Below are 72,089 nucleotides of genomic sequence, written 5' to 3'. Positions count from 1 at the left end.
TGACAGTTGTAGAACAGTGAGGAAGTTGTTTGTATTACATAGATGATTCACACTTACTGTGACAGTTGTAGAACAGTGAGGAAGTTGTTTGTATTACATAGATGATTCACACTTACTGTGACAGTTGTAGAACAGTGAGGAAGTTGTTTGTATTACATAGATGATTCACACTTACCACTGTGTAGAACAGTGAGGAAGTTGTTTGTATTACATAGATGATTCACACCTGTTGAGGAACAGTGAGGAAGTTGTTTGTATTACATAGATGATTCACACTTACTGTGACAGTTGTAGAACAGTGAGGAAGTTGTTTGTATTACATAGATGATTCACACTTACTGTCACAGTTGTAGAACAGTGAGGAAGTTGTTTGTATTACATAGATGATTCACACTTACTGTCACAGTTGTAGAACAGTGAGGAAGTTGTTTGTATTACATAGATGATTCACACTTACTGTGACAGTTGTAGAACAGTGAGGAAGTTGTTTGTATTACATAGATGATTCACACTTACTGTGACAGTTGTAGAACAGTGAGGAAGTTGTTTGTATTACATAGATGATTCACACTTACTGTGACAGTTGTAGAACAGTGAGGAAGTTGTTTGTATTACATAGATGATTCACACTTACTGTGACAGTTGTAGAACAGTGAGGAAGTTGTTTGTATTACATAGATGATTCACACTTACTGTCACAGTTGTAGAACAGTGAGGAAGTTGTTTGTATTACATAGATGATTCACACTTACTGTGACAGTTGTAGAACAGTGAGGAAGTTGTTTGTATTACATAGATGATTCACACTTACTGTGACAGTTGTAGAACAGTGAGGAAGTTGTTTGTATTACATAGATGATTCACACTTACTGTGACAGTTGTAGAACAGTGAGGAAGTTGTTTGTATTACATAGATGATTCACACTTACTGTCACAGTTGTAGAACAGTGAGGAAGTTGTTTGTATTACATAGATGATTCACACTTACTGTGACAGTTGTAGAACAGTGAGGAAGTTGTTTGTATTACATAGATGATTCACACTGTAGAACAGTGAGGAAGTTGTTTGTATTACATAGATGATTCACACTTACTGTCACAGTTGTAGAACAGTGAGGAAGTTGTTTGTATTACATAGATGATTCACACTTACTGTGACAGTTGTAGAACAGTGAGGAAGTTGTTTGTATTACATAGATGATTCACACTTACTGTCACAGTTGTAGAACAGTGAGGAAGTTGTTTGTATTACATAGATGATTCACACTTACTGTGACAGTTGTAGAACAGTGAGGAAGTTGTTTGTATTACATAGATGATTCACACTTACTGTGACAGTTGTAGAACAGTGAGGAAGTTGTTTGTATTACATAGATGATTCACACTCTTACTGTCACAGTTGTAGAACAGTGAGGAAGTTGTTTGTATTACATAGATGATTCACACTTACTGTCACAGTTGTAGAACAGTGAGGAAGTTGTTTGTATTACATAGATGATTCACACTTACTGTCACAGTTGTAGAACAGTGAGGAAGTTGTTTGTATTACATAGATGATTCACACTTACTGTCACAGTTGTAGAACAGTGAGGAAGTTGTTTGTATTACATAGATGATTCACACTTACTGTGACAGTTGTAGAACAGTGAGGAAGTTGTTTGTATTACATAGATGATTCACACTTACTGTCACAGTTGTAGAACAGTGAGGAAGTTGTTTGTATTACATAGATGATTCACACTTACTGTCACAGTTGTAGAACAGTGAGGAAGTTGTTTGTATTACATAGATGATTCACACTTACTGTGACAGTTGTAGAACAGTGAGTGAAGTTGTTTGTATTACATAGATGATTCACACTTACTGTCACAGTTGTAGAACAGTGAGGAAGTTGTTTGTATTACATAGATGATTCACACTTACTGTCACAGTTGTAGAACAGTGAGGAAGTTGTTTGTATTACATAGATGATTCACACTTACTGTCACAGTTGTAGAACAGTGAGGAAGTTGTTTGTATTACATAGATGATTCACACTTACTGTGACAGTTGTAGAACAGTGAGGAAGTTGTTTGTATTACATAGATGATTCACACTTACTGTCACAGTTGTAGAACAGTGAGGAAGTTGTTTGTATTACATAGATGATTCACACTTACTGTGACAGTTGTAGAACAGTGAGGAAGTTGTTTGTATTACATAGATGATTCACACTTACTGTCACAGTTGTAGAACAGTGAGGAAGTTGTTTGTATTACATAGATGATTCACACTTACTGTGACAGTTGTAGAACAGTGAGGAAGTTGTTTGTATTACATAGATGATTCACACTTACTGTCACAGTTGTAGAACAGTGAGGAAGTTGTTTGTATTACATAGATGATTCACACTTACTGTCACAGTTGTAGAACAGTGAGGAAGTTGTTTGTATTACATAGATGATTCACACTTACTGTCACAGTTGTAGAACAGTGAGGAAGTTGTTTGTATTACATAGATGATTCACACTTACTGTGACAGTTGTAGAACAGTGAGGAAGTTGTTTGTATTACATAGATGATTCACACTTACTGTGACAGTTGTAGAACAGTGAGGAAGTTGTTTGTATTACATAGATGATTCACACTTACTGTGACAGTTGTAGAACAGTGAGGAAGTTGTTTGTATTACATAGATGATTCACACTTACTGTGACAGTTGTAGAACAGTGAGGAAGTTGTTTGTATTACATAGATGATTCACACTTACTGTGACAGTTGTAGAACAGTGAGGAAGTTGTTTGTATTACATAGATGATTCACACTTACTGTCACAGTTGTAGAACAGTGAGGAAGTTGTTTGTATTACATAGATGATTCACACTTACTGTCACAGTTGTAGAACAGTGAGGAAGTTGTTTGTATTACATAGATGATTCACACTTACTGTCACAGTTGTAGAACAGTGAGGAAGTTGTTTGTATTACATAGATGATTCACACTTACTGTCACAGTTGTAGAACAGTGAGGAAGTTGTTTGTATTACATAGATGATTCACACTTACTGTGACAGTTGTAGAACAGTGAGGAAGTTGTTTGTATTACATAGATGATTCACACTTACTGTGACAGTTGTAGAACAGTGAGGAAGTTGTTTGTATTACATAGATGATTCACACTTACTGTCACAGTTGTAGAACAGTGAGGAAGTTGTTTGTATTACATAGATGATTCACACTTACTGTCACAGTTGTAGAACAGTGAGGAAGTTGTTTGTATTACATAGATGATTCACACTTACTGTGACAGTTGTAGAACAGTGAGGAAGTTGTTTGTATTACATAGATGATTCACACTTACTGTCACAGTTGTAGAACAGTGAGGAAGTTGTTTGTATTACATAGATGATTCACACTTACTGTCACAGTTGTAGAACAGTGAGGAAGTTGTTTGTATTACATAGATGATTCACACTTACTGTCACAGTTGTAGAACAGTGAGGAAGTTGTTTGTATTACATAGATGATTCACACTTACTGTGACAGTTGTAGAACAGTGAGGAAGTTGTTTGTATTACATAGATGATTCACATTTACTGTGACAGTTGTAGAACAGTGAGGAAGTTGTTTGTATTACATAGATGATTCACACTTACTGTGACAGTTGTAGAACAGTGAGGAAGTTGTTTGTATTACATAGATGATTCACACACATACTGTCACAGTTGTAGAACAGTGAGGAAGTTGTTTGTATTACATAGATGATTCACACTTACTGTGACAGTTGTAGAACAGTGAGGAAGTTGTTTGTATTACATAGATGATTCACACTTACTGTGACAGTTGTAGAACAGTGAGGAAGTTGTTTGTATTACATAGATGATTCACACTTACTGTGACAGTTGTAGAACAGTGAGGAAGTTGTTTGTATTACATAGATGATTCACACTTACTGTCACAGTTGTAGAACAGTGAGGAAGTTGTTTGTATTACATAGATGATTCACACTTACTGTCACAGTTGTAGAACAGTGAGGAAGTTGTTTGTATTACATAGATGATTCACACTTACTGTCACAGTTGTAGAACAGTGAGGAAGTTGTTTGTATTACATAGATGATTCACACTTACTGTCACAGTTGTAGAACAGTGAGGAAGTTGTTTGTATTACATAGATGATTCACACTTACTGTGACAGTTGTAGAACAGTGAGGAAGTTGTTTGTATTACATAGATGATTCACACTTACTGTCACAGTTGTAGAACAGTGAGGAAGTTGTTTGTATTACATAGATGATTCACACTTACTGTCACAGTTGTAGAACAGTGAGGAAGTTGTTTGTATTACATAGATGATTCACTTACTGTCACAGTTGTAGAACAGTGAGGAAGTTGTTTGTATTACATAGATGATTCACACTTACTGTGACAGTTGTAGAACAGTGAGGAAGTTGTTTGTATTACATAGATGATTCACACTTACTGTCACAGTTGTAGAACAGTGAGGAAGTTGTTTGTATTACATAGATGATTCACACTTACTGTGACAGTTGTAGAACAGTGAGGAAGTTGTTTGTATTACATAGATGATTCACACTTACTGTCACAGTTGTAGAACAGTGAGGAAGTTGTTTGTATTACATAGATGATTCACACTTACTGTGACAGTTGTAGAACAGTGAGGAAGTTGTTTGTATTACATAGATGATTCACACTTACTGTCACAATTGTAGAACAGTGAGGAAGTTGTTTGTATTACATAGATGATTCACACTTACTGTCACAGTTGTAGAACAGTGAGGAAGTTGTTTGTATTACATAGATGATTCACACTTACTGTGACAGTTGTAGAACAGTGAGGAAGTTGTTTGTATTACACAGATGATTCACACTTACTGTGACAGTTGTAGAACAATGAGGAAGTTGTTTGTATTACACAGATAATTCACACTTACAGTGACAGTTGTAGAACAGTGAGGAAGTTGTTTGTATTACACAGATGATTCACACTTACTGTGACAGTTGTAGAACAGTGAGGAAGTTGTTTGTATTACATAGATGATTCACACTTACTGTCACAGTTGTAGAACAGTGAGGAAGTTGTTTGTATTACATAGATGATTCACACTTACTGTGACAGTTGTAGAACAGTGAGGAAGTTGTTTGTATTACATAGATGATTCACACTTACTGTGACAGTTGTAGAACAGTGAGGAAGTTGTTTGTATTACATAGATGATTCACACTTACTGTGACAGTTGTAGAACAGTGAGGAAGTTGTTTGTATTACATAGATGATTCACACTTACTGTGACAGTTGTAGAACAGTGAGGAAGTTGTTTGTATTACATAGATGATTCACACTTACTGTGACAGTTGTAGAACAGTGAGGAAGTTGTTTGTATTACATAGATGATTCACACTTACTGTGACAGTTGTAGAACAGTGAGGAAGTTGTTTGTATTACATAGATGATTCGCACTTACTGTCACAGTTGTAGAACAGTGAGTAAGTTGTTTGTATTACATAGATGATTCACACTTACTGTCACAGTTGCAGAACATTGAGGAATTTGTTTGTGTTACATAGCTGATTCACACTTACTGTGACAGTTGTAGAACAGTGAGGAAGTTGTTTGTATTACATAGATGATTCACACTTACTGTGACAGTTGTAGAACAGTGAGGAAGTTGTTTGTATTACATAGATGATTCACACTTACTGTGACAGTTGTAGAACAGTGAGGAAGTTGTTTGTATTACATAGTCTGATTCACACTTACTGTCATAGTTGTAGAACAAAATAATTTACGTCATCAGTAGCACAGTCGTAAAGCATCCGATTTACGTCATATTTGTATTTTTACACCATTTAGCCATTTTGTAACTACATCAAATGTTGACTTTTGAAATTAACCCCATATCACAGTTGGGTAGTTGCTTACGTGGCTTGAAAGAGAATCCGAGTTAGATCCCGGTCACAGGGTGGAAGTAATATTAAACTACCAGTATTACCTGAGACAGCTAGAGGTCGCCCAGCTAGAGGTCGTCTCCCAGAACTTATATATGAGACAAGAATGATTTTCAAAACGTTTCACAGGTCACGCAGAATTTGTAGTACAACATAATGATCGCTGGTGAAACGTTTCAGAAGAATGCAAACCAGTTAGAACATGGTTGAAGAACCCAATTTTACCAAATATTAACAACGAAATTCTCAGCTGAAACAAAAATCTCTTGCAAATTTACAAACAGCGATTCTGCTGATAACAAAGTAACAAAACAAAAAGACCAATTAATATGGTTTTAGGTAATTTATACCCGAATATTAAAAGACAATAAAATAGGCTTAAAGTATGGAAATAGCTCATATATTTTATGAATTTATTATACCTGAAATCTGCGATAAATATCACACGAATCAGATACGCTTGATGAAACATAGACGGTCAGAAGAGGTGGCGTACGTTGGAAAGAGGTAAAACAGTTGCTCATCACATAACTGGCAAACCTTAAGGCTATTACGTCTCCTTTTGTCTCCACCTCTTCACTCCCAATGGCACAGTAGTATGCCTGCAGACTTTTACTGTTAGAAACCGGGTTTCGATACCCTTGGTGGACAGTGCGGAGATAGTCCTTTGTGTGGCTTTGTGCTTTGAAACAAAGAAACAGATTTATACTTTAATTATCTGAGTTTATAACAGGTTCGGATATTCAGAACTCACACTTCTCAAGTCAGCTTAAATTACTTGAAAGAAATTTTTACGCACTTTACAACACGAGGAATATGTGGATAATAAGATGAAACATGAGAGAAAGACTAATATAGAGAGGTTAATAATGTTGACAAGATATTGTACACAGAACTTAATAGTTAATAATGTTGACAAGATATTGTACACAGAACTTAATGGTTAATAATGTTGACAAGATATTGTACACACAACTTAATGGTTAATAATGTTGACAAGGTATTGTACACCCAACTTTATGGTTAATAATGTTGACAAGGTATTGTACACACAACTTAATAGTTAATAATGTTAACAAAGTAGTGTGCACACAACTTAATAGTTAATAATGTTAACAAGGTAGTGTACACACAACCTAATAGTTAATAATGTTGATAATGTATTGTACACAGAACTTAATAGTTAATAATGTTGACAATGCATTGTACACAGAACTTAATAGTTAATAATGTTGACAAGATATTGTACACAGAACTTAATGGTTAATAATGTTGACAAGATATTGTACACACAACTTAATGGTTAATAATGTTGACAAGGTATTGTACACCCAACTTTATGGTTAATAATGTTGACAAGGTATTGTACACACAACTTAATAGTTAATAATGTTAACAAAGTAGTGTGCACACAACTTAATGGTTAATAATGTTAACAAGGTATTGTACACACAACTTAATAGTTAATAATGTTGACAAGGTATTGTACACACAACCTAATAGTTAATAATGTTGACAATGTATTGTACACACAACTTAATAGTTAATAATGTTGACAAGATATTGTACACACAACTTAATAGTTAATAATGTTAACAAGGTAGTGTACACAAAACTTTATAGTTAATAATGTTAACAAGGTAGTGTACACACAACCTAATAGTTAATAATGTTGACAATGTATTGTACACAAAACTTAATGGTTAATAATGTTGACAATGTATTGTACACACAACTTAATGGTTAATAATGTTGACAATGTATTGTACACAAAACTTAATGGTTAATAATGTTGACAAGATATTGTACACACAACTTAATAGTTAATAATGTTAACAAAGTATTGTACACACAACTTAATAGTTAATAATGTTAACAAGGTATTGTACACACAACTTAATAATTAATAATGTTGACAAGGTATTGTACACACAACTTAATAGTTAATAATGTTAACAAGGTAGTGTATACACAACTTAATAGTTAATAATGTTGACAAGGTATTGTACACAAAACTTAATGGTTAATAATGTTGACAAGGTATTGTACACACAACTTAATGGTTAATAATGTTGACAAGGCATTGTACACACAACTTAATAATTAATAATGTTGACAATGTATTGTACACAAAACTTAATGGTTAATAATGTTGACAAGATATTGTACACAGAACTTAATGGCTAATAATGTTAACAATGTATTGTACACACAACTTAATAATTAATAATCTTGACAATGTATTGTACACAAAACTTAATGGTTAATAATGTTGACCATGTAGTGTACACACAACTTAATAGTTAATAATGTTGACAAGGTAGTGTACACACAACTTAATAGTTACTAATGTTAACAAGGTAGTGTACACACAACTTAATAGTTAATAATGTTGACAAGGTATTGTATACAAAACTTAATGGTTAATATTTTTGACAAGGTATTGTACACACAACTTAATGGTTAATAATGTTAACAAGGTAGTGTACACACAACTTAATGGTTAATAATGTTAACAAGGTAGTGTACACACAACTTAATAGTTAATAATGTTGACAAGGTATTGTACATACAACTTAATAGGTAATAATGTTGACAAGGTATTGTACCCACAACTTAATGGTTAATAATGTTAACATGGTATTGTACATATAACTTAATAATTAATAATGTTGACAAGGTATTGTACATACAACTTAATAGTTAATAATGTTGACAAGATATTGTACACACAACTTAATGGTTAAAAATATTGACAAGATATTGTACACACAACTTAATGGTTAATAATGTTGACAAGGTATTGTACACACAACTTAATGGTTAATAATGTTGACAATGTAGTGTACACACAACTTAATGGTTAATAATGTTGACAAGGTATTGTACACATAACTTAATAGTTAATAATGTTGACAAGGTATTGTACACACAACTTAATAGTTAATAATGTTGACAAGGTATTGTACACACAACTTTATGGTTAATAATGTTGACAAGGTATTGTACACCCAACTTCATGGTTAATAATGTTGACAATGTATTGTACACACAACTTAATGGTTAATAATGTTGACAATGGATTGTACACCCAACTTAATAGTTACTAATGTTGACAATGTATTGTACACCCAACTTAATGGTTAATAATGTTGACCATGTAGTGTACACACAACTTAATGGTTAATAATGTTGACAAGGTATTGTACACATAACTTAATAGTTAATAATGTTGACAAGATATTGTACACACAACTTAATGGTTAATAATGTTGACAAGGCATTGTACACACAACTTAATAATTAATATTGTTGACAAGATATTGTACACAGAACTTAATGGTTAATAAAATTAACAATGTATTGTACACACAACTTAATGGTTAATAATGTTGACAAGGTATTGTACACACAACTTAATGGTTAAAAATGTTGACAAGATATTGTACACACAACATAATGGTTAATAATGTTGACAATGTTGTGTACACACAACTTAATGGTTAATAATGTTGACAAGGTATTGTACACAGAACTTAATAGTTAATAATGTTGACAAGGTATTGTACACACAACTTTATGGTTAATAATGTTGACAAGGTATTGTACACCCAACTTTATGGTTAATAATGTTGACAATGTATTGTACACACAACTTAATAATTAATAATGTTGACAAGGTATTGTACACACAACTTAATGGTTAATAATGTTGACAATGTATTGTACACACAACTTAATGGTTAATACTGTTGACAAGGTATTGTACACCCAACTTTATGGTTAATAATGTTGACAAGGTATTGTACACACAACTTAATAGTTAATAATGTTAACAAGGTAGTGTGCACACAACTTAATGGTTAATAATGTTGACAATGTATTTAACACCCATCTTAATGGTTAATAATGTTGACCATGTAGTGTACACACAACTTAATGGTTAATAATGTTGAAAATGGATTGTACACCCAAATTAATGGTTAATAATGTTGACCATGTAGTGTACACACAACTTAATAGTTAATAATGTTGAAAAGGTAGTGTACACACAACTTAATAGTTAATAATGTTGACAAGGTAGTGTACACACAACTTAATAGTAAATAATGTTAACAAGGTAGTGTACACACAACTTAATAGTTAATAATGTTGACAAGGTATTGTACACACAACTTAATGGTTAATAATGTTGACAAGGTATTGTACACACAACTTAATGGTTAATAATGTTGACAAGGCATTGTACACACAACTTAATAATTAATAATGTTGACAATGTATTGTACACAAAACTTAATTGTTAATAATGTTGACAAGATATTGTACACAGAACTTAATGGCTAATAATGTTAACAATGTATTGTACACACAACTTAATAATTAATAATGTTGACAATGTATTGTACACAAAACTTAATGGTTAATAATGTTGACCATGTAGTGTACACACAACTTAATAGTTAATAATGTTGACAAGGTAGTGTACACACAACTTAATAGTTACTAATGTTAACAAGGTAGTGTACACACAACTTAATAGTTAATAATGTTGACAAGGTATTGTATACAAAACTTAATGGTTAATATTTTTGACAAGGTATTGTACACACAACTTAATGGTTAATAATGTTAACAAGGTAGTGTACACACAACTTAATGGTTAATAATGTTAACAAGGTAGTGTACACACAACTTAATAGTTAATAATGTTGACAAGGTATTGTACATACAACTTAATAGGTAATAATGTTGACAAGGTATTGTACCCACAACTTAATGGTTAATAATGTTGACCATGTAGTGTACACACAACTTAATAGTTAATAATGTTGACAAGGTATTGTACACAAAACTTAATGGTTAATAATGTTGACAAGGTATTGTACACACAACTTAATGGTTAATAATGATGACAAGGTAGTGTACACACAACTTAATAGTTAATAATGTTAACAAGGTAGTGTACACACAACTTAATGGTTAATAATGTTGACAAGGTATTGTACACACAACTTAATAATTAATAATGTTGACAATGTATTGTACACAAAACTTAATGGTTAATAATGTTGACAAAGTATTGTACACACAACTTAATGGTTAAAAATGTTGACAAGATATTGTACACACAACTTAATGGTTAATAATGTTGACAAGGTATTGTACACCCAACTTTATGGTTAATAATGTTGACAAGGTATTGTACACACAACTTAATAGTTAATAATGTTAACAAAGTAGTGTACACACAACTTAATAGTTAATAATGTTGACAATGTATTGTACACCCATCTTAATGGTTAATAATGTTGACCATGTAGTGTACACACAACATAATGGTTAATAATGTTGACAATGGATTGTACAACCAACTTAATAGTTACTAATGTTGACAATGTATTGTACACCCAACTTAATGGTTAATAATGTTGACATGTAGTGTACACACAACTTAATAGTTAATAATGTTGACAAGGTATTGTACACAAAACTTAATAGTTAATAATGTTGACAAGATATTGTACACACAACTTAATAGTTAATAATGTTGACAAGGTATTGTACATACAACTTAATAGGTAATAATGTTGACAAGGTATTGTACACACAACTTAATGGTTAATAATGTTGACAAGGTAGTGTACACACAAGTTAATAGTTAATAATGTTAACAAGGTAGTGTACACACAACTTAATGGTTAATAATGTTGACAAGGTATTGTACACACAACTTAATAATTAATAATGTTGACAATGTATTGTACACAAAACTTAATGGTTAATAATGTTGACAAGGTATTGTACACATAACTTAATAGTTAATAATGTTGACAAGGTATTGTACACACAACTTAATAGTTAATAATGTTGACAAGGTATTGTACACAAAACTTAATTGTTAATAATGTTGACAAGATATTGTACACAGAACTTAATGGCTAATAATGTTAACAATGTATTGTACACACAACTTAATAATTAATAATGTTGACAATGTATTGTACACAAAACTTAATGGTTAATAATGTTGACCATGTAGTGTACACACAACTTAATAGTTAATAATGTTGACAAGGTAGTGTACACACAACTTAATAGTTACTAATGTTAACAAGGTAGTGTACACACAACTTAATAGTTAATAATGTTGACAAGGTATTGTATACAAAACTTAATGGTTAATATTTTTGACAAGGTATTGTACACACAACTTAATGGTTAATAATGTTAACAAGGTAGTGTACACACAACTTAATGGTTAATAATGTTAACAAGGTAGTGTACACACAACTTAATAGTTAATAATGTTGACAAGGTATTGTACATACAACTTAATAGGTAATAATGTTGACAAGGTATTGTACCCACAACTTAATGGTTAATAATGTTGACCATGTAGTGTACACACAACTTAATAGTTAATAATGTTGACAAGGTATTGTACACAAAACTTAATGGTTAATAATGTTGACAAGGTATTGTACACACAACTTAATGGTTAATAATGATGACAAGGTAGTGTACACACAACTTAATAGTTAATAATGTTAACAAGGTAGTGTACACACAACTTAATGGTTAATAATGTTGACAAGGTATTGTACACACAACTTAATAATTAATAATGTTGACAATGTATTGTACACAAAACTTAATGGTTAATAATGTTGACAAAGTATTGTACACACAACTTAATGGTTAAAAATGTTGACAAGATATTGTACACACAACTTAATGGTTAATAATGTTGACAAGGTATTGTACACTAACTTTATGGTTAATAATGTTGACAAGGTATTGTACACACAACTTAATAGTTAATAATGTTAACAAAGTAGTGTACACACAACTTAATAGTTAATAATGTTGACAATGTATTGTACACCCATCTTAATGGTTAATAATGTTGACCATGTAGTGTACACACAACATAATGGTTAATAATGTTGACAATGGATTGTACAACCAACTTAATAGTTACTAATGTTGACAATGTATTGTACACCCAACTTAATGGTTAATAATATTGACCATGTAGTGTACACACAACTTAATAGTTAATAATGTTGACAAGGTATTGTACACAAAACTTAATAGTTAATAATGTTGACAAGATATTGTACACACAACTTAATAGTTAATAATGTTGACAAGGTATTGTACATACAACTTAATAGGTAATAATGTTGACAAGGTATTGTACACACAACTTAATGGTTAATAATGTTGACAAGGTAGTGTACACACAAGTTAATAGTTAATAATGTTAACAAGGTAGTGTACACACAACTTAATGGTTAATAATGTTGACAAGGTATTGTACACACAACTTAATAATTAATAATGTTGACAATGTATTGTACACAAAACTTAATGGTTAATAATGTTGACAAGGTATTGTACACATAACTTAATAGTTAATAATGTTGACAAGGTATTGTACACACAACTTAATAGTTAATAATGTTGACAAGGTATTGTACACACAAATTAATAGTTAATAATGTTGACAAGGTATTGTACACACAACTTTATGGTTAATAATGTTTACAAGGTATTGTACACCCAACTTTATGGTTAATAATGTTTACAAGGTATTGTACACCCAACTTTATGGTTAATAATGTTGACAAGGTATTGTACACACAACTTAATGGTTAATAATGTTGACAATGTATTGTACACACATCTTAATGGTTAATAATGTTGACATGGTATTGTACACCCAACTTTATGGTTAATAATGTTGACAAGGTATTGTACACACAACTTAGTAGTTAATAATGTTAACAAGGTAGTGTGCACACAACTTAATGGTTAATAATGTTGACAATGTATTGTACACCCATCTTAATGGTTAATAATGTTGACAATGTATTGTACACCCAACTTAATGGTTAATAATGTTGACCATGTAGTGTACACACAACTTAATAGTTAATAATGTTGACAAGGTTGTGTACACATAACTTAATGGTTAATAATGTTAACAAGGTAGTGTACACACAACTTAATAGTTAATAATGTTGACAAGGTTTTGTACACACAACTTAATAGTTAATAATGTTGACAAGGTATTGTACACACAACTTAATAGTTAATAATGTTGACAAGGTATTGTACACACAACTTTTATGGTTAATAATGTTGATAAGGTATTGTACACCCAACTTTATGGTTAATAATGTTGACAATGTATTGTACACACAACTTAATAGTTAATAATGTTGACAAGGTATTGTACACACAACTTAATGGTTAATAATGTTGACAATGTATTGTACACACAACTTAATAGTTAATAATGTTAACAAGGTATTGTACACAAAACTTAATAGTTAATAATGTTAACAAGGTAGTGTACACACAACTTAATGGTTAATAATGTTAACAATGTAGTGTACACACAACTTAATAGTTAATAATGTTGACAAGATATTGTACACACAACTTAATAGTTAATAATGTTAACAAGGTATTGTACACACAACTTAATAGTTAATAATGTTAACAAGGTAGTTTACACCCAACTTAATGGTTAATAATGTTAACAAGGTAGTGTACACACATCTTAATAGTTAATAATGTTGACAAGGTATTGTACATATAACTTAATAGGTAATAATGTTGACAAGGTATTGTACCCACAACTTAATGGTTAATAATGTTAACAAGGTATTGTACATATAACTTAATAATTAATAATGTTGACAAGGTATTGTTCATACAACTTAATAGTTAATAATGTTAACAAGGTATTGTACACACAACTTAATAGTTAATAATGTTGACCATGTAGTGTACACACAACTTAATGGTTAATAATGTTAACTGAGTGATCAGTAACAAAATATCTAAATTTACATAATTTAACTTGATGATAGAAATAGGAATTACATTAATTATAGTGATCTGCTTAATGTACATCTACAGAGAACTGGTCAAATTTTGGTCTTCGGTCATCCAAACACTTTGAAGGTCATGATAAGCGCGAGGAATAATTGGTGTAGATTTACGGTTAACATACGAGAGAACCTTTGAGCACGTGCATGTCAACATTTGATGGAGATTCTGTAACCCGAATGGAGTATTTTTGAAAGAGTTACGAAACACGTGCTGGAATGAATAAACTAAATATGTGATGAAATACTGGTAATTTCGTCATAATTTAAAAAGAGCACGTGAAGAGAGGTCATCATTTTTATTATCTCTGTCAAATATCTCGACAGTATGGAAAATATTATCCATTCGAAACAGTTAAGGGAGTGATTTATTATTTCACTTCTGTTCTGACACCATTTTGTATTTCTTATTTTTGTTTTTGAATTTTTTTTTTTTCGGGTAGTGTTGTGTAATTTTTTCAGTAGGTCTGTTCTGGCACTCGCATATCTTAAACGTGCAGCTGATTTCGCTCATAGATCGTGAAATTCGTAACTGGTAATATTTCGTTCCGGTACGACGTAAAACTTCCCTCGAAGCTGAAACCGCTTACATCCCGCAAATCGTCTGTTTAAACCACACAACCCGGTTTTTAGTTTCTCTTTTTTTTATTATTTTATTAAACGTGTATTTTGATCAGTTGGCAGCTGACACCCGGCGGTTGACACGATCAAGTTTCTGAAACACTGTAAATTGTAACATAGCCCAGAACTGTTATCACTTGGTAGATGGGAAGATGTCTCTTTGTTGGTTTTTGTATCCGTAATGGATTTCCATCTCACTTCACTGTTTTTTTTTTTGTCGACTCATTTGGACCTACTTTCGAGAACCAAATATTTATGGGGTAAATAATTTTTTTTTAGTTTAAGACATATTTTAAAATGTAATTTATTAATTTTGTATTTATAACATAAGGAATATTACTACACATAAATTATGACATTTTGTTAACCACTACTGACAAAAAAAAACAACAACACACATTTGGTTTGTTTGTTTCTTGAATTTTGCGCAAAGCTACTCGAGGGCTATCTGCGCTAGCCGTCCATAATTTAGTATTGTAAGACTAGATGGAAGGCAGCTAGTCATCACCATCCACCACCAATTATTGGGTTACTTTTTCACAAACAAATAATGGGATTGATTGTCACATTATACCACAACCACGGCTGAAAGGGCGAGCATGTTTAGCGCGACGGGGATGCGAACCCACGACCCTCGGATTACGAGTCGCACGCGTTAACACGCTTGGCCATGCCGGGCCGGACATTTAGTTATCACTCGAATAGGTTTTAATTTCTCTCTAGTGGCAAATATGGGGCCTTGCGACCTTAGAAACTGGTTTCGCTACCCGTGGTTGGTACAGTACAGATGGTTCACAGTTAATTGAACGTAAAGTTACACAATATGGATCTAGCCCGAATTTTAACAAGTCTCTTACTGCTATCGCTGAAACACCGAGATATATTGAACAGGAGTCATAGTAAATGATCAATGGAAAGTTTAAGTTCATTTAGCTGTTAAGACTTCTCTCAAATGTTAATTCACGGAACAGCTCGTCTGTTAGGGTTAAGTGAATGTAAACTGGTCCAGCAAGGCCAGGTGGGTTAAGGCGTTCGACTCGTAATCTGAGGGTCGCCAGTTAGAATTCCGATTGCACCAAACATGCTCGCCTTTCAGCCGTGGGGACGTTATAACGTGACGGTCCATCCCACTATTCGTTGGTAAAAGAGTAGCCCAAGAGTTGGCGGTGGATGGTGATGACTAGCTGCCTTCTCTCTAGTCTTACACTGCTAAGTTAGGGACGGGTAGCGCAGATAGCCCTCGAGTAGCTTTGCGCGAAATTCAAACAAACAAACAAAATGTAAATTACTTGGTATGGAGACTCAAGAAGTGTGATCAATTCAATTGGAAACTGTTTATCTAATGATCAAAACTTGACAGTTAAACAAACGTAATGGTTATATGGGTTTATTTCATGATGAAATACGTAGTAAAACCACGTGCTACTCATTAACATATATTAATGGTGTCACACATCTCATTAACATATATCAGTAGGATCACACATCTCATTAATATATATCAGTAGGATCACACATCTCATTAACATATATTAGTAGGATCACACATCTCATTAACATATATTAGTAGGATCAGACATCTCACTGACATACACTAGCATAATCATATATCTTACGAACATAGTTGGTTTGATCGTATATATATATATCATTATCATACACTAATGAGATCGCATATCTCATTAACATATATTAATGGTGTCACACATCTCATTAACATATATTAGTAGGATCACACATCTCATTAATATATATCAGTAGGATCACACATCTCATTAACATATATTAGTAGGATCAGACATCTCACTGACATACACTACCATAATCATATATCTTACGAACATAGTTGGTTTGATCGTATATATATATATATATCATTATCATACACTAATGAGATCGCATATCTCATTAACATATATTAATGGTGTCACACATCTCATTAACATATATTAGTAGGATCACACATCTCATTAACAAATATTAGTAGGATTGTCATGTAAACAGAGATAGGACTGTTTTTGTTTTATAACACGACACGCTATCGTTAACACATGAACTTATTTTTATGAACTTTATAAGATTCGTTTCTTATAAAAACAACAAAACACGCTGTAAAGTGTAGCCCTTGTCAGAAGAGAGACTCATAGAGAATACATTCAGACACGTTAAGGGTACCACCTGCCCCTCCATATCCGTCAGAATATAACAGGATTAACTCTCTGAGCAGAAAACACCTCGGGAATTCATTCAGTCAGAAGAAAAAAAAAGAAGAGAACTGAGATTATCACGCTCTGACTTCTAACAGTGTGTTCAGTCGTTGGGTACATAGTGTTCTCCACCCTTATTGTGGCAGTCAGTCGCAATGTACAATAGAGAAAAGATTAGGGTTTCTAAATCTTACTCATTGACCTAAAATATGAGGCTTAGTCAACGAAGTTTTGTGGAGGAACTCAATCTTATCTTACGTTTTATTTTTATGCTGTCTCTCGTCAAAAACTGCTTGTTTGTGTGTGTGTGTTTTCAAGTCACGAAATGATGAAACCGAAGTTGCTTCCCTTGAAGAACGCAGCATGACGCCGGTGTGGTCAGCAGGTCGGCTTACGTGACGTGAACAACAAGCAGTACCAGCATTGTGACGCATTGTTATCTAGATTGGATTTACCGCGCACCCTGTCGTTCAATTCAAACAGGTGTGTTAACCTAACAGGGATGCTCGGAGAATCAGAGGTCACGTGAATCACTTAGAGTTTTGCTCTTTACTTATGAATTCAGCATTATGACGAATTTTTTTTTTATGTATGGTTCATTTAGTCTAAGAATCCTACGTTCAGTTTTAAGGCTCTCTCCAGTGGCGTGTTTGCAGATTTACAACGCAAAAACCCGTGTTTTGATACCCGTGGTGGGTAGAGCACACACAGCCAGTTGTGTAGTTTAAATTACAAAAAAATAAACAATTGTTTTAAAGGTACTTGTGGCCCTCTTAAAATATTATCCAAAACGTTTTTAATCTGATTTCTCTTTTCGGTATTTCATAACTCAGTTTCTAAAAATTTTCATATCTGACAACGTTCAAATATTGGTTGTAAACAAAACAACGTTCAACCATCAAGTCGGTTTATTTTCATTTGTGCAAACACAACCTATTTTTTCGATAAACACATTATCATATTTTAAAGCGTTGTATTATTGATTTTTGTTTGTTTTTTTTGTTTTTTGTGGAATTTCGCACAAAGCTACTCGAGGGCTATCTGTGCTAGCCGTCCCTAATTTAGCAGTGTAAGACTAGAGGGAAGGCAGCTAGTCATCACCACCCGCCGCCAACTCTTGGGCTACTCTTTTACCAACGAAAAGTGGGATTGACCGTTACATTATAACGCCCCCACGGTTGGGAGGACGAGCATGTTTGGCGCGACTCGGGCGCGAACCCGCAACCCTCGGATTACGAGTCGCACGCCTTACGCGCTCGGCCATGCCAGTTGTATTATTGAAGAATCACCTATGATGTTTTGTTTTGTTTGTTTGTTTTATAAAATTTATCGCAATGCTACTCGAGGGCTATCTGCGCTAGCCGTCCCTAATTTAGCAGTTTAAGACTAGAGGGAAGGCAGCTAGTCATCACCACCCACCGCCAACTCTTGGGTTACTCTTTTACCAACGAATAGTGGGATTTATCGTACCATTATAACGCCCTCACGGCTGAAAGGGCGAGCATGTTTGGTACAACGGGGATTTAAACCCACGACCCTTAGATTACGAGTGCTTACGATGTAACAAGCCAACTTGAAATATCCGGAATTTTGCTTGTTGAATTAAAAACAATGGATGAAAATATTTTAATATTAGGCCTAAAAGGTCCATATCGGGGTTTAATCTCAAGTCAGTTTGTGCTATAATGATTATTACAAAACGCTTACATTTGCTTTCTTATTCATCCCCATCGAGCCAAACATGCTGCTCTTTCAGCCGTGTGGGCGTTATAATGTTTCGGTCAATCCCACTATTCGTTGGTAAAAGAGTAGCCCAAGAGTTGGCGGTGGGTGGTGATGACTAGCTGCCTTCCTTCTAGTCTTACACTACTAAATTAGGGACGGCTAGTGCAGATAGCCCTCGAGTAGCTTTGTGCGAAATCCAAAAAAACAAACGCTTTCTTATTCTTTCAATAGTTTGTATTTTTTAAAGCTGAATTAGGGTGAAGTCAGGTCAGCTTTCAGCGTTGACAATATTACGTAGTATAAACTACTTATGACGTAACATTCATGGTTGGTTTGATGTTATGCTACTTTCAGTATATAGTAAACCATTGTTAGGGGAAGAAATAGACAGCCTCGTCAATTTGGAGTCTAATGAGCTGTGAACGAAAGAAAAACTTTGACGACAAACGAAAGACAGATATTTCTTATTTACAGTGGAGAAGAAATCTGTGAGAAGTTTCCTTTATCATTATTGTCTCTCTATCTTGTTCTTTTCTTCCAAAAAAAAAATATTTTATAACCAGAAAATACAAGCCATGAGACCGGACCAACGGGTTAAAACGGAAGTTCAACTTACTTTAAGATAGTTATTTGTAAGTTGTGAGTGAACTGGTTTTATATCTAACCATTTTGTTCTTAGTGTGAGTCAGTTACAAGATAAATGAGCGAAGTTCCCTGACATTGAATTATCAGAGTTCCTCTTTCGGATTATTTTATCTGTTTTGCTAATGAAAAATAAAGGTTTATTTGGAATAACTCCTGCTCAGCTGATATAACCAAGCTTTGGACCAAACCAGTTACATGTGAAATGAGGCGTTTGCCAAAAACCTAAACAACAAGAGGTAATCTGACCTGCGTTGAATAACGGGACAGATTAAATCACGCTTCTGTTCTTAGGGCAGTAGAGCGAAAATACAGCTCGTTAAACTAAACAATTAAAGAATGATTAATGTGTAACTTTTCAGTTAAACAAAATCAGTTATAAAATTATATCGGTCACGTTTTTGGTTCGTTATTACGAACATCAAGCATCCGATGGTCAGTCATGTGATCGAAAATGCAAATATAGAAATATAAAAAAGAAACCATTCAAGGGTGTAATTTCTCAGCTGGTACATCTAATATTTTAGTCTTATCGTAAAAGTATTTATTTCCAGGTGTAAGTTCATTTTGTTATAGAATAATATTCACATGTGAATAATACCAACTATCAAAAATATATACGATAAAAATCTAAACTAACGTGAAGGATAATATATTTAGATTGAACATTTGTACAGCGGTAAGTGTACGGATTTACAACGCTAAAACCAGGTTCGGCAGATAGCTTGATGCGGCTTTGCTGTAATAAAAACACACATACTGAACATTTTGTTGTACATATAATTTTTTATAAACCTGTTTTAAACACAGGAGGTTAAAAATTCCATAATCTGGTCATTATTCCAAGCAAAAGAAAAACTTATTTAACGTGGTAGATAAACTATTTTTTTTTATTATATTCCTTGTAGCAATAAAATAAAAAGATGTTTCTTACTTAATTCGTTCGGAGCTCGGTCAATGCTTTTTACGAACAAAGGTAAACATACATCTCATAAGGTCAAACCTAGAAGACTAGGACCCAGGTTTAAGAACTGTTCAGTAGACGGGACACGAAATTCTTTAGTCGCGACTCAGATTTCTAGGTCAGAGCTGAGGGCTTTCAATTCGTGTACGAAGAATAGATAGAGTCCGGTTACGATAGAACTGAGTGTACAGCACATTCGCTGTCAGCCATGTGTAGATCCAGGGTTGGATTACTCTTCTCCCAATACTCCCGAACTTTACTCCTGTTAAGAACAAAGACCGACAGCCTGCTTTGTTGTTTTTTTTCACTTCTCAAGCCTAAATAGGCTGAAAACCAGAGTTCATTCATACCCACGGTTCTTAAACTTTAAACGGGAATCCCTCTTTCTTTGAACCCAATATGAAAAAAAACATTTACATCTATTGGATAACAAAACCGAAAAAAAAACAAAAAACGCTGCTATCGAATGTTATTTAATCTGCTCAATTAATACGTAAGGTGAATCGAGCAATTATTTTTGAGGTAACATAACATAGAATCTGGAAATATATATCTTAGAAACCACAAATTACATTTTTTTAAAGAAATGCACGCTACGACTTTAGTCCCGTGTGAGAGCGAGTGGAATCGTACGCCTGATTTTAGCGTTGAAAATGCGGAGGCTTACCTCTGTACTAGTGAGGTGCTGTAGTCCTGCCCATATAAAAATCTGTAAATATTTATTTTATAAACCACAAATTACTATTTCAAAGAAATACATCCTATAACTGTAGTCCTGTCCAGACAAAAACCTGTAAATATTTATTTCAGAAACCAAAATGACTGATTTTGAGAAATATATTGTGAAGCGGAACCTACTGGATGAAGTTTATACTGTGTTATTGATGTAGGTTAGTGTAGGTTAGTGAAGCTGAACCTACTGGATGAAGTTTATACTGTGTTATTGAAGTAGGTTAGTGAAGCTGAACCTACAGGATGAAGTTTATACTGTGTTCTTGAAGTAGGTTAGTGAAGCTGAACCTAAATGGATGAAGTTTATACTGTGTTATTGAAGTAGGTTAGTGAAGCTGAACCTACTGAATAAAGTTTATACTGTGTTATTGAAGTAGGTTAGTAAGCTGAACCTACTGGATGAAGTTTATACTGTGTTATTGAAGTAGGTTAGTGAAGCTGAACCTACTGGATGAAGTTTATACTGTGTTATTGAAGTAGGTTAGTGAAGCTGAACCTACTGGATGAAGTTTATACTGTGTTATTGAAGTAGGTTAGTGAAGCTGAACCTACTGGATGAAGTTTATACTTTGTTATTGAAGTAGGTTAGTGAAGCTGAACCTACTGGATGAAGTTTATACTGTGTTATTGAAGTAGGTTAGTGAAGCTGAACCTACTGGATGAAGTTTATACTGTGTTATTGAAGTAGGTTAGTGAAGCTGAACCTACTGGATGAAGTTTATACTGTGTATATTGAAGTAGGTTAGTGAAGCTGAACCTACTGGATGAAGTTTATACTGTGTTATTGAAGTAGGTTAGTGAAGCTGAACCTACTGGATGAAGTTTATACTGTGTTATTGAAGTAGGTTAGTGAAGCTGAACCTACTGGATGAAGTTTATACTGTGTTATTGAAGTAGGTTAGTGAAGCTGAACCTACTGGATGAAGTTTATACTGTGTTATTGAAATAGGTTAGTGAAGCTGAACCCACTGGATGAAGTTTATACTGTGTTATTGAAGTAGGTTAGTGAAGCTGAACCCACTGGATGAAGTTTATACTGTGTTATTGAAGTAGGTTAGTGAAGCTGAACCCACTGGATGAAGTTTATACTGTGTTATTGAAGTAGGTTAGTGAAGCTGAACCTACTGGATGAAGTTTATACTGTGTTATTGAAGTAGGTTAGTGAAGCTGAACCTACTGGATGAAGTTTATACTGTGTTATTGAAGTAGGTTAGTGAAGCTGAACCTACTGGATGAAGTTTATACTGTGTTATTGAAGTAGGTTAGTGAAGCTGAACCTACTGGATGAAGTTTATACTGTGTTATTGAAGTAGGTTAGTGAAGCTGAACCTACTGGATGAAGTTTATACTGTGTTATTGAAGTAGGTTAGTAAGCTGAACCTACTGGATGAAGTTTATACTGTGTTATTGAAGTAGGTTAGTGAAGCTGAACCTACTGGATGAAGTTTATACTGTGTTATTGAAGTAGGTTAGTGAAGCTGAACCTACTGGATGAAGTTTATACTTTGTTATTGAAGTAGGTTAGTGAAGCTGAACCTACTGGATGAAGTTTATACTGTGTTATTGAAGTAGGTTAGTGAAGCTGAACCTACTGGATGAAGTTTATACTGTGTTATTGAAGTAGGTTAGTGAAGCTGAACCTACTGGATGAAGTTTATACTGTGCTATTGAAGTAGGTTAGTGAAGCTGAACCTAATAGCATACATTAAAAGCATCAAGTAACCCTAGGGAAAACCTAAACCTGAGACGGATGTCGGCTCTAGAACTATACAACCATCTGAAGTGGCACTCCTGCTGCATGTAACAATTTTTCGCTGTTTTCACGTGGATGACGTGACGGCGCGCGTGTCACGGCATTAGATTAAGGGACAATGAGTGGTCTCTAAATAGTTGTAGAATTTGTCAAAATCTTAACTAAAATAAAGGAAGGGGTTTTCGAAACCTTTGGGGCCACGGCAAAGAACCCTTAACCATAGGGGCCACAGCAAAATATCTTTAACATAGGGGGCACAAAATCGAACCCTCAGCGTTAATTACACACCATGATGTTCTGCTCAACCCATGAAGTTAATGTGCGATACACCTTGTGTCACTATCAGTGAAGTTAATGTGAAGTTCACCATGTGTCACTATCAGTGAAGTTAATGTGTAATCCACGTTGTGTCACTATCAGTGAATTTAATGTGTAATCCACCTTGTGTCACTATCAGTGGAGTTAATGTGTAATCCACCTTGTGTCACTATCAGTGAAGTTCATGTGTAATCCACCTGTGTCACTATCAGTGAAGTTAATGTGTAATCCACCTTGTGTCATTATCAGTGAAGTTAATGTTTATCTAGCTATCAGTTATAACATATGAATAGTACACATTAAAACATATACTTGTTATAACATATATCTAGTACGTATAAACAACATGATTGTTATAACATATATCTAGTACATATAAACAAGATATTATTGTTATAACATATATCTAGTACATATTAACAACATATGATTGTTATAACATATATCTAGTACATATTAACAACATGATTGTTATAACATATATCTAGTACATATAAACAACATATGCTTGTTATAACATATATCTAGTACATATTAACAACATGATTGTTGTAACATATATCTAGTACATATTAACAACATGATTGTTATAACATATATCTAGGTATATATTAACAACATATGATTGTTATAACATATATCTAGTACATATAAACAAGATATTATTGTTATAACATATATCTAGTACATATTAACAACATATACTTGTTATAACATATATCTAGTACATATTAACAACATGATTGTTATAACATATATCTAGTACATATAAACAACATATGCTTGTTATAACATATATCTAGTACATATTAACAACATGATTGTTGTAACATATATCTAGTACATATTAACAACATGATTGTTATAACATATATCTAGGTATATATTAACAACATATGATTGTTATAACATATATATATTACATATAAAACAAGATATTATTGTTATAACATATATCTAGTACATTTTAACAACATATGATTGTTATAACATACATCTAGTACATATTAAGAACATATACTTGTTATAACATATATCTAGTACATATTAAGAACATATGCTTGTTATAACAGATATCTAGTACATATTAACAACATATGCTTTTTATAACATATATCTAGTACATATTAAGAACATATGCTTGTTATAACATATATCTTGTATATATTAACAACATATGCTTGTTATAACATATATCTAGTACATATTAACAACATATGCTTGTTATAACATATATCTAGTACATATTAAGAACATATGCTTGTTATAACATATATCTAGTACATATTAACAACATATGCTTGTTATAACACATATATAGTACATATTAACAACATATGATTGTTATAACATATATCTAGTACATATTAACAACATGATTGTTATAACATATATCTAGTACATATTAACAGCATGATTGTTATAACATATATCTAGTACATATTAACAACATGATTGTTATAACATATATCTTGTACATATTAACAACATATGCTTGTTATAACATATATCTAGGACATATTAACAACATATATCTAGCTATAGATGAAAACTTTATATCTGTTACACGTCTATAAATCAATGACATATTTCTACACTTAACCAATTATGAGTAACTAGCTACACCTCCAATCATTATGGATATCAGCCATGTCACAGCTCGTGTCTCTATTCAGTTTGATTCTTTAATTTCAATCTTGAATTTGAATGAACGGGCTACATAACACTAGAGGGCAGCACTTCATTACTGTAATTTTAACACTGTATAAAGACATCCGATTCGTATCCAGAAAAACATGAGAATCTCTTTCCTGAGTTTTATCTGGTTGTCATAGCAACTTACATATCTGATGACGTCACAGAATTAAAGTTTTCTAGAAAACATTGTTGTCTGTCATTACCAGCTGTTTATTGATAAACTTGACGAACTACAGAGTACACTAAGACAACGGGTTTCGAACAGAACATACGAACATTTCTCTTAATGGTTCAGCGATAAATGTACGTGCTTACAACACTAAAAATCGGGTTTTGAACCCATATAACCCAATGTGCATATTAATACATAAAAACCAGCCAACAACCTACATTTTTGTTCCCGCTTATAACATTAAGCCACAAACAGTATTAATTAATTGATGGTGGTTATGACAAGTAAATTTATTTGCGTTCATATATATTAGAAAATGTGAATTCACCCAGAAAACAATGGCGAATTAGTTATTCAAAACATTTCGTTATCTTAACATCAATTTTACCCAATGAAACCTTTCCTTAAAGGCAAATCATTTTCTTTTCTCCTTTCCCTTTTGCCAGACTGTTTCCTTCCTTGCCAATGGAAACTACAAATTATGCAAATAACGGTTACTACGAAGTTTGTGTCACAAACTCTACACGTACATTTAGCACGTTATACTGGTGTTTGTTTGTTTGTCTTGAATTTCGCACAAAGCTGCACGAGAGCTATCTGCGCTAGCCGTCCCTAATTTAGCAGTGTAAGACTAGAGGGAAAACAGCTAGTCATCACAAGCCACCGCCAACTCTTGGGCTATCTTTCGCCAACGAATAGTGGCATTGACTATCACATTATAACGCTCCCACGGCTGAAAGGGCGAACATGTTTGGTGTGACGGGAATTCGAACCCGCGACCCTCGGATTACGAGTCGAGTGCCTTAACCCACCTGGCCATGCCGAGGTCGTTATACTAGTGTATTTGTAAAACTACAAATAAATTGTCTCGAAAGAATAACTGATGTAAATACTGGATATAAGGCAATTAGGTAAAATGAGTCGTTCTGACATACGTCTCTTTCCAGAGACCACAGCATCACGGACTGAAAGAAAGAGGCTGAAGCCCCTAGTGTGTCCAGTGATATATACCAATTTAATATCGCTGTAATCTGTCAAACTGTGTGTTCTGTTTTCAGTAATTCAAATAAATCGTCACTAATTCTCTACTATACGGTTTGAAATAATACAGAAATATACTGAAATAATACACAAATATTCTGAAATAATACAGCTCCGACTTAAGTTTTAAGAACCCAGAATTAAAGATGAGAGCCTAATGACAGATGTGGTCGCTGAGCCTGGTAAGGAAGTTACAAGAACACTAGTTGAGTAAACAGTTTAAGGTACAGTTGTGTTATAGCACTAAGACTTAAAGTTGGAATTATTTTAATACGCGTAATACAAGACGAACGTAGCTCGATTGTGTCGGCGCACTTCTTACACGTTTATTTATGAGAATGTTTTGTATTTTCAGAAATCGCTACTCTGTGTACTTATATGTTTAACATTAGCCTTAAAGTAGTGGTTGCAACTGTGTTTTTATGTTTTAGAGGTTCGCTAAAAGCTAAATAAGGGCTCTTTGTGTTAGCTATCATTATTATTGAACTACAATAATACACAAGAAAAAGGCAGTTAAGTAGCCCACATAACCTATCGTCAATTCTCAGACTACTACAATGAAAGATTTGGACACAAATTGTATCAAAACGAAATAGACAACTGTACAAATTGTATCAAAAAGAAACAGACAACAATACAAATTGTATCAAAACGAAATAGACAACTGTACAAATTGTATCAAAACGAAACAGACAACAATACAAATTGTATCAAAACGAAATAGACAACTGTACAAATTGTAACAAAAAGAAACAGACAACAATACAACTTGTATCGAAACGAAACAGACAACAGTACAACTTGTATCAAAACGAAACAGACAACAGTACAACTTGTATCAAAACGAAACAGACAACAGTACAAATTGTATCAAAACGAAATAGACAACAATACAAATTATATCAAAAAGAAACAGACAACAGCACAAATTGTATCAAAAAGAAACAGACAACAGTACAACTTGTATCAAAACGAAACAGACAACAGTACAACTTGTATCAAAACGAAACAGACAACAGTACAAGTTGTATCAAAACGAAACAGACAACAGTACAAATTGTATCAAAAAGAAATAGACAACAATACCAATTATATCAAAACGAAACAGACAACAATACAAATTGTATCAAAACGAAACAGACAAGAATACAAATTATATCAAAACGAAACAGACAAGAATACAAATTATATCAAAACGAAACAGACAACAGTACAAATTGTATCAAAAAGAAACAGACAACAATACAAAGTATATCAAAAAGAAACAGACAACAATACAACTTGTATCAAAACGAAACAGACAACAGTACAACTTGTATCAAAACGAGACAGACAACAATACAAATTGTATCAAAACGAAACAGACAACAGTACAAATTGTATCAAAAAGAAACAGACAACAATACAAATTGTATCAAAACGAAATAGACAACAATACAAATTATATCAAAAAGAAACAGACAACAGTACAAATTGTATCAAAAAGAAACAGACAACAATACAAATTGTATCAAAACGAAACAGACAACAGTACCAATTATATCAAAACGAAACAGACAACAATACAAATTGTATCAAAACGAAACAGACAATTGTACAAATTATATCAAAACGAAACAGACAACAGTACAAATTATATCAAAACGAAATAGACAACTGTACAAATTGTATCAAAAAGAAACAGACAACAATACAAATTATATCAAAAAAAACAGACAACAATACAAATTGTATCAAAACGAAACAGACAACAGTACAAATTGTATCAAAACGAAACAGACAACAGTACAAATTGTATCAAAAAGAAACAGACAACAGTACAAATTGTATCAAAACAAAACAGACAACAGTACAACTTGTATCAAAACGAAACAGACAACAATACAACTTGTATCAAAACGAAACAGACAACAGTACAACTTGTATCAAAACGAAACAGACAACAGTACAACTTGTATCAAAACGAAACAGACAACAATACAAATTGTATCAAAACGAAACAGACAACAGTACAAATTGTATCAAAAAGAAACAGACAACAATACCAATTATATCAAAACGAAACAGACAACAATACAAATTGTATCAAAACGAAACAGACAACAATACAAATTGTATCAAAACGAAACAGACAATTGTACAAATTATATCAAAACGAAACAGACAAGAATACAAATTATATCAAAACGAAACAGACAACAGTACAAATTGTATCAAAAAGAAACAGACAACAATACAAATTATATCAAAAAGAAACAGACAACAATACAACTTGTATCAAAACGAAACAGACAACAGTACAACTTGTATCAAAACGAGACAGACAACAATACAAATTGTATCAAAACGAAACAGACAACAGTACAAATTGTATCAAAAAGAAACAGACAACAATACAAATTGTATCAAAACGAAATAGACAACAATACAAATTATATCAAAAAGAAACAGACAACAGTACAAATTGTATCAAAAAGAAACAGACAACAATACAAATTGTATCAAAACGAAACAGACAACAGTACCAATTATATCAAAACGAAACAGACAACAATACAAATTGTATCAAAACGAAACAGACAATTGTACAAATTATATCAAAACGAAACAGACAACAGTACAAATTATATCAAAACGAAATAGACAACTGTACAAATTGTATCAAAAAGAAACAGACAACAATACAAATTATATCAAAAAAAACAGACAACAATACAAATTGTATCAAAACGAAACAGACAACAGTACAAATTGTATCAAAACGAAACAGACAACAGTACAAATTGTATCAAAAAGAAACAGACAACAATACAAATTATATCAAAACGAAACAGACAACAATACAAATTATATCAAAACGAAACAGACAACAGTACAACTTGTATCAAAACGAAACAGACAACAGTACAAATTGTATCAAAACAAAACAGACAACAGTACAACTTGTATCAAAACGAAACAGACAACAATACAACTTGTATCAAAACGAAACAGACAACAGTACAACTTGTATCAAAACGAAACAGACAACAGTACAAATTGTATCAAAACGAAACAGACAACAGTACAAATTGTATCAAAACGAAACAGACAACAGTACAACTTGTATCAAAACGAAACAGACAACAGTACAACTTGTATCAAAACGAAACAGACAACAGTACAACTTGTATCAAAACGAAACAGACAACAGTACAAATTGTATCAAAACGAAACAAACAACAGTACAACTTGTATCAAAACGAAACAGACAACAGTACAAATTGTATCAAAACGAAACAGACAACAGTACAAATTGTATCAAAACGAAATAGACAACTGTACAAATTGTATCAAAAAGAAACAGACAACAATACAAATTATATCAAAAAGAAACAGACAACAATACAAATTATATCAAAACGAAACAGACAACAATACAAATTGTATCAAAACGAAACAGACAACAGTACAACTTGTATCAAAACGAAACAGACAACAGTACAACTTGTATCAAAACGAGACAGACAACAGTACAAATTGTATCAAAACGAAACAGACAACAGTACAACTTGTATCAAAACGAAACAGACAACAGTACAAATTGTATCAAAACGAAACAGACAACAGTACAAATTGTATTAAAATGAAAAATAGAACACTATAAATTATATGAAAGTGAAACACGCGATGGAACAAACTATACATATGTTTTACAGTGTTAAATTGACAAACTATACATATGTTTTACAGTGTTAAATTGAACTAGAATTAAACATGACAGAATCAGAAAAGTTAGTTATTGCTTGTATCTAGTCACCTCTTTAAAACATATAACTAAAAGAATTAAAATGAAACCAGCAACTGTCATAGAACAGCTTTAACACAATATTTGTGTGGATTACTCAGAAACACTCGCTTGTATGTAAGTATGTATCAAGAGTTTGAATGAGATTATTTGTAGTCAGGGCCAGTATATCTTGATAAAAACTGATGTCGCTTTATTAAGTTCGACGTATGTTCATCACGTCATTATGTGATTTTGTAGAACTGATGTCTCTTTAACAGGTTCTGTTTATCTTCACTAGGACCGATATATATGTACGTCTATCAGGTTTCATGCACCTACAGTAAGACTTATATACCTTTATGATTGAAACGCAGTATTATAATATGTTTGTTAAGCATGCTGCACTATTAGTAACTATTGACAGTTCCCTAGCTGCTAAACATAATGTTCTTCGAAAAATTTATTTATAAGAAGAGTTGGTCATCGTGGCGAGTGAGTTCAAGTTTTAAAATTACACACGAAAACAACTTTCGGCGTGTTATTTGTAAATCTTTTTACACATGCGTGATTATAACCATCTTATTTAAAATGCTTATTTACACGTAAGTTTGATAGCATCGACGCAAATTACATACGTGTTTTTAGCCTGCAGTTAAACTGAAAGTCATGTTTGATAACTTTATGGTTTGGAGTGAATTCATAAAAATTGTTACATGGTTCTTTGTCGATAACTCTAGGTTAGCTGAGACCTAGCTTCTCCCCAGGTCAGATGAGCCTGCGGGGAATTAAACAAACCCTAGGGTTGGGTGCCAGCGTCTCCGTGATAGATCGGTACTGCACCCTCGCTTGCATTTTAATAAGGCTCGCAGTGACGGTCTATTTGTGGCCGGCCCCGGATGTGCCTGCAAACAATGGGCTTTAATCGGTGCGGCCACATGCCATGCCAAAACCTTAATAAATTGTAAAACATTAAATCCTTGAATACAATAGGGTTTCGCTGCTTTCCAAGGATGAGCTTGTGGACACTATGGAAACTACCAATTAAACTATACACTTAGTTTCGAAGTATGAACTTAACGTGCTGGTTACAGAACCAAATATTCTACGAAACAGAACATCTTGAGAAATTTTGTGTACCATCCCTTACAAGGCACAATTGTCCTACCGACAAGAAACTATGCGTACTTCTACGAACTAGGCAGACGTCCCCTTTGTCTCTTCACGTGTGAAGTGTGTAAAATTTTTGTTTCTAGTATTCGTCATTAATTTGAGGTTCGAAACCCCTCTAGGAGTTTAGAAGACTGAATCGGAATCTCTTATAGCCTGAGACTGAAAACCGTAAAATAAAGTTGCTGTTAATAATACAGACTAAATCTCATATACGTAGCATAAAATTTACGTATACTATAATGAGTGGTTTATCTTCTATGAGCCCGGCATGGCCAGGTAGGTTAAGGCGTTCGACTAGTAATTCTAGGGTCGCAGATTCGAATCCCGGTCGCACCAAACATGCTCGCCCTTTCAACCGTGGGGGGCGTTATAAATATCACAGTCAACCCCACTATTCATTGGTAAAAGAGTAGCCCAAGAGATGGCTGTGGGTGGTGATGACTAGCTGCCTTCCCTCTAGTCTTACACTGCTAAATTAGGGGCGGCTAGCACAGATAGCCCTCGAGTAGCTTTGCGCGAAATTCAAAACAAACAAACAAACAAACAAGCTATGCTTGAAATTAAAAAAAACAAACAAAACTTCTATGTAATTACAAGTAGAAAGAATCGAGAGACAAAATAACCGAATAAAATCAGTTGTTTAATTTGTGTTAATTGGTTACATATGCAAATACAGTCAGAATCACGTTAACTTCATGTTACATTACCATCATCTATCTACGTACCTACACGCAGACATATGAAATGTTGATGTAAAAATACATATATATTTTTGAAGAGTACAACCAACAAGACAGATGTAATAACACCATCCAAGTTTGACTTTAAGTAAGATTGAAATTTCTTCAGAAATTAATAGCACTAATTTACATTTATTTATGAACAGCACTCGAGTTTACTTAAAATTATTGACGAATAGCATCTATTTCAACTTACCGATGAATAGCACATGCTTAAAATCATCTATGAATAGCACCCAGTTCACTTAAAATCACTGATTCATAGCACCCATTTAAACTGACATAAGTGGTGATTGAATGTTGTAGCGTTTGTAACCATACTGTTCTATATATATTTTATATCGTTCATAGGATACTTTATTATGATAACCCGTTTCTGCGTAAAAATAAACGACGAAAACCAAGCATTGGTAGGACTCTTTTTGTTTTAGTTTCATTAAAATAATGCAGTATTTTTGTTTGTTTTTTACTGTCTCCTATTCAAGGAATGGCCCGGCATGGCCAGGTGGGTCAAGACGTGCGACTCATAATCTGAAGGTCGCGGATTCGAATCCCGGTCGCACCAAACATGCTCGCCCTCCCAAGCTGTGGGGGCGTTATAAAGATACGATCAATCCCACTATTCGTTGGTAAAAGAGTAACCCAAGAGTTGACGGTGGGTGGTGATGACTAGCTAGCTGCCTTCCCTCTAGTCTTAAACTGCTAAATTAGGGACGGCTAGCGCAGATAGCCCTCGAGTAGCTTTGCGCGAAATTAAAAAAGAACAACAAAAAACAAACCTATTTAAGGTAAAAAACAACAATAATAGAAAACAGATGTATGGTGAAAAATAAACATTGTTATCTCTACCTGGTGTCTCTTGATAGATGAACGGTAAGTTTAAGGACTTACAACACTAAAATACGGGATTCAAATCTCCCACCACCATGTACTTAGTGCAGATAACCAGCCTATTGTGTGGCTCTGTACTACAAAACTGCCACCTGGTGGTAGTCATTTTTTAATAGTGTATAATTAATTTATTCAGAGTATCATACTTCATGTATTTTTTTTATTTTAATACCATCACAGTCACGTGGTTCGCAGCGCTGAACAAAATTAACGAGAGAATTATAAAACTTGTAGAAAAAACTGTATTTTAATTATTACGGTAATAAAATGTTTAAATCGGCCGTTAGGGGACTCTCCGTACATGTTGCATAGTGTGTTAGAGGATCATAAACACCCCGCTAATGAGGGCACAACTTCTCTGATCTTTGACAGAATTTCGTATCTGATAAGTAGGTGAAACCCTTAGTACACCAATAGGAGAGGTCTACATAATTTGTTTTGACCAATTACGCATAACATTTAAATATGAAGCACAAGAAAAGTGAACGCCCACGTGAAGTACTGTCGACGTGATGATAATTTAAAACACAACTTTACGTAGTGTTTATGAACCGCTCTAGTGAAGTTTATATTTATATTTATATATATTTCGTTTAGGAAGTTCACAGTTTCTCATTATGAACGTTAAATATTGGCATTGCATCCCGCCAGATGAATAAAACATAAACATGGTACGAAATACACTCTCATGCCGTCCGGTATAGCCAGGTGATAACGGCGCTCGAGTCGTAATCTGAGGGTGGTGGGTTCGAAACTCTGTCACACCAAACATGCTCGCCCTTTCAGTTGTGAAGACATTACAATGTCACAATTACTCCCACTATTCGTTGTTAAAGAGTAGTCCAAGAGTTGGCGATGGGTGGTGATAACTTCCCTCTAGTCTTACGCTGCTAAATTGGGAACGGCTAGCGCAGATAGTCTTCGTGTAGCTTTGCGGGAAATTAAAAGACAAACAAACATTCTGATCCATATGTAGAAGTAATAAATACTAAAATAATGTGAACACTAGTGGAGGTACTCCCAGAAGTAACAACTACAAATGTTCTATCCTTTTCTTCCCGGTATCTTAAAATATGAGTGATCCATGTATCATCACATTGTTCCATATTGATCTGTGATCTCACATCTTAATCTGCCCTTCACCTGTTATGCTGACAAGGGAAAACAAACGTTGAATCTTTTTAGTCATGTCTTAAGTATTCTGTGCCTTCTAACTTATCACATAGTTGTAAACAATATTTTAACTCTGGATTTATGACGTAACCACGAACGATGATTTTAACCCTGGATTTATTACGTAATTATGAACAATGTTTTCAACCCCGTATTTATCACACAATCATGAAAAATCTTTTTAACGCTGGATTTATCCCATAATCATAAATAATCTTTTTAACCCCTATTTATGACGCAAACATGAACAGTTTTTAAACCCCGTATTTATTATGTAATCCTAAACAATCTTTTTAACCCCGTATTTATCACGTAATCATGAACAATGTTTTTAACTCTGAATTTATGACATAGTCACAAACGATCCTTGTGAAGATATATTGAACACATAGCATTCATTTTGTTTGTTTTTAATTTCGCACAAAGCTATTCGAGGGCTATCTGTGCTAGCCGTCCCTAATCTAGTAGTGTAAGACTAGAGGGAAGGCAGCTAGTCATCGCCACCCACCGCCAACTCTTGGGCTACTCTTTTACTAGCGAATAGTGGGATTGACCGTCACATTATAATGCCCTCATGGCTGAAAGGGTGAGCATGTTTGGCGCGACGGGGATGCGAACCAGCGACCCTCAGATTACGAGTCTCACGCCTTAACACACTTGGCCATGCCGGACCCAACATTCATTTTGATTTCTGGAAAACAGCAACGTACTCTACAACATGAGTCCACTGTTTGTTTTATTGTAGTAAAGATTTATTTATTTTCTAATGGTTAAATGTACGAGTGTGGTGTACATATAATAAACGAAATGTTAGAACTTAATCAAAATGAAAAAAAAATAATAATCATGCCACATGACTAAATAAAATAATTCTGATTAGAGATATTTCACACGACACACTAGAAGGTGACGCGACACCTTGTGGTTAGGTACACAAATATGTTCACAGCTTATGAAAATTAAATCAAAATAAATGCATAACTTATTTTCCCCAGAGAATTTCCGTTTTTTTCAACTTAAGTTATGAGTTCCTTAATTTATTTGGAATCAGTTTTTACGAACTTGAACAAAGATATTCAGATTAACTTAATGACTAAATGTTAGGTGTGTTTTTTTCATTGTTACCAGATGAGAGTAACATGGCACATAGGGTGCCAAATGGATACCACAAGTTTCACCCAGCTGAAAATAAAAATCTATTTCAAAATAACCTCTCTTCTTTAGCTCTAATGAAAGGAGATTATTGTATCTACCTATCTTGCACACGGACAAGAAGTCTTTCAACAAATCAAAAACAACTTATCTCATCTGCAGAAGCTTGACTTTTTGAAGTTTCGAATCGCGTGGTTCAAGTTTTCTCCATGACTGGACGGAGCCAACGCCGATTCAAAACAGTCTGAATCGGACTCTGGACAAAGCTCATTTATTTCGTGGTATGGTAGCCATCCTCAGCCTGTAATTAGTGCCAAGAGAAAGACGACTTGGTAATGGTGAAATGACTCGCCCGCTTAAATACTCCAGATATTTAAATACTCCAAATAGTTTTCGCTCCTTCTCCTTGAGTAATAAATACTCATGAAGTTTTGATGTAAAGAATCAAAAGAAACACACACACACACACACACACAAGATTTTTAAAAGCTTTTCTTACCAGAAGCCACCTTCAAAGTTTTACTAATTTAACCAATTTTATTGAATATTCTTTCTCTCCAAATTGGAGTTGTTAAAACTTATTAGTTTTGTTGTTTCTAACAGGTGTTAGTTTTTACATTTACCATCATATTTGTTTAGTATTCTTGGTTCTGTTAAATGAACTGCATTATTTATAGTTTATATTTCACAGAGTTTTAGTGACTTCAGTGTTAGAGTACAGGAATTTCACACATTGGCCGAACGGTTCTGCACTACAATAAATATTCATAACACTAACACAGTGACTGGTTCTGTACCACCATAAATATTCATAAAACTAACACAGTAACTGGTTCTGTATTACCATAAGTATTCATAAAACTAACACAGTGACTGGTTCTGTACCACCATAAATATTCATAAGACTAAAACAGTGACTGGTTCTCTACCACCATAAAGATTCATAAGACAAACACAGTGACTGGTTCTGTACCACCGTAAATATTCATAAGACTAACACAGTGACTGGTTCTGTGCCACCATAAATATTCCTTCAGATTGTACAGTGACTGGTTCTATACCATCATAAAAATACCTTCAAATTACACAGTAACTGGTTATATACCATCATGAATATTCCTTCAGATTACACTGACTGGTTCTATATCATCATAAATATACCTCCAGACTACACAATGAGTGATTTTATAACTCCATAAATATACGTATGACAGAAAGAGAACTTTTAATTCAGACAGCACAGTAACTTGAATAAAAACAACTAAATAAAACAAGACAACCGAAAGGTTTCCCTGAAGAACATAATTAACTTTCTTTAAAACATGTGTCACTGCCCTCTGTCATTTTGCATATTGAGTCACCATAACCAGTGCCATCTTTCGACAGTGTCAAGAAACATTCTCAATTGTTTATAAACTAAGTTGAGAAACGACACGTGTGAAATTCAAAACGAATTTGTAACTGAGCGTTGAATGTTTATTTTACCCTAAAAACAGTATGAAATACGATCGGTTAAACTATTTTGACATTTTTCAACACAACGGGCACGTGAGATCATTTACGATTTTCTGTAATAACCCGGCTATAATTTACATTTTAAACTGAAACGTAACAGCCTTTTGTTGTTATGCATTCAGGTTTCTATCTACCGTTCGGACAGCTGTAATTCAAACATTTTTTTTTTTCTCACGGTTCTTGTAGTTTTATGAACTTTCCCACACGGATCTCTAGTTCTCACTGGAAACCTATATTATAGCTATATGATTAGAGGTTTTCTTTAGGATGTTTTATGAGTTATGACTTGTAATCTAATTAATGTGACAGTAAATTTGTGCCTCACCCAAGGTAATTGTAAAGTTCTATTCGATAGCATGGTATGCACACCGGAGCTCCCGGCGGGTATGCGGTCAGACCGACAGACACTCCTCTCTGCGCAACAGTTCGCTTTGGCCAACGTCTCTGGGTTAACATCGATCAAAGTGTGTCGGATGAAAAATTTTATGCAAGAAAAAACTGGACATATCGTGTTAGCGCCTTCTAAATTACGCTCAGAATATACGACAGGAATTCTCCTTCTGACAGGTAAATTGTCTAAAGCTACTGTTCTTGTTTTATTTATAAAAAGAACAAAGCCTATTGGCTGAAAGCATGACCTTGACTTCGGTCACTAAATGTGGTCGAACAAAATAACAATGAAAAGATATTTATATATTACAAAATATATTATATATTCAAATATTAGAAAACAGGACCGTCGATCAATAGATAAGTAATTTAATCTTTAAAGTTGTGAAGGTGTCTAATACAAACTGTATTTTACTGTTGTGAACATGTCTACTACAAACTGTATTTTACTGTTGTGAAGATGTCTACTACAAACTGTATTTTACTGTTGTGAACATGTCTACTACAAACTGTATTTTACTGTTGTGAACATGTCTATTACAGAATGTATTTTACTGTTGTGAAGATGTCTATTACAAACTGTATTTTACTGTTGTGAACATGTCTACTACAAACTGTATTTTACTGTTGTGAACATGTCTATTACAAACTGTATTTTACTGTTGTGAACATGTCTACTACAAACTGTATTTTACTGTTGTGAAGATGTCTACTACAAACTGTATTTTACTGTTGTGAACATGTCTATTACAAACTCTATTTTACTGTTGTGAACATGTCTACTACAAACTGTATTTTACTGTTGTGAAGATGTCTATTACAAACTGTATTTTACTGTTGTGAAGATGTCTACTACAAACTGTATTTTACTGTTGTGAAGATGTCTATTACAAACTGTATTTTACTGTTGTGAAGATGTCTACTACAAACTGTATTTTACTGTTGTGAACATGTCTATTACAAACTGTATTTTACTGTTGTGAACATGTCTACTACAAACTGTATTTTACTGTTGTGAACATGTCTATTACAAACTGTATTTTACTGTTGTGAACATGTCTACTACAAACTGTATTTTACTGTTGTGAACATGTCTATTACAAACTGTATTTTACTGTTGTGAAGATGTCTACTACAAACTGTATTATACTGTTGTGAACATGTCTACTACAAACTGTATTTTACTGTTGTAAACATGTCTACTACAAACTGTATTTTACTGTTGTGAACATGTCTACTACAAACTGTATTTTACTGTTGTGAACATGTCTACTACAGACTGTATTTTACTGTTGTGAACATGTCTACTACAGACTGTATTTTACTGTTGTGAACATGTCTACTACAGACTGTATTTTACTGTTGTGAACATGTCTACTACAGACTGTATTTTACTGTTGTGAACATGTCTACTACAGACTGTATTTTACTGTTGTGAACATGTCTACTACAGACTGTATTTTACTGTTGTGAACATGTCTACTACAGACTGTATTTAACCGGAGGGGTTAAGAGTGGGTGTGTTTTGTTGTGGCAAAGCCACATCGGGCTGTGTGCTAAGTCCGTCGAGGGGAATCGAAGGGTTTAGAGAGTAGCTGAATTAAAACTAATTTACAACCGAGTAATAGGTGTAAATGAAATAAACAATATTTTTCAGCGTGACCTAACTGTCATGCACAGGTTTCCATTCAGTCTTTATAAATGACACATTATCACGACGTATAATTTATCTGTGTGTGAATTTTGAATTATAATTTAATTATGTGTTGAGAGGAAAGAGAGAATTGTAAATATGTAATTACATGCTACTATAATTACGTATGAGTACCTTGATTTTAAACGAACCGCCCAAATATTACGTGATTCACCAGCGATCACTACGCCCTCAAATGTAACACCTTATCTCTTATCTAGTAGGTTTTAAGTATCTCGCTTTACATATATCACTGAAACAAACAAGTTAACTCACCTAAATAATTGGGAATTTTGCACTTGCATGTTATATTTTAACCTTTTAGCATTGTCCACTATAGTTATCTAACATTGTCCACTATAGTTATCTAACATTGTCCACTATAGTTATCTAACATTGTCCACTATAGTTATTTAAGATTGTTCACTATAGTTATCTAATATTGTCCACTATCGTTACCTAACATTGTCCACTATAGTTATCTAACGTTGTCCACTATAGTTATTTAACATTGTCCACTATAGTTATCTAACATTGTCCACTATAGTTATCTAATTATCTAATATTGTCCACTATAGTTATCTAATATTGTCCACTATAGTTATCTAATTATCTAACATTGTCCACTATAGTTATTTAACATTGTCCACTATAGTTATCTAATATTGTCCACTATAGTTATCTAATTATCTAACATTGTCCACCATAGTTATCTAACATTGTCCACCATAGTTATCTAACATTGTCCACTATAGTTATCTAACATTGTCCACTATAGTTATCTAATTATCTAACATTGTCCACTATAGTTATTTAAGATTGTCCACTATAGTTATCTAATTATCTAACATTGTCCACCATAGTTATCTAACATTGTCCACTATAGTTATCTAATATTGTCCACTATAGTTATTTAAGATTGTTCACTATAGTTATCTAACATTGTCCACTATAGTTATTTAAGATTGTCCACTATAGTTATTTACGATTGTTCACTATAGTTATCTAACATAGTCCACTATAGTTATCTAACATTGTCCACTATAGTTATCTAACATTGTCCACTATAGTTATTTAACATTGTCCACTATAGTTATCTAATTATCTAACATTGTCCACCATAGTTATCTAACATTGTCCATTATAGTTATCTGATTATCTAACATTGTCCACTATAGTTATCTAATTATCTAACATTGTCCACTATAGTTATTTAAGATTGTTCACTATAGTTATCTAACATTGTCCACTATAGTTATTTAAGATTGTCCACTATAGTTATTTACGATTGTCCACTATAGTTATCTAACATTGTCCACTCTCAACCTTCCAGTAATGTTCACTTTTCATTGTCGTCGACTTTAAATCTTTCAAAACGTGTTTGTAGTTTTAGGTAGAAATGACTCATGTTTTAGTTTCGAGTAGCATTATGTAGAAACATCTTGACTTTTGTTCATAGAGTTAAAATATGAATACTTTTATCAGAATTGTTTTATGTTATAAACAATGACCCAGACATTCACACAAACACTCGGCAGTGTTAAGATAACGAACCGTAGTTTACAATAATTAGTGGACACGTGGGACCAAAAATTGAGTAGAATAGTAAAACATACAGATTCTATGTGACCCTTTTGGAAGAATGACCTTCATGAAGGACAAACAGGAAATGCCTAGTCCTGACGAACGCCCGGAATGGCCAGGTGGGTTAAAGCGTTCGGATCCCTGTCGCACCAAATATGCTCGCCCTTTCAACCGTGGGAGCATTACAATGTGACGGTAAATCTCACCATTCGTTGGTAAAAGAGTAGCCCCAGAGTTGGCGATAGGTGGTGATGACTAGCTACCTTCCCTCTAGTCTTACACTGCTAAATTAGGGACGGCTAGCTCAGATAGCTCTTGAGTAGCTTTGTACGAAATTCAAAAACAAACAAACAAACTACTCCTGACGAAGAAAAGTCGAAATTTCTAAAGCGTTATGGTTATAGGCTTTTGTGGTTTTCGTCAGTAAGTATATTAGTTATTATATTATCAGTTTTTTAATGAAATAATTCAAATATAGAAATTAATCGAAGACGTATTTAAAGCATTAAACATATAATGTATGAATGGTTTATGGGATTACATTCGTCTTATCGTTTTCGGAGCTCCCTATATTTTAATTATGACGTTAACAAACCAGTATTTCCCAAAGCCACATGATAACCATATTGTTAACAAACCAGTATTTCCCTAAGCCACATGATAACCATATTGTTAACAAACCAGTATTTCCCTAAGCCACATGATAACCATATTGTCAACAAACCAGTATTTCCCAAAGCCACATGATAACCATATTGTCAACAAACCAGTATTTCCCAAAGCCACATGATAACCATATTGTTAACAAACCAGTATTTCCCTAAGCCACATGATAACCATATTGTTAACAAACCAGTATTTCCCAAAGCTACATGATAACCATATTGTTACCAAACCAGTATTTCCCTAAGCAACATGATAACCATATTGTTAACAAACCAGTATTTCGCTAAGCCACATGATAACCATATTGTTAACAAACCAGTATTTCGCTAAGCCACATGATAACCATATTGTTAACAAACCAGTATTTTCCTAAGCCACATGATAACCATACTGTTAATAAAAGAGCATTTCCTTAAAAGACGTGATAACCATATTATTAACAAACGAGCACTTTTCTAAACTACATGTTAACCACACTGTTAACAAACAAACATTTTCTAAAGCTGCATAACAAGCTTAGGTTTATTTGTTACTTAAATTTTGCACAAAATATCCAAGAGCCATATGCGCTATCCGATCCCCCAATTAGAGGTGATAAATTAGAGGGAAAAGTAGTTAGTTACGACCACCCATCCTCAAGTCTTGGACTACGCTAACTGAATAGTGGAATTAATCGTCGCATCATAACATCCTTCCAGCTGAAATGACAAGTATATTCGGTAAAGGGATTCGAGTCCATGATCACCATGGCCACACCAGGCCAGGTTTTAATGAGTAATCGTGAACATGTTGTGAAGTCATATGAAGAATAACTTCTGAATATCCAGAGAATTTTCCAACAAATAAAGAACCTCTTAAATGTTTCTTCCATAGTAAGACATAACTATGCATATCACTTAGTTAATCTATTATTCTATTGGTCTCGTACGGCCAGGTGGTGAAGGTACTCGGCTCATAATCTGAGGGTCGCGGGTTCGAATCCCTGTCACACCAAAAATGCTCGTCCTTTCAGCCGTGGGGGCGTAATAATGTTTCGGCCAATCCCACTATTCGTTGGTAAAAGAGTAGCCCAAGAGTTGGCGGTGGGTGGTGATGACTAGCTGATTTCCTTTTAGTGTGACGCTGCTAAATCAAACTAATATACATATTGTAGTGATATACCGATGTTCATAATGTAGATATATATATATCAGTGTACATAATATAGCGACATGCTAGGTTCGATGATATGACAACATATTATAAATGAAAGTGATCACTTACACCTATATGTAAAACATTAATGTGGTGTACATCTATATTTTGGTTTGTTTGATGAATACATCAGATTAATGTATGTGTATACATCAGACTGGTGTATCTGTATACATCTGTCTACATATATACTGAACTTCCAATTGAGTTTTCTCTAAATATTTTGTTTGTTTGTTTTACCACTAACAGTTTATTACTACAACAATACTTATGTGATATGAATAACTGATAAAACACAGGATCAGTCCGTTGTTTGTTCCAAGTAGCTGGTAAAACACAGGATCAGTCCGTTGTTTGTTCCAAGTAGCTGGTAAAACACAGGATCAGTCCGTTGTTTGTTCCAAGTAGCTGGTAAAACACAGGATCAGTCCGTTGTTTGTTCTGAGTAGCTGGTAAAACACAGGATCAGTCCGTTGTTTGTTCCAAGTAGCTGGTAAAACACAGGATCAGTCCGTTGTTTGTTCTGAGTAGCTGGTAAAACACAGGATCAGTCCGTTGTTTGTTCTGAGTAGCTGGTAAAACACAGGATCAGTCCGTTGTTTGTTCTGAGTAGCTGGTAAAACACAGGATCAGTCCGTTGTTTGTTCTAAGTAGTTGGTAAAACACAGGATCAGTCCGTTGTTTGTTCTGAGTAGCTGGTAAAACACAGGATCAGTCCGTTGTTTGTTCTGAGTAGCTGGTAAAACACAGGATCAGTCCGTTGTTTGTTCTGAGTAGCTGGTAAAACACAGGAGTAGTCCGTTGTTTGTTCTAAGTAGTTGGTAAAACACAGGATCAGTTCGTTGTTTGTTCTGAGTAGCTGGTAAAACACAGGCTCGATCCGTTATTTTTCCCGAATGGCTGATAAAAACACAGGTTCGGTTCGTTGTTATGTTCCGAGTAGCTGGTAAAACACAGGATCAGTCCGTTGTTTGTTCTGAGTAGCTGGTAAAACACAGGATCAGTTCGTTGTTTGTTCTAAGTAGCTGGTAAAACACAGGCTCGATCCGTTATTTTTCCCGAATGGCTGATAAAAACACAGGTTCGGTTCGTTGTTATGTTCCGAGTAGCTGGTAAAACACAGGATCAGTCCGTTGTTTGTTCTGAGTAGCTGGTAAAACACAGGATCAGTTCGTTGTTTGTTCTAGGTAGCTGGTAAAACACAGGCTGGATCCGTGTTTGTTCCGAGTAGCTGGTAAAACACAGGATCAGTCCGTTGTTTGTTCTGAGTAGCTGGTAAAACACAGGATCAGTCCGTTGTTTGTTCTAGGTAGTTGGTAAAACACAGGATCAGTCCGTTGTTTGTTCTGAGTAGCTGGTAAAACACAGGATCAGTCCGTTGTTTGTTCTAGGTAGCTGGTAAAACACAGGATCAGTCCGTGTTTGTTCCGAGTAGCTGGTAAAACACAGGATCAGTCCGTTGTTTGTTCTAAGTAGTTGGTAAAACACAGGATCAGTCCGTTGTTTGTTCTAAGTAGCTGGTAAAACACAGGCTCGATCCGTTATTTTTCCCGAATGGCTGATAAAAACACAGGTTCGGTTCGTTGTTATGTTACGAGTGGCTGATAAAACACACGACTAGTGATCTGTAAGCAGTGCAAACTTCTTATCCGTTTTAGTTTTTATAGTTTTGCGACTATATAAACGATGATGAAATATTCAAAACACACAATATTATGACGAACTCTGTGATGAAATGAGCCAGTTGTATGAACACACAGTTTGAACGTGCTCATGGTCGTAAGTTATGATTAAAATTCTGAACAACACGACTAGAATGCTTGCTAGTTTCAAGCTTACATTAATAGAATCATTAGTTCAAGAAGGAATAAAGAAACATATATAATATTCCGTGTAGCTAAACATTAAGTAGCATAAATTAATACCGTCAGTGTCCTTTGGCTGAAGGTTCGACATGTGCTAACATGCTTCTCTTGAAAGCTTAAGAGACGCTGTTGTATTTCCTGTTTGAAGTCGGACTTTGTCGAACATTCCAAATAAAAACAAACAAACTGTTTCTCATAATAATTCAAGAAACGTATGATTCAAGACCAGAATGATCATATAATATTTTGAGAGGATCGTGCTATGGGTGTTTCAAACCTCTGAGGTCAATCCATTATGAAGTGTCGAATATATTGCCCTCCGAGTCGACGTTGTCGACGTGCCTTCTTAGACAAAACAGCGTGTTTTATCCTTCTTAAGAATATTTTTGTCAGTCTGATCAAATCTAATAATGTTTTAACGCCCAATAAAATGTAGATACACTGTGCCCAACACTATTTTTCTTATTACGCACAAAATTACACAAAGGGCTATCTGTGACCACCACGGGTATGGAAATCCAGGTTTTAACGTTATAAGCCTTCAGACTTACTGCCTAGCTAGGAGGAGACAGATCATCCATGAGGTGTTTAAGATAAATAATATAAGCAATTTACACATATTAGATATGAGTCAGTTTTACGTTTTTCATCTATACGTAAAGCCTTGTCCATAAATTATTGATGGCTACCATTTCTTGTGGAACAAACTCGAATATATTCGACGTTCTACATTTGTGTTTCTGGATAAATCTAGAGAATACATCGTTTTAAGGGCTATGTACTATTTGGAGAAAAATTTTTAAACTGACAAACAAAAATACTGCATGAGTTCTTTCGCCAGTCATATTGTATTTACTAGTATTTCAACAGCCAACAGTCTTTTGCAGCAGACGGTTCTTTACTAAATATACATGTTTTCCTTTGATTCCTTAAGCCTAACATGTGATGCACTATCCACTCCTCGCCGTTTTGTTAAGATGGTCGACACGAAGAGGGCCGAACGACTTAGACTTGGAAATACAAGAATTTCGTTGGACACGACAACGTAACCTCCTCTTTCAAGGAATCCAGAGGAAGAAAAAACACGGAATAATGTAAAACAATGAAGAGGATTTCAAATGAAAACTTTCTTTCTCCCGCATTAATGGAATATTTCTAAAGTTTAAGACTAGCACGTTTGATTTCTTGAATAGGATGCTGTTGTTACATAAATTATTTACGTGAAGTCATGGTGATAAAATATTATTTTTGAGATTAAGATTAAATAAAAAAGTAATATAAATTGAACTCCAGCTAACCAGAAGTAAGTAGCTGTACATCTTTGTAAACTGTGATGAAACTATCATAAATTGAACTCCAGCTGACCAAAAGTAAAGAGCTGTTCATCTTTGTAAACTGTGATTAAACTATCATAAATTCAACTCCAGCTAACCAGAAGTAAGTAACTGTACATCTTTGTAAACTGTGATTAAACTATCATAAAACTATATTTTATATGGTATGCGGTTTGTTTTGTGGGTATTTTGATATTGTGGGATTACAGTATTAAAAAAATAATTAGTTTGGTGAGGTTTTAACAAATGTAGGTGAAGCCATGAATATTTTAAAATAATATACATTTTCTCAATTCCGACTACAACATAAAATCTGCCAAGTGATTGGCTGTTGGGAAACGTTCGTTTCTGCCAATAGGCGGAATACTTTTTTTTTTGAAAGATAGAAGTGAGCCAATAGTGACCTCGTGATTAAGTTGCTCGAACAGTGAATCTAGGAGTTAAATGTTCCAGTCCCGTTCGTCCTTCGAATATTGCGACCTTGGACAATGAGGAAACAAATGTTCCGGAAGAATCCGATGCTTTTATAAGGACATGAAACTAAGACTAAAGGAACCTATTAATAAAAACATTAATTATAGCATGTTTAAAAACGACGTAGTCTGTTTAATATATGTGGAAATATTACTCCATAAGTACATTGTAAATAAAACACAGACAGAGAATGATGTATCTATACGCCTCAAATTCTCAGTTGATGTTTAAGATACTCATAAACCTTTCACTATTTTGTTAAATTGAAGTAATCCGGTATCATAAGTAATTCTAACGTTTAGTAAAGAATAGCGCTTACAACTTCCATAATGAAACTATTCTGGTTCGGTGTTCAGTAAGATAATAACCCGGCTGACGTTTTAATAGATATTTTATTATATTTTTGATCACCAGACTTCTAAATCAATGCATTCTCCTTTTCTTCTCGATAAAACCATGTAATAATCGTTCCTTCTTTTAGCTCCAAGGTGTTTTTTTTATGCGTAAAAAGTTAGTTTAGAGTTAATTGGCATTGTGAATATCAAATCGCGTGAAATGGTTTGTCAAGAAACACTAATGGGATAATGTGCCTCATACGACAACACGTAAGTAAAACTACCCCCGCGAAGAATGCTTTCAAAGAGTCCAGTAATGAATTCCTTATCTGTTTTTTCACCCTCGTCCTATTCAATCGTTTTAAATTTTTTATTGATCAGCGACTGTCTGTACGAAAACGATTTATTTTTGTTTTTTCATCTAGTTTTTAGAGCAATTTATAAAGTTCGTATTTTTCCTTTACGCCTACATAAAAACAATGGTGGCCTTATCTTACTTTGGTTTTTTTTTTTGTCCTTTAATCGGACTTTCATACGATATCAAAATATTGAAAAATAATTACCAGAGATCCGATGAGTTAATTTAATATTGTTCACCAAAGAGGTTTACATGGTTCTAGATATACTGTCAAACATCCTTCCACTAAAGTTAATTTATATCATAAACGAGGACTTTTTTCTTAATAAAATTGTTAAATTATTTCCATGTGCAATATAAATATCATGGAATAACTAGATAAATAAAGTGTGACTGAATTATCAGTAACAACAGTCCTCTTATGGAATAACTAGAAAAATAAAGTGTGACTGAATCATCAGTAACAACAGTCCTCTCATGGAATAACTAGATAAATAAAGTGTGACTGAATTATCAGTAACAACAGTCCTCTTATGGAATAACTAGAAAAATAAAGTGTGACTGAATCATCAGTAACAACAGTCCTCTCATGGAATAACTAGATAAATAAAGTGTGACTGAATTATCAGTAACAACAGTCCTCTCATGGACTAACTAGATAAATAAAGTGTGACTGAATTATCAGTAACAACAGTTCTCTTATGGAATAACTAGATAAATAAAGTGTGACTGAATTATTTGTAACAACAGTCCTCTCATGGAGTAACTAGATAAATAAAGTGTGACTGAATTATCAGTAACAACAGTCCTCTCATGGAATAACTAGATAAATAAAGTGTGGCTGAAAATTGTCTAAATAACTTATTTATTTATCTTGGTATCTCGTGAGAGAACTGTTGTTACTGATTATTCAGTCACACTTTCTTTATCTAGTTACTCCATGAGAGGACTGTTGTTACTGATTATTCAGTCACACTTTCTTTATCTAGTTACTCCATGAGAGGACTGTTGTTACTGATAATTCAGTCACACTTTATTTATCTAGTTATTCCATGAGAGGACTGTTGTTACTGATGATTCAGTCACACTTTATTTTTCTAGTTATTCCATAAGAGGACTGTTGTTACTGATTATTCAGTCACACTTTCTTTATCTAGTTACTCCATGAGAGGACTGTTGTTACTGATAATTCAGTCACACTTTATTTATCTAGTTATTCCATGAGAGGACTGTTGTTACTGATGATTCAGTCACACTTTATTTTTCTAGTTATTCCATAAGAGGACTGTTGTTACTGATTATTCAGTCACACTTTCTTTATCTAGTTACTCCATGAGAGGACTGTTGTTACTGATTATTCAGTCACACTTTCTTTATCTAGTTACTCCATGATAAGACTATAGTTACAGATAATCCAACCACACTCTATTTATCTGGATATACAACATCGTCTGAATGTAAATTAATCTGTCATAATAGTTATTTAGTTACGCCGTAACCATTTATTGACATGCAGTTTCTTACCGTATAAATTATGTTCCACTCTTATCATTTGTCCAGATTCTATAAAAAATAACAAATTTTGTTTTTTAACAAATGTTCATTAATTAATTATTGTAATTGTTCTGGTAACTTAACTTGAATTGTTATATAAATATCCTGTTTTTATTTTTTTTTTCATTTTTAAAAAAAATATTTCTTCCAGGCTTTGAGCGTTAGCATATCACTGAACGCTATTTAATTTTATATGTTTGAGAGGGCACAGTTTTCCACGTAAAGTCACGATACTCTTGTAATGGCTGAACGACTTTTATCACCCTCAGGTAATCAGAAAGCTGTTGAGGTAAAACAGGTGTTCGAGAATTCGTTAATAAAGTTTTTCATGCAATCCATGAGCAAAAGGCATGTCAGAAGCATGCAAACAGGCGTCAACAAAGTTATATAATTGTACCGATAACACGACATGATCTTTATCAATAAGTACTTAGAATAGAGATAGAGAGGAAACAAACGTGTAGATAATGAAATGAAACATATATTCTATTTTAAAAAGATATATCATATTTTCTCCTCACTTAATATGATACACATTTTTTAAAATTATTTATTTATTTAGGCCCGGCATGGCCAAGTGCGTTAAGGCGTGCGACTTGTAATCCGAGGGTCGCGGGTTCTCATCCCCGTCGCGCCAAACATGCTCGCCTTTTCAGGTATGGGGCGTTACAATGTGACGGTCAATCCCACTATTCGTTGATAAAAAAGTAGCCCCAGAGTTGGCGGTGGGTGGTGATGACTAGCTGCCTTCCCTCTTGTCTTACACTGCAAAATTAGGGACGGCTAGCACAGATAGCCCTCGAGTAGCTTTGTGCGAAATTCAAAGACAAACAAAATTTATTTATTTATTGGCCCGGCATGGCCAAGCGTGCGACTCGTAATCTGAGGGTCGCGGGTTCGCATCCCCGTCGCGCCAAACATGCTCACCTTTTCCGCCGTGGGGGCGTTATAAAGTGACGGTCAATCCCACTATTCGTTGGTAAAAGAGTTGGCGGTGGGTGGTGACGACTAGCTGCCTTCTCTCTAGTCTTATACTAAATTAGGGACGGCTAGCACAGATAGCTCTCGAGAAGCTTTGTGCGAAATTCAAAACAAACTTTGTTTTGATAATGTGATTAACTATTTTTGTGAACAGTACAACTTAATTCTGATGTCCCACATCGTTGTTTGATGTAAACCTCAATAAGTTTTAAAGGTCATATGATATTTTAGCTCTTAGCAAATCATAAATATAATATATAACATATATATATATCACTAATATATAAAGAAAACCTTTGTTTCCTGTCTTAACACAGTATGTAAGTCTGGAGTACCTTTGGTCTAAATTGTGATCTGATGGACGAAAACTATAGAATTACACAATATTTTGTTTATTTGTTTCAAATTTCTCACACGAATACTCGAGATCTATCAGTAGTAATCGTCCCTAACTTAGCAATGGTAAAGTTGAGGGAAGGCAGCTAGTCAAAAATCACCCATCGTCAACCCTTGAGCTACTTTTTTACCAATAAATAGTGGGATTGGTAATACCATTATAACGCCCCTGCGGCTGAAAGTACATCTTGTCTGGCCCAGAGTCGTTAACATCACAAGATTATGTTCGGATTTCATTCTGTACATAACGCACGAGTGTTTAGAAGTTAATTCACTGAATACCAACACTGGCTCCGTACAACGATACGTGTTATATATCTTAGGGATTTTCAACTTGATACAGTTAATATTTAACGAATAGTTATCCAGCGTAACAGATATTTAACAGCTACTAACTAGCTTCATTCACCATAAAAACTCGGTACAGTTTGAAACCTGACTTTAGACTGATTGTCCGTAGCCTGGCCAACATTCGCGGTTCATCGATATAACCACTAACAGACTTAGCCATAAAGAACATGATTTTTTTTTATATTGGGATTTATGGTTTTTGTAACAGAACCTGTGCATCGTGAGGTCCTCTATCCTTTGGTGCATCCTTTGTTATTATGCCTTGGACATCTACTCCATAATATATTTCTTCTAAAGCTTCTGTTATTGATAGTAATATTGTTAACGTGCTAACCTCCATCTAGTCAAAGTTTTTTAAGTCAGAAAAGCTTGTGCGTGATCCTATACATCTCTAACTTGACCGCGTAGACTGTATGTAAATGTCATACACCAGCTGATAGCGGACAAACAACAAAAAACCTCTCTTACGTCCCGAACAACACAAGTCAGCCGACGTAAGATGATGAAAACAAAGTTCGAGATCTTTAAAACTATTGAGAAGATCCCTTAGATTAAGAGAACAGTGCCCCTTACGTTGAGCTGCACGCGCCATAGAGCAGGCACAAGAACCAAAGGATCTTGAGTTCGGGAACAAATCCAGTCTTTTCAACGATAAGAGTCAAACCGGTGAAGCAGACGTTATCTTTCGGAATGATTTAGTTGAGGGATTGTTTATAGAGAATCGCTTTATCCACTCCACTCGCGGTCTCATCCGATTATCTGTCTACTAAACCCCCCTTGTAAATAAGACAGACAGAGGTGATATTTCGTTCCACTGCTTTGATCCAATCTTAACGCAGGCTTTTAGTAAATCTGTTCAATACGGAGGGCAAGTGTTCGGTTAGATGAACTAACAGAAATAATTCCTAACATAAAAATCTTGAACCGAGACAAAATAGGGTTTACTAAACAAAAGCCATCTTGGAGACCATGTCTGTCCTCACGATGTAAGCAGATTATGTTTTTTTATAATTGTCATTGTTGAGCTGTTCTTTTTAAATAATTATTATTCAAATCGCGGGGTGCATACGAGTGTTAAGGTAGATTTCTTCACATTCTACTAGTGTATTTATATACATTTATGTTAATTTATATTCAGCTGATAAACGTTCCTTTGTTCCTTCGTAAATAAGGACGTGAACTTAGCGCTGAAAGTTCTTTTCTTTAGTGCACAACCTGCGAAGTGTCACATCTTCTAATTAACAACTTAGATTATTACCAGTTGGAACAGTCTCACATCTCCTTATTTTATCAACTTAGATTATTACCAGTTGGAACAGTCTTACATCTCATTATGTTATCAACTTAGATTATTACCAGTTGGAACAGTCTCACATCTCATTATTTTATCAATTTAGATTATTACCAGTTGGAACAGTCTCACATCTCCTTATTTTATCAACTTAGATTATTACCAGTTGGAACAGTCTTACATCTCATTATGTTATCAACTTAGATTATTACCAGTTGGAACAGTCTCACATCTCATTATTTTATCAATTTAGATTATTACCAGTTGGAACAGTCTCACATCTCATTATTTTATCAACTTAGATTATTACCAGTTAGAACAGTCTTACATCTCATTATGTTATCAACTTAGATTATTACCAGTTGGAACAGTCTCACATCTCATTATGTTATCAACTTAGATTATTACCAGTTAGAACAGTCTTACATCTCATTATGTTATCAACTTAGATTATTACCAGTTGGAACAGTCTCACATCTCATTATTTTATCAACTTAGATTATTACCAGTTGGAACAGTCTCACATCTCATTATGTTATCAACTTAGATTATTACCAGTTAGAACAGTCTCACATCTCTTAATTTTATCAACTTAGATTATTACCAGTTAGAACAGTCTTACATCTCATTATGTTATCAACTTAGATTAATACCAGTTGGAACAGTCTCACATCTCATTATTTTATCAATTTAGATTATTACCAGTTGGAACAGTCTCACATCTCATTATTTTATCAACTTAGATTATTACCAGTTGGAACAGTCTTACATCTCATTATGTTATCAACTTAGATTATTACCAGTTGGAACAGTCTCATATCTCCTTATTTTATCAACTTAGATTATTACCAGTTAGAACAGTCTTACATCTCATTATGTTATCAACTTAGATTATTACCAGTTGGAACAGTCTCACATCTCCTTATTTTATCAACTTAGATTATTACCAGTTGGAACAGTCTTACATCTCATTATGTTATCAACTTAGATTATTACCAGTTGGAACAGTCTCACATCTCTTAATTTTATCAATTTAGATTATTATCAATTGGAACGGTCTTACATCTCATTATGTTATCAACTTAGATTATTACCAGTTATAACAGTCTCACATCTCTTAATTTTATCAACTTAGATTATTATCAATTGGAACAGTCTCACATCTCTTAATTTTATCAACTTAGATTATTACCAGTTGGAACAGTCTCACATCTCATTATTTTATCAATTTAGATTATTACCAGTTATAACAGTCTCACATCTCTTAATTTTATCAATTTAGATTATTACCAGTTATAACAGTCTCACATCTCTTAATTTTATCAACTTAGATTATTATCAATTGGAACAGTCTCACATCTGATTATTTTATCAACTTAGATTATTACCAGATATAACAGTCTCACATCTCTTAATTTTATCAACTTAGATTATTACCAGTTGGAACAGTCTCACATCTCATTATTTTATCAATTTAGATTATTACCAGTTGGAACAGTCTCACATCTCTTAATTTTATCAATTTAGATTATTACCAGTTGGAACAGTCTCACATCTCATTATTTTATCAATTTAGATTATTACCAGTTGGAACAGTCTCACATCTCATTATTTTATCAATTTAGATTATTACCAGTCAGAACAGTTTCACATCTCCTTATTTTATCAATTTAGATTATTACCAGTTGGAACAGTCTCACATCTCTTAATTTTATCAACTTAGATTATTACTAGTTGGAACAGTCTCACATCTCCTTATTTTATCAACTTAGATTATTACCAGTTGGAACAGTCTTACATCTCATTATGTTATCAACTTAGATTATTACCAGTTGGAACAGTCTCACATCTCCTTATTTTATCAACTTAGATTATTACCAGTTAGAACAGTCTTACATCTCATTATGTTATCAACTTAGATTATTACCAGTTGGAACAGTCTCACATCTCCTTATTTTATCAACTTACATTATTACCAGTTGGAACAGTCTTACATCTCATTATTTTATCAACTTAGATTATTACCAGTTATAACAGTCTCACATCTCTTAATTTTATCAACTTAGATTATTATCAATTGGAACGGTCTTACATCTCATTATGTTATCAACTTAGATTATTACCAGTTGGAACAGTCTCACATCTCCTTATTTTATCAACTTAGATTATTACCAGTTGGAACAGTCTTACATCTCATTATTTTATCAACTTAGATTATTACCAGTTATAACAGTCTCACATCTCTTAATTTTATCAACTTAGATTATTATCAATTGGAACAGTCTCACATCTCTTAATTTTATCAACTTAGATTACTACCAGTTGGAACAGTCTCACATCTCATTATTTTATCAATTTAGATTATTACCAGTTATAACAGTCTCACATCTCTTAATTTTATCAATTTAGATTATTACCAGTTGGAACAGTCTCACATCTCATTATTTTATCAACTTAGATTATTACCAGTTATAACAGTCTCACATCTCTTAATTTTATCAACTTAGATTATTACCAGTTGGAACAGTCTCACATCTCATTATTTTATCAATTTAGATTATTACCAGTTGGAACAGTCTCACATCTCTTAATTTTATCAATTTAGATTATTACCAGTTGGAACAGTCTCACATCTCATTATTTTATCAATTTAGATTATTACCAGTTGGAACAGTGTCACATTTCATTATTTTATCAACTTAGATTATTACCAGTTGGAACAGTCTCACATCTCTTAATTTTATCAATTTAGATTATTACCAGTTGGAACAGTCTCACATCTCATTATTTTATCAACTTAGATTATTACCAGTTATAACAGTCTCACATCTCTTAATTTTATCAACTTAGATTATTACCAGTTGGAACAGTCTCACATCTCCTTATTTTATCAACTTAGATTATTACCAGTTGGAACAGTCTCACATCTCTTAATTTTATCAACTTAGATTATTATCAATTGGAACAGTCTCACATCTCTTAATTTTATCAACTTAGATTATTACCAGTTGGAACAGTCTCACATCTCATTATTTTATCAATTTAGATTATTACCAGTTGGAACAGTCTTACATCTCATTATTTTATCAACTTAGATTATTACCAGTTATAACAGTCTCACATCTCCTTATTTTATCAACTTAGATTATTACCAGTTATAACAGTCTCACATCTCCTTATTTTATCAACTTAGATTATTACCAGTTGGAACAGTCTTACATCTCATTATTTTATCAACTTAGATTATTACCAGTTAGAACAGTCTCACATCTCTTAATTTTATCAACTTAGATTATTACCAGTTGGAACAGTCTCACATCTCTTAATTTTATCAACTTAGATTATTACCAGTTGGAACAGTCTTACATCTCATTATTTTATCAACTTAGATTATTACCAGTTAGAACAGTCTCACATCTCTTAATTTTATCAACTTAGATTATTACCAGTTGGAACAGTCTCACATCTCTTAATTTTATCAACTTAGATTATTACCAGTTAGAACAGTCTCACATCTCTTAATTTTATCAACTTAGATTATTACCAGTTGGCACAGTCTCACATCTCATTATTTTATCAATTTAGATTATTACCAGTTGGAACAGTCTTACATCTCATTATTTTATCAACTTAGATTATTACCAGTCATAACAGTCTCACATCTCCTTATTTTATCAACTTAGATTATTACCAGTTATAACAGTCTCACATCTCCTTATTTTATCAACTTAGATTATTACCAGTTGGAACAGTCTTACATCTCATTATTTTATCAACTTAGATTATTACCAGTTATAACAGTCTCACATCTGTTAATTTTATCAACTTAGATTATTACCAGTTGGAACAGTCTCACATCTCTTAATTTTATCAACTTAGATTATTACCAGTTAGAACAGTCTCACATCTCTTAATTTTAACAACTTAGATTATTACCAGTTGGAACAGTCTCACATCTCATTATTTTATCAATTTAGATTATTACCAGTTGGAACAGTCTTACATCTCATTATTTTATCAACTTAGATTATTACCGGTTATAACAGTCTCACATCTCCTTATTTTATCAACTTAGATTATTACCAGTTATAACAGTCTCACATCTCCTTATTTTATCAACTTAGATTATTACCAGTTGGAACAGTCTTACATCTCATTATTTTATCAACTTAGATTATTACCAGTTAGAACAGTCTCACATCTCTTAATTTTATCAACTTAGATTATTACCAGTTGGAACAGTCTCACATCTCTTAATTTTATCAACTTAGATTATTACCAGTTAGAACAGTCTCACATCTCTTAATTTTATCAACTTAGATTATTACCAGTTGGAACAGTCTCACATCTCATTATTTTATCAATTTAGATTATTACCAGTTATAACAGTCTCACATCTCTTAATTTTATCAATTTAGATTATTACCAGTTAGAACAGTCTCACATCTCTTAATTTTATCAACTTAGATTATTACCAGTTATAACAGTCTCACATCTCTTAATTTTATGAACTTAGATTATTATCAATTGGAACAGTCTCACATCTCTTAATTTTATCAACTTAGATTACTACCAGTTGGAACAGTCTCACATCTCATTATTTTATCAATTTAGATTATTACCAGTTATAACAGTCTCACATCTCTTAATTTTATCAATTTAGATTATTACCAGTTGGAACAGTCTCACATCTCATTATTTTATCAACTTAGATTATTACCAGTTATAACAGTCTCACATCTCTTAATTTTATCAACTTAGATTATTACCAGTTGGAACAGTCTCACATCTCATTATTTTATCAATTTAGATTATTACCAGTTGGAACAGTCTCACATCTCTTAATTTTATCAATTTAGATTATTACCAGTTGGAACAGTCTCACATCTCATTATTTTATCAATTTAGATTATTACCAGTTGGAACAGTGTCACATTTCATTATTTTATCAACTTAGATTATTACCAGTTGGAACAGTCTCACATCTCATTATTTTATCAATTAAGATTATTACCAGTCAGAACAGTTTCACATCTCCTTATTTTATCAATTTAGATTATTACCTGTTGGAACAGTCTCACATCTCTTAATTTTATCAACTTAGATTATTACCAGTTGGAACAGTCTCACATCTCTTAATTTTATCAACTTAGATTATTACCAGTTGGAACAGTCTCACATCTCATTATTTTATCAATTTAGATTATTACCAGTTAGAACAGTTTCACATCTCCTTATTTTATCAATTTAGATTATTACCAGTTGGAACAGTCTCACATTTCATTATTTTATCAACTTAGATTATTACCAGTTGGAACAGTCTTACATCTCATTATGTTATCAACTTAGATTATTACCAGTTGGAACAGTCTCACATCTCCTTATTTTATCAACTTAGATTATTACCAGTTGGAACAGTCTTACATCTCATTATTTTATCAACTTAGATTATTACCAGTTAGAACAGTCTCACATCTCTTAATTTTATCAACTTAGATTATTACCAGTTGGAACAGTCTTACATCTCATTATTTTATCAACTTAGATTATTACCAGTTGGAACAGTCTTACATCTCATTATTTTATCAACTTAGATTATTACCAGTTATAACAGTCTCACATCTCTTAATTTTATCAACTTAGATTATTATCAATTGGAACAGTCTCACATCTCTTAATTTTATCAACTTAGATTACTACCAGTTATAACAGTCTCACATCTCATTATTTTATCAAATTAGATTATTACCAGTTATAACAGTCTCACATCTCTTAATTTTATCAATTTAGATTATTACCAGTTGGAACAGTCTCACATCTCATTATTTTATCAACTTAGATTATTACCAGTTATAACAGTCTCACATCTCTTAATTTTATCAACTTAGATTATTACCAGTTGGAACAGTCTCACATCTCCTTATTTTATCAACTTAGATTATTACCAGTTGGAACAGTCTCACATCTCTTAATTTTATCAACTTAGATTATTACCAGTTGGAACAGTCTCACATCTCTTAATTTTATCAACTTAGATTATTACCAGTTGGAACAGTCTCACATCTCATTATTTTATCAATTTAGATTATTACCAGTTGGAACAGTCTTACATCTCATTATTTTATCAACTTAGATTATTACCAGTTATAACAGTCTCACATCTCCTTATTTTATCAACTTAGATTATTACCAGTTATAACAGTCTCACATCTCCTTATTTTATCAACTTAGATTATTACCAGTTGGAACAGTCTTACATCTCATTATTTTATCAACTTAGATTATTACCAGTTAGAACAGTCTCACATCTCTTAATTTTATCAACTTAGATTATTACCAGTTGGAACAGTCTCACATCTCTTAATTTTATCAACTTAGATTATTACCAGTTAGAACAGTCTCACATCTCTTAATTTTATCAACTTAGATTATTACCAGTTGGCACAGTCTCACATCTCATTATTTTATCAATTTAGATTATTACCAGTTGGAACAGTCTTACATCTCATTATTTTATCAACTTAGATTATTACCAGTCATAACAGTCTCACATCTCCTTATTTTATCAACTTAGATTATTACCAGTTATAACAGTCTCACATCTCCTTATTTTATCAACTTAGATTATTACCAGTTGGAACAGTCTTACATCTCATTATTTTATCAACTTAGATTATTACCAGTTATAACAGTCTCACATCTCTTAATTTTATCAATTTAGATTATTACCAGTTGGAACAGTCTCACATCTCATTATTTTATCAACTTAGATTATTACCAGTTATAACAGTCTCACATCTCTTAATTTTATCAACTTAGATTATTACCAGTTGGAACAGTCTCACATCTCATTATTTTATCAATTTAGATTATTACCAGTTGGAACAGTCTCACATCTCTTAATTTTATCAATTTAGATTATTACCAGTTGGAACAGTCTCACATCTCATTATTTTATCAATTTAGATTATTACCAGTTGGAACAGTGTCACATTTCATTATTTTATCAACTTAGATTATTACCAGTTGGAACAGTCTCACATCTCATTATTTTATCAATTAAGATTATTACCAGTCAGAACAGTTTCACATCTCCTTATTTTATCAATTTAGATTATTACCAGTTGGAACAGTCTCACATCTCTTAATTTTATCAACTTAGATTATTACCAGTTGGAACAGTCTCACATCTCTTAATTTTATCAATTTAGATTATTACCAGTTAGAACAGTTTCACATCTCCTTATTTTATCAATTTAGATTATTACCAGTTGGAACAGTCTCACATTTCATTATTTTATCAACTTAGATTATTACCAGTTGGAACAGTCTCACATCTCATTATTTTATCAACTTAGATTATTACCAGTTGGAACAGTCTCACATCTCCTTATTTTATCAACTTAGATTATTACCAGTTGGAACAGTCTTACATCTCATTATTTTATCAACTTAGATTATTACCAGTTAGAACAGTCTCACATCTCTTAATTTTATCAACTTAGATTATTACCAGTTGGAACAGTCTTACATCTCATTATTTTATCAACTTAGATTATTACCAGTTGGAACAGTCTTACATCTCATTATTTTATCAACTTAGATTATTACCAGTTAGAACAGTCTCACATCTCATTATTTTATCAATTTAGATTATTACCAGTTGGAACAGTCTCACATCTCATTATTTTATCAACTTAGATTATTATCAGTTGGAACAGTCTCACATCTCATTATTTTATCAACTTAGATTATTACCAGTTATAACAGTCTCACATCTCCTTATTTTATCAACTTAGATTATTACCAGTTATAACAGTCTCACATCTCCTTATTTTATCAACTTAGATTATTACCAGTTGGAACAGTCTTACATCTCATTATTTTATCAACTTAGATTATTACCAGATAGAACAGTCTCACATCTCTTAATTTTATCAACTTAGATTATTACCAGTTGGAACAGTCTTACATCTCATTATGTTATCAACTTAGATTATTACCAGTTGGAACAGTCTCACATCTCCTTATTTTATCAACTTAGATTATTACCAGTTGGAACAGTCTTACATCTCATTATTTTATCAACTTAGATTATTACCAGTTATAACAGTCTCACATCTCTTAATTTTATCAACTTAGATTATTATCAATTGGAACGGTCTTACATCTCATTATTTTATCAACTTAGATTATTACCAGTTGGAACAGTCTCACATCTCCTTATTTTATCAACTTAGATTATTATCAATTGGAACGGTCTTACATCTCATTATGTTATCAACTTAGATTATTACCAGTTGGAACAGTCTCACATCTCCTTATTTTATCAACTTAGATTATTACCAGTTGGAACAGTCTTACATCTCATTATTTTATCAACTTAGATTATTACCAGTTGGAACAGTCTCACATCTCCTTATTTTATCAACTTAGATTATTACCAGTAAGAACAGTCTTACATCTCATTATGTTATCAACTTAGATTATTACCAGTTGGAACAGTCTCACATCTCTTAATTTTATCAACTTAGATTATTACCAGTTGGAACAGTCTCACATCTCATTATTTTATCAATTTAGATTATTACCAGTTGGAACAGTCTTACATCTCATTATTTTATCAACTTAGATTATTACCAGTTATAACAGTCTCACATCTCCTTATTTTATCAACTTAGATTATTACCAGTTATAACAGTCTCACATCTCCTTATTTTATCAACTTAGATTATTACCAGTTGGAACAGTCTTACATCTCATTATTTTATCAACTTAGATTATTACCAGTTAGAACAGTCTCACATCTCTTAATTTTATCAACTTAGATTATTACCAGTTAGAACAGTCTCACATCTCTTAATTTTATCAACTTAGATTATTACCAGTTGGAACAGTCTCACATCTCATTATTTTATCAATTTAGATTATTACCAGTTGGAACAGTCTTACATCTCATTATTTTATCAACTTAGATTATTACCAGTTATAACAGTCTCACATCTCCTTATTTTATCAACTTAGATTATTACCAGTTATAACAGTCTCACATCTCCTTATTTTATCAACTTAGATTATTACCAGTTGGAACAGTCTTACATCTCATTATTTTATCAACTTAGATTATTACCAGTTAGAACAGTCTCACATCTCTTAATTTTATCAACTTAGATTATTACCAGTTGGAACAGTCTCACATCTCTTAATTTTATCAACTTAGATTATTACCAGTTAGAACAGTCTCACATCTCTTAATTTTATCAACTTAGATTATTACCAGTTGGAACAGTCTCACATCTCATTATTTTATCAATTTAGATTATTACCAGTTGGAACAGTCTTACATCTCATTATTTTATCAACTTAGATTATTACCAGTTATAACAGTCTCACATCTCCTAATTTTATCAACTTAGATTATTACCAGTTATAACAGTCTCACATCTCCTTATTTTATCAACTTAGATTATTACCAGTTGGAACAGTCTTACATCTCATTATTTTATCAACTTAGATTATTACCAGTTAGAACAGTCTCACATCTCTTAATTTTATCAACTTAGATTATTACCAGTTGGAACAGTCTCACATCTCTTAATTTTATCAACTTAGATTATTACCAGTTAGAACAGTCTCACATCTCTTAATTTTATCAACTTAGATTATTACCAGTTGGAACAGTCTCACATCTCATTATTTTATCAATTTAGATTATTACCAGTTGGAACAGTCTTACATCTCATTATTTTATCAACTTAGATTATTACCAGTTATAACAGTCTCACATCTCCTTATTTTATCAACTTAGATTATTACCAGTTATAACAGTCTCACATCTCCTTATTTTATCAACTTAGATTATTACCAGTTGGAACAGTCTTACATCTCATTATTTTATCAACTTAGATTATTACCAGTTAGAACAGTCTCACATCTCTTAATTTTATCAACTTAGATTATTACCAGTTGGAACAGTCTCACATCTCATTATTTTATCAACTTAGATTATTACCAGTTAGAACAGTCTCACATCTCTTAATTTTATCAACTTAGATTATTATCAGTTGGAACAGTCTCACATCTCATTACTTTATCAACTTAGATTATTACCAGTTAGAACAGTCTCACATCTCTTAATTTTATCAACTTAGATTATTACCAGTTGGAACAGTCTCACATCTCATTATTTTATCAATTTAGATTATTACCAGTTGGAACAGTCTCACATCTCATTATTTTATCAACTTAGATTATTATCAGTTGGAACAGTCTCACATCTCATTATTTTATCAACTTAGATTATTACCAGTTATAACAGTCTCACATCTCCTTATTTTATCAACTTAGATTATTACCAGTTATAACAGTCTCACATCTCCTTATTTTATCAACTTAGATTATTACCAGTTGGAACAGTCTTACATCTCATTATTTTATCAACTTAGATTATTACCAGTTATAACAGTCTCACATCTCCTTATTTTATTAACTTAGATTATTATCAATTGGAACGGTCTTACATCTCATTATGTTATCAACTTAGATTATTACCAGTTGGAACAGTCTTACATCTCATTATGTTATCAACTTGGATTATTACCAGTTGGAACAGTCTCATATCTCCTTATTTTATCAACTTAGATTATTACCAGTAAGAACAGTCTTACATCTCATTATGTTATCAACTTAGATTATTACCAGTTGGAACAGTCTCACATCTCTTAATTTTATCAACTTAGATTATTATCAATTGGAACAGTCTCACATCTCTTAATTTTATCAACTTAGATTATTACCAGTTGGAACAGTCTCACATCTCATTATTTTATCAATTTAGATTATTACCAGTTGGTACAGTCTTACATCTCATTATTTTATCAACATAGATTATTATCAGTTGGAACAGTCTCACATCTCCTTATTTTATCAACTTAGATTATTACCAGTTGGAACAGTCTTACATCTCATTATGTTATCAACTTAGATTATTACCAGTTGGAACAGTCTCACATCTCTTAATTTTATCAATTTAGATTATTATCAATTGGAACGGTCTTACATCTCATTATGTTATCAACTTAGATTATTACCAGTTATAACAGTCTCACATCTCTTAATTTTATCAACTTAGATTATTATCAAATGGAACGGTCTTACATCTCATTATGTTATCAACTTAGATTATTACCAGTTATAACAGTCTCACATCTCTTAATTTTATCAACTTAGATTATTATCAATTGGAACAGTCTCACATCTCTTAATTTTATCAACTTAGATTATTACCAGTTGGAACAGTCTCACATCTCTTAATTTTATCAACTTAGATTACTACCAGTTGGAACAGTCTCACATCTCATTATTTTATCAATTTAGATTATTACCAGTTATAACAGTCTCACATCTCTTAATTTTATCAATTTAGATTATTACCAGTTGGAACAGTCTCACATCTCATTATTTTATCAACTTAGATTATTACCAGTTGGAACAGTTTCACATCTCCTTATTTTATCAATTTAGATTATTACCAGTTGGAACAGTCTCACATCTCTTAATTTTATCAACTTAGATTATTACCAGTTGGAACAGTCTCACATCTCTTAATTTTATCAACTTTGATTATTACCAGTTGGAACAGTCTCACATCTCATTATTTTATCAATTTAGATTATTACCAGTTAGAACAGTTTCACATCTCCTTATTTTATCAATTTAGATTATTACCAGTTGGAACAGTCTCACATTTCATTATTTTATCAACTTAGATTATTACCAGTTGGAACAGTCTTACATCTCATTATGTTATCAACTTAGATTATTACCAGTTGGAACAGTCTCACATCTCCTTATTTTATCAACTTAGATTATTACCAGTTGGAACAGTCTTACATCTCATTATTTTATCAACTTAGATTATTACCAGTTAGAACAGTCTCACATCTCTTAATTTTATCAACTTAGATTATTACCAGTTGGAACAGTCTTACATCTCATTATGTTATCAACTTAGATTATTACCAGTTGGAACAGTCTCACATCTCCTTATTTTATCAACTTAGATTATTACCAGTTGGAACAGTCTTACATCTCATTATTTTATCAACTTAGATTATTACCAGTTATAAGAGTCTCACATCTCTTAATTTTATCCACTTAGATTATTATCAATTGGAACGGTCTTACATCTCATTATGTTATCAACTTAGATTATTACCAGTTGGAACAGTCTTACATCTCCTTATTTTATCAACTTAGATTATTATCAATTGGAACGGTCTTACATCTCATTATGTTATCAACTTAGATTATTACCAGTTGGAACAGTCTCACATCTCCTTATTTTATCAACTTAGATTATTACCAGTTATAACAGTCTCACATCTCTTAATTTTATCAACTTAGATTATTATCAATTGGAACGGTCTTACATTTCATTATTTTATCAACTTAGATTATTACCAGTTATAACAGTCTCACATCTCTTAATTTTATCAACTTAGATTATTATCAATTGGAACGGTCTTACATCTCATTATGTTATCAACTTAGATTATTACCAGTTGGAACAGTCTCACATCTCCTTATTTTATCAACTTAGATTATTACCAGTTGGAACAGTCTCACATCTCTTAATTTTATCAACTTAGATTATTATCAATTGGAACAGTCTCACATCTCTTAATTTTATCAACTTAGATTATTACCAGTTGGAACAGTCTCACATCTCATTATTTTATCAATTTAGATTATTACCAGTTGGAACAGTCTTACATCTCATTATTTTATCAACTTAGATTATTACCAGTTATAACAGTCTCACATCTCCTTATTTTATCAACTTAAATTATTACCAGTTATAACAGTCTCACATCTCCTTATTTTATCAACTTAGATTATTACCAGTTGGAACAGTCTTACATCTCATTATTTTATGAACTTAGATTATTACCAGTTAGAACAGTCTCACATCTCTTAATTTTATCAACTTAGATTATTACCAGTTGGAACAGTCTCACATCTCATTATTTTATCAACTTAGCTTATTATCAGTTGGAACAGTCTCACATCTCATTATTTTATCAACTTAGATTATTATCAGTTGGAACAGTCTCACATCTCATTACTTTATCAACTTAGATTATTACCAGTTAGAACAGTCTCACATCTCTTAATTTTATCAACTTAGATTATTATCAGTTGGAACAGTCTCACATCTCATTACTTTATCAACTTAGATTATTATCAGTTGGAACAGTCTCACATCTCATTATTTTATCAACTTAGATTATTACCAGTTATAACAGTCTCACATCTCCTTATTTTATCAACTTAGATTATTACCAGTTATAACAGTCTCACATCTCCTTATTTTATCAACTTAGATTATTACCAGTTGGAACAGTCTTACATCTCATTATTTTATCAACTTAGATTATTACCAGTTAGAACAGTCTCACATCTCTTAATTTTATCAACTTAGATTATTACCAGTTGGAACAGTCTTACATCTCATTATGTTATCAACTTAGATTATTACCAGTTGGAACAGTCTCACATCTCCTTATTTTATCAACTTAGATTATTACCAGTTGGAACAGTCTTACATCTCATTATTTTATCAACTTAGATTATTACCAGTTATAACAGTCTCACATCTCTTAATTTTATCCACTTAGATTATTATCAATTGGAACGGTCTTACATCTCATTATGTTATCAACTTAGATTATTACGAGTTGGAACAGTCTCACATCTCCTTATTTTATCAACTTAGATTATTATCAATTGGAACGGTCTTACATCTCATTATTTTATCAACTTAGATTATTATCAGTTGGAACAGTCTTACATCTCATTATTTTATCAACTTAGATTATTATTAGTTGGAACAGTCTTACATCTCATTATTTTATCAACTTAGATTATTATCAGTTGGAACAGTCTCACATCTCATTATTTTATCAACTTAGATTATTACCAGTTAGAACAGTCTCACATCTCATTATTTTATCAACTTAGATTATTATCAGTTGGAACAGTCTTACATCTCATTATGTTATCAACTTAGATTATTACCAGTTGGAACAGTCTCACATCTCCTTATTTTATCAACTTAGATTATTACCAGTTGGAACAGTCTTACATCTCATTATTTTATCAACTTAGATTATTATCAGTTGGAACAGTCTCACATCTCATTATTTTATCAACTTAGATTATTACCAGTTAGAACAGTCTCACATCTCATTATTTTATCAACTTAGATTATTATCAGTTGGAACAGTCTTACATCTCATTATGTTATCAACTTAGATTATTACCAGTTGGAACAGTCTCACATCTCCTTATTTTATCAACTTAGATTATTACCAGTTGGAACAGTCTTACATCTCATTATTTTATCAACTTAGATTATTATCAGTTGGAACAGTCTCACATCTCATTATTTTATCAACTTAGATTATTATCAGTTGGAACAGTCTCACATCTCATTATTTATCAACTTAGATTATTATCAGTTGGAACAGTCTCACGTCTCATTATTTATCAACTTAGATTATTATTAGTTGAAACAGTCTCACATCTCATTATTTTATCAACTTAGATTATTACCAGTTAGAACAGTCTCACATCTCCTTATTTTATCAACTTAGATTACTACCAGTTAGAACAGTCTCACATCTCAATATTTTATCAACTTAGATTACTACCAGTTAGAACAGTCTCACATCTCATTATTTTATCAACTTAGATTATTATCAGTTGGAACAGTCTCACATCTCATTATTTATCAACTTAGATTATTATTAGTTGAAACAGTACACAATATTTTATTTTGAACAATATTTTGAACAGTGGCAGAGAAACATGTATATTGGACCCCTCAAAAATTATTAGATGAATATATAATATATAATAATAATATATAGGTCTTTCTTGTTTATAATAAACGACAGCTTTACAGACAATAAAGCTAGGCCTAAACTTTTATTATACATAATTATACAATTGACTACAATATTGTATATGTATAGTGTGGATTTGTTGGTATAAATAAATACGCATGATCTACTTATATAGGTATTAGTCCCACACATCTGTCTTAATTAATAACTGTTGTTTTACGATGTCTCTGTTATTTGAACTAAATGTTTCCCAGGTTTCCTTTCGTCCCAATTGTAATCAACATTCTATACTCTCAGTCCAGGTTCTTTCACTCCATCATGTTTGTTACTTTTCACGTGCACGACCTCTGTTATATTTTATGTACACAAACCACGTGTTCTGTAGGCGAGTATAATACGTCACTCCATATTCCTCTATATTTCTGATTACAGTTGAGTAGAGAGGAGTAGAAATATCTGATTCCTGGCCCAACGACACCCCATTAGGAAGACCGAGAAGATAACTACAATAATTTCATTAGCTAAAAGGAACGACCACAAAGCGTCCAGATGTGGCATTCTTTATCAACACGTTTTCCCGCAGAATATTTGGAAGTGTATTAAGTGAAAACCTACCATCAACATTTTAAAAGTTGTCCGAGAGTGCACGTGTCTAATCACACTCAAGCTATACGCACAGAGTGAACAGTAATCGTATTAAGAAAACAGTTTTTAAGCTACTAATGGAGGGTTAAAACGGGTCACTGTTTTTTACACATTAAATCCCAGCAGGTTTTTCTTTTTAAAGAAAACACAACAGCCTGCAGTTACCCTCCGCCATAGTTTCGAGCGAATAAGACACATTTCATAAAGCGTGTGTGTTACAATACTGCCTGATAAAAGTGAGTAATTCGTTGTTAAAACTCTAGCAGTTTGGCAGATGTTTACAACACTTCGACCATCTTTGATAATTCATCGATACCGTGGTAAAAAATGAGAAGTTTGTTAACACCAAGAGCACTGTTACAAGAGCACTGTTACAAGTGCACTGTTACAAGAGCACTGTTACAAGTGCACTGTTACAAGAGCATTGTTACAAGAGCATTGTTACAAGAGCACTGTTACAAGTGCACTGTTACAAGAGCACTGTTACAAGTGCACTGTTACAAGAGCATTGTTACAAGAGCATTGTTACAAGTGCACTGTTACAAGAGCACTGTTACAAGAGCACTGTTACAAGAGCACTGTTACAAGTGCACTGTTACAAGAGCACTGTTACAAGAGCACTGTTACAAGTGCACTGTTACAAGAGCACTGTTACAAGAGCACTGTTACAAGTGCACTGTTACAAGAGCACTGTTACAAGTGCACTGTTACAAGAGCATTGTTACAAGAGCATTGTTACAAGAGCACTGTTACAAGAGCATTGTTACAAGAGCATTGTTACAAGAGCACTGTTACAAGTGCACTGTTACAAGAGCACTGTTACAAGTGCACTGTTACAAGAGCACTGTTACAAGTGCACTGTTACAAGAGCACTGTTACAAGTGCACTGTTACAAGAGCATTGTTACAAGAGCATTGTTACAAGAGCACTGTTACAAGTGCACTGTTACAAGAGCACTGTTACAAGGTGCACTGTTACAAGAGCACTGTTACAAGAGCATTGTTACAAGAGCACTGTTACAAGTCCACTGTTACAAGTGCACTGTTACAAGTGCACTGTTACAAGAGCATTGTTACAAGTGCACTGTTACAAGAGCACTGTTACAAGTGCACTGTTACAAGAGCACTGTTACAAGTGCACTGTTACAAGAGCATTGTTACAAGAGCATTGTTACAAGAGCACTGTTACAAGTGCACTGTTACAAGAGCACTGTTACAAGTGCACTGTTACAAGAGCACTGTTACAAGAGCATTGTTACAAGAGCACTGTTACAAGTCCACTGTTACAAGTGCACTGTTACAAGAGCACTGTTACAAGTGCACTGTTACAAGTGCACTGTTACAAGAGCATTGTTACAAGAGCATTGTTACAAGAGCACTGTTACAAGTCCACTGTTACAAGAGCACTGTTACAAGTGCACTGTTACAAGAGCATTGTTACAAGAGCACTGTTACAAGTGCACTGTTACAAGAGCATTGTTACAAGAGCACTGTTACAAATCCACTGTTACAAGAGCATTGTTACAAGAGCATTGTTACAAGAGCACTGTTACAAGTGCACTGTTACAAGAGCATTGTTACAAGAGCACTGTTACAAGTGCACTGTTACAAGAGCACTGTTACAAGTGCACTGTTACAAGAGCACTGTTACAAGAGCATTGTTACAAGAGCACTGTTACAAATCCACTGTTACAAGAGCATTGTTACAAGAGCACTGTTACAAGAGCACTGTTACAAGAGCACTGTTAAAAGAGCATTGTTACAAGAGCACTGTTTCAAGAGCATTGGTACAAGGGCATTGTTAAAAGAGCATTGTTACAAGAGCATTGTTGTAAAATTCCAATAAAAATCAATTATCTTTATTAACTTTCTAGTTAAGAGTGAATCCAGTTGTTTTCATCCGGGTCTTCACATGTTTGAGTACGTTATAGGTCACTTTCAACATCATGCTGGTAACGGTAACTTATAATCGTTGTCATCTGTGTAAGATAACTCGTTATCTGAGGGTTGTGGGTTCGAATCCCTGTTACACCAAACATGCTCGCCCTCTCAGCTGTGGGGGCGTTATAATGTGACTATTATCCGTTGGTAAAAGAGTACCCCAAGCGTTAGTACGGTGGGTGGTGATGACTAGCTGCTTTCCCTATAGCCTTACACTGCTAAGTTAGGGACGGTTAGCGCAGATAGTTCTCGTATAGCTTTGCGCGAAGTTAAGAAACAATCAGTAAGACTAAGACGTATTTTCCTGGAACAACATGGAGAACTTTTTGAAGGTCAGGGGTGATTGAAACCTGTAGAAGGTGGGACTTAAAATACGAGGCACTCCTGTAACACTGAGGACTGTGAATACAATACAGCATTTTATAACAAACACCACCTTCAAATGTATGGAACTAAATACACAACTCTGTGTATCAGACTTTCCATCTCTCCAAAGCTTTTCTTCGGGTTCAGTGGAAACAGTCTGTGAGGCGGATAATTTCTTCGTAACCCATGTGGTACTTATATAAGCCCACTTGTATCCCACTCCAAAATCCACAAAATTTTTATTTATTTATTATTATTCTGCGCCGAACACTATTCTCACAACAAAGGCTTTTGTGGACGAGAGTATTGTGACGAGAGTAAAGTGTTCTTTTCACACACTTTTTATTGTTCAGTAAATCTGCAAAAGATTTAGCGAAAGTGTTAAAAAAGAAATTTCTAGAAGAGTCTTTTTTCCGTATTTTTTAAAACTACTCTTTTCAGCAGAATGTTGCACAACAAGTTCTGTTTCTCAACAAGATGTCATGTTTAATTTATAAGAACGATCCTTCGTTCGAGCACTCTCTCAGCAAGAGTTTCGTTCGATGAAAAAAAACAAATCTGCCAGTATACGTGAATCGTCTTGAACCACTTTAACTACACCTTCTTGTTTGCACGTGAATTCCTTTTTCGTAGCCAGTTTCTCTTTATAAAAACGAGATGGTTAAAGATTGGTTTACCAGAAAGTTTACAGAAAGGAGAAAACGTTGGAAAGGAGACGGGTTGGTTAAAAAACCAACTAATGTGTTGTACGAATATCCAAAACTCGTAAAAGAAGGACATTATTATGTCAACGTTCACGTTTCGATAGCTTCATTCATCATACGTTCTCTAAAGGTTTACGCTCGCTGGAAACAAGGGAAGACGTGTTAAGTTTGATTTGAGAAATACGATTTTGTGGGTATTTAAACATTTAACATTTTAACAATTAACAATTTAACATTTAACATTTAAACATTTAAACATTTAAACATTTAACATTTATTAATTAACATTTAACAATTTAACATTTTAACAATTTAACATTTAACATGTTAGGCTGCAAACTTTCTTGTGTTCAAAAAACAGTCTCATGTTTACTAACTTATCACAACTTGAAGAATGAATAATACACTACTAAAACAGTACCGTATATACCTGTAGGAAACCTTACACTACTAAAACAGTACCGTATATAACTGTAGGAAACCTTACCCTGCTAAAACAGTACCGTATATAACTGTAGGAAACCTTACCCTGCTAAAACAGTACCGTATATAACTGTAGGAAACTTTACCCTGCTAAAACAGTACCGTATATAACTGTAGGAAACCTTACCCTGCTAAAACAGTACCGTATATAACTGTAGGAAACTTTACCCTGCTAAAACAGTACCGTGTATAACTGTAGGAAACCTTACCCTGCTAAAACAGTACCGTATATAACTGTAGGAAACCTTACCCTGCTAAAACAGTACCGTGTATAACTGTAGGAAACCTTACCCTGCTAAAACAGTACCGTATATAACTGTAGGAAACCTTACCCTCCTAAAACAGTACCGTATATAACTGTAGGAAACCTTACCCTGCTAAAACAGTACCGTATATAACTGTAGGAAACCTTAACTACTAAAACAGTATCGTATGCCTTAGAAACAATGAGATTCTTCACTAAATATCCCACGAGTCACATGACCATCACATCTGTCTCCATCAGGTGGGGTATCCCATACAAATATTTTATCACTATAGCTACACACATTTACTCATGTTAACATTAATATTATCCCAGTTTTTTATCCTGATGTTTCTTATTTTCAAACCACATTTTTATCGAAGATTTCTGATCAGTTTTAAAGCACCATCATAACGTCTTCTATAACTTGGGAAGTTCTTTAAACGAAAACCGAGTACACACAGCCAGTTTAACGTCTACGTGTATGTAAAACTAAAATAGAAACCCTCATAACCCGAGTGTTTCCGAAAGGTCCACGTTTCGAAAGCGCTCGCGTTATAAGGGTTTCTATTTCAGTTTTATCAAGACGTCTTGGACCTACGTGTTTTTAGCACATTATGTGTGTAAAACTGAATCGTGTATCAAGTTTCGGTATAATTACTACCGGTTATGAGTCGTGATTCAAGTTTCGGTAACATTACTACCGGTTATGAGACGTGATTCAAGTTTCGGTAACATTACTACCGGTTATGAGTCGTTATTCAAGTTTCGGTAACATTACTACCGGTTATGAGTCGTGATTCAAGTTTCGGTAACATTACTACCGGTTATGAGACGTGATTCAAGTTTCGGTAACATTACTACCGGTTATGAGTCGTTATTCAAGTTTCGGTAACATTACTACCGGTTATGAGTCGTGATTCAAGTTTCGGTAACATTACTACCGGTTATGAGTCGTGATTCAAGTTTCGGTAACATTACTACCGGTTATGAGTCGTTATTCAAGTTTCGGTAACATTACTACCGGTTATGAGTCGTGATTCAAGTTTCGGTAACATTACTACCGGTTATGAGTCGTTATTCAAGTTTCGGTAACATTACTACCGGTTATGAGTCGTGATTCAAGTTTCGGAACATTACTACCGGTTATGAGTCGTTATTCAAGTTTTGGTAACATTACTACCGGTTATGAGTCGT

The 72,089-nt window shown here is 33.2% G+C and overlaps 1 protein-coding gene across 1 annotated transcript; it reads left to right on the top strand.

The window, feature by feature from the left end:
* Window positions 1–15,508: 15,508 nt before the first annotated feature.
* LOC143243123 (uncharacterized) lies at window positions 15,509–45,997 on the top strand. The gene is made up of 3 exons (XM_076486899.1): window positions 15,509–15,733; window positions 37,491–37,702; window positions 45,462–45,997. Exons 1-3 carry the CDS (start codon window positions 15,618–15,620, stop codon window positions 45,464–45,466), a joined length of 333 nt encoding a protein of 110 aa, XP_076343014.1. The 5' UTR covers window positions 15,509–15,617; the 3' UTR covers window positions 45,467–45,997.
* The last annotated feature ends 26,092 nt before the right edge of the window (window positions 45,998–72,089 follow it).

The sequence above is a fragment of the Tachypleus tridentatus genome, unplaced genomic scaffold, assembly GCF_004210375.1.
Source record: "Tachypleus tridentatus isolate NWPU-2018 unplaced genomic scaffold, ASM421037v1 Hic_cluster_2, whole genome shotgun sequence".
Taxonomy (NCBI): domain Eukaryota; kingdom Metazoa; phylum Arthropoda; class Merostomata; order Xiphosura; family Limulidae; genus Tachypleus; species Tachypleus tridentatus.
The sequence above is the reverse complement of the archived record's forward strand: the minus strand, read 5'-3'. Positions and strand labels throughout refer to the sequence as shown.

Coding starts and splice junctions, on each gene's coding strand:
- LOC143243123 (XM_076486899.1), top strand. CDS start 15,618: ATGGGAAGATGTCTCTTTGTTGGTTTTTGTATCCGTAATGGATTTCCA. Junction 15,734..37,490: donor GAGAACCAAATATTTATGGG/GTAAATAATTTT, acceptor TCTATTCGATAG/CATGGTATGCACACCGGAGC.